Below are 72,089 nucleotides of genomic sequence, written 5' to 3' on the forward strand. Positions count from 1 at the left end.
TCTCCCGTTCCACCTCATCACCATGGGAATCTCCCGTTCCACCTCATCACCATGAGAATCTCCCGTTCCACCTCATCACCATGAGAATCTCCCGTTCCACCCCATCACCATGAGAATCACCCGTTCCACCTCATCACCATGACAATCTCCCGTTCCACCTCATCATGATGAGAATCTCCTGTTCCAACTCATCATGATGAGAATCTCCCATTCCATCTCATCACCATGAGAATCTCCCGTTCCACCTCATCACGATGAGAATCTCCCATTCCACCTCATCACCATGAGAATTCCTTGTTCCACCTCATCACCATGAGAATCTCCCGTTCCACCTCATCATGATGAGAATCGCCTGTTCCACCACATCATGATGAGAATCTCCCGTTCCACCTCATCACCATGAGAATCTCCCGTTCCACCACATCATGATGAGAATCTCCCGTTCCACCTCATCACCATGAGAATCTCCTGTTCCACCTCATCACCATGAGAATCTCCCGTTCCACCTCATCGCCATGAGAATCTCCCGTTCCACCTCATCGCCATGAGAATCTCCCGTTACACCTCATCACCATGACAATCTCCCGTTCCACCTCATCATGATGAGAATCTCCAGTTCCACCTCATGATGATGAGAATCTCCCGTTCCACCTCATCACCATGAGAATCTCCCCTTCCACCTCATCACCATGAGAATCTCCCATTCCACCTCATCACCATGAGAATTTCTCGTTCCACCTCATCACCATGAGAATGTCCCGTTCCACCTCATCATGATGAGAATCTCCTGTTCCACCTCATCATGATGAGAATCTCCCGTTCCACCACATCATGATGAGAATCTCCCGTTCCTCCTCATCACAATGAGAATTTCCCGTTCCACCTCATCATGATGAGAATCTCCCGTTCCACCTCATCACCATGAGAATCTCCCGTTCCATCTCATCACCATGAGAATCTCCCGTTCCCCCTCATCACCATGAGAATTTCCCTTTCCACCTTATCACGATGAGAATCTCCCGTTCCACCTCATCACCATGAGCATCTCCCGTTCTACCTCATCACCATGAGAATCTCCCGTTCCACCTCATCACCATAAGAATCTCCCGTTCCACCACATCACCATGAGAATCTCCCGTTCCACCTCATCATGATGAGAATCTCCCGTTCCACCTGATCATGATTAGAATCTCCCGTTCCACCTCATCACCATGGGAATCTCCCGTTCCACCTCATCACCATGAGAATCTCCCGTTCCACCTCATCACCATGAGAATCTCCCGTTCCACCTCATCGCCGTGAGAATCACCTGTTCCACCTCATCACCATGACAATCTCCCGTTCCACCTCATCATGATGAGAATCTCCTGTTCCACCTCATCATGATGAGAATCTCTCATTCCACCTCATCACCATGAGAATCTCCCGTTCCACCTCATCACCATGAGAATCTCCCGTTCCACCTCATCACCATGAGAATCTCCCGTTCCACCTCATCACCATGAGAATCTCCCGTCCCACCTCATCACCATAAGAATCTCCCATTCCACCACATCACCATGAGAATCTCCCGTTCCACCTCATCGCCATGAGAATCTCCCGTTCCACCTAATCGCCATGAGAATCTCCCGTTCCACGTCATCACCATGAGAATCTCCCGTTCCACCTCATCGCCATGAGAATCTCCCGTTCCACCTCATCACCATGAGAATCTCCCATTCCACCTCATCACCATGAAAATCTCCCGTTCCCCCTCATCACCATGAGAATCTCCCTTTCCACCTCATCATGATGAGAATCTCCCGTTCCCCCTCATCACCATGAGAATATCCCTTTCCACCTTATCACATGAGAATCTCCCGTTCCACCTCATCGCCATGAGAATCTCCCGTTCCACCTCATCACCATGAGAATCTTCCGTTCCACCTCATCACCATGAGAATCTACCGTTCCACCCCATCACGATGAGAATCGCCCGTTCCACCTCACCACCATGAGAATCTCCCGTTCCACCTCATCGCCATGAGAATCTCCCGTTCCACCTCATCACCATGACAATCTCCCGTTCCACCTCATCATGATGAGAATCTCTTGTTCCACCTCATCATGATGAGAATCTCCCGTTCCACCTCATCACCATGAGAATCTCCCGTTCCACCTCATCACCATAAGAATCTCCCATTCCACCTCATCACCATGAGAATTTCTCGTTCCACTTCATCACCATGAGAATGTCCCGTTCCACCTCATCATGATGAGAATCTCCTGTTCCACCTCATCATGATGTGAATCTCCCGTTCCACCACATCATGATGAGAATCTCCCGTTCCACCTCATCACCATGAGAATCTCCCGTTCCACCTCATCATGATGAGAATCTCCAATTCCAAAACATCACCATGAGAATCTCCCGTTCCACCTCATCACCATGAGAATCTCCCGTTCCACCTCATCACCATGAGAATCTCCCGTTCCACCTCATCATCATGACAATCTCCCGTTCCACCTCATCATGATGAGAATCTCCCGTTCCACCTCATCATGATGAGAATCTCCCATTCCACAACATCTCCATGAAAATCTGCCGTTCCACGTCATCACCATGAGCATCTCCCGTTCCACGTCATCACCATGAGAATCTCCCGTTCCACCTCATCACCATGAGAATCTCCCGTTCCACCACATCATGATGAGAATCTCCCGTTCCACCTCATCATGATGAGAATCTTCCGTTCCACCTCATCACCATGAGAATCTCCCGTTCCACCCCATAACGATGAGAATCACGCGTTCCACCTCATCACCATGAGAATCACCCGTTCCACCTCATCAACATGAGAATCTCCCGTTCCACCTCATCACGATGAGAATCTCCCAATCCACCTCATCACGATGATAATCTCCCGTTCCACCACATCACCATGAGAATCTCCCGTTCCACCTCATCGCCATGAGAATCTCCCGTTCCACCTCATCACCATGAGAATCTGCCATTCCACCTCATCACCATGAGAATCTCCCGTTCCACCTCATCACCATGAGAATCTCCCGTTCCACCACATCACCATGAGAATCTCCAGTTCCACCACATCATTATGAGAATCTCCCGTTCCATATCATCAAGATGAGAATCTCCCGTTCCACCACATCATGATGAAAATCTCCCGTTCCACCACATCACCATGAGAATCTCCCGTTCCACCTCATCACCATGAGAATCTCCCGTTCCACCACATCATGATGAGAATCTCCCGTTCCACCTCATCATGATGAGAATCTTCCGTTCCACCTCATCACCATGAGAATCTCCCGTTCCACCCCATCACTATGAGAATCACCCGTTCCACCTCATCACGATGAGAATCACCCGTTCCACTTCATCAACATGAGAATCTCCCGTTCCACCTCATCACCATGAGAATCTCCCGTTCCACCTCATCATGATGAGAATCTCCCGTTCCACCTCATCACCATGAGAATCTCCCGTTCCACCTCATCGCCATGAGAATCTCCCGTTCCACCTCATCACCATGAGAATCTCCCATTCCACCTCATCACCATGAGAATCTCCCGTTCCACCTCATCATGATGAGAATCTCCCGTTCCACCACATCACCATGAGAATCTCCAGTTCCACCACATCATGATGAGAATCTCCCGTTCCACATCATCAAGATGAGAATCTCCCGTTCCACCACATCATGATGAAAATCTCCCATTCCACCACATCATGATGAAAATCTCCCGTTCCACCACATCACCATGAGAATCTCCCGTTCCACCTCATCACCAGGAGAATCTCCCGTTCCACCTCATCATGATGAGAATCTTCCGTTCCACCTCATCACCATGAGAATTTCCAGTTCCACCCCATCACGATGAGAATCACCCGTTCCACCTCATCACCATGTGAATCTCCCGTTCCACCTCATCGCCATGACAATCTCCCGTTCCACCACATCATGATGAGAATCTCAAGTTCCACATCATCACCATGAGAATCTCCCGTTCCACTTCATCATGATGAGAATCTCCCGTTCCACCTCATCACCATGAGAATCTCCCGTTCCACCACATCACCATGAGAATCTCCCGTTCCACCTCATCACCATGAGAATCTCCCGATCCACCACATCACGATGAGAATCTCCCGTTCCACCTCATCATGATGAGAATCTTCCGTTCCCCCTCATCACCATGAGAATCTCCCGATCAACCCCATCACGATGAGAATCACCCGTTCCACCTCATCACCATGAGAATCACCCGTTCCACCTCATCAACATGAGAATCTCCCGTTCCACCTCATCACCATGAGAATCTCCCGTTCCACCTCATCACCATGAGAATCTCCCGTTCCACCACATCACCATGAGAATCTCCCGTTCCACCCCATCACGTTGAGAATCACCCGTTCCATCTCATCACCATGAGAATCACCCGTTCCACCGCATCATGATGAGAATCTCCCATTCCACCACATCATGATGAGAATCTCCCGTTCCACCTCATCACCATGAGAATCTCCCGTTCCACCTCATCATGATGAGAATCTCCCGTTCCACCTCATCACCATGAGAATCTCCCGTTCCACCTCATCGCCATGAGAATCTCCCGTTCCACCTCATCACCATGAGAATCTCCCGTTCCACCTCATCATGATGAGAATCTCCCGTTCCACCTCATCACCATGAGAATCTCCCGTTCCACCTCATCGCCATGAGAATCTCCCGTTCCACCTCATCACCATGAGAATCTCCAATTCCACCTCATCACCATGAGAATCTCCCGTTCCACCTCATCACCATGAGAATCTCCCGTTCCACCACATCATGATGAGAATCTCCCGTTCCACCTAATCATGATGAGAATCTCCCATTCCACAACATCACCATGAGAATCTGCCGTTCCACCTCATCACCATGAGCATCTCCCGTTACACCTCATCACCATGAGAATCTCGCGTTCCACCTCATCACCATGAGAATCTCCCGTTCCACCTCATAACCATGAGAATCTCCCCTTCCACCACATCATGATGAGAATCTCCCGTTCCACCTCATCATGATGAGAATCTTCCGTTCCACCTCATCACCATGAGAATCTCCCGTTCCACCCCATCACGATGAGAATCACCCGTTCCACCTCATCACCATGAGAATCACCCGTTCCACCTCATCAACATGAGAATCTCCCGTTCCACCTCATCACCATGAGAATCTCCCGTTCCACCTCATCACGATGAGAATCTCCCGTTCCACCTCATCGCCATGAGAATCTCCCGTTCCACCTCATCACCATGAGAATCTCCTATTCCACCTCATCACCATGAGAATCTCCCGTTCCACCTCATCACCATGAGAATCTCCCGTTCCACCACATCACCATGAAAATCTCCAGTTCCACCACATCATGATGAGAATCTCCCGTTCCACATCATCAAGATGAGAAACTCCCATTTTAACCACATCATGATGAAAATCTCCCGTTCCACCACATCACCATGAGAATCTCCCGTTCCACCTCATCACCATGAGAATCTCCCGTTCCACCTCATCATGATAAGAATCTTCCGTTCCACCTCATCAAGATGAGAATCTCCCGTTCCACCTCATCAACATGAGAATCTCCCGTTCCACCTCATTACCATAAGAATCTCCCGTTCCACCACATCACCATGACAATCTCCCGTTCCACCTCATCATGATGAGAATCTCCCGTTCCACCTCATCACCATGAGAATCTCCCGTTCCCCCTCATCACCATGAGAATCTCCCGTTCCACCTGATCACGATGACAATCTCCCATTCCACCTCATCACCATGAGAATTCCTAGTTCCACCTCATCACCATGAGAATCTCCCGTTCCACCTCATCATGATGAGAATCTCCTGTTCCACCAAATCATGATGAGAATCTCCCGTTCCACCTCATCACCATGAGAATCTCCCGTTCCACCTCATCATGATGAGAATCTCCCGTTCCACCTCATCACCATGAGAATCTCCCGTTCCACCTCATCACCATGAGAATCTCCCGTTCCACCCCATCACGATGAGAATCACCTGTTCCACCTCGTCACCATGAGAATCTCCCGTTCCACCTCATCTCCATGAGAATCTCCCGTTCCAACTCATCATGATGAGAATCTCCCGTTCCAACTCATCACGATGAGAATCTCCCGTTCCACCACATCATGATGAGAATCTCCCGTTCCACCTCATCACCATGAGAATCTCCCGTTCCACCTCATCATGATGAGAATCTCCCGTTCCACCTCATCAAGATGAGAATCTCCCGTTCCACCACATCATGATGAAAATCTCCCGTTCCACCACATCACCATGAGAATCTCCCGTTCCACCTCATCACCATGAGAATCTCCCGTTCCACCCCATCATGATGAGAATCTTCCGTTCCACCTCATCACCATGAGAATCTCCCGTTCCACCCCATCACGATGAGAATCACCCGTTCCACCTCATCACCATGAGAATCTCCCGTTCCACCTCATCGCCATGAGAATCTCCCGTTCCACCTCATCATGATGAAAATCTCCCGTTCCACCACATCACCATGAGAATCTCCCGTTCCACCTCATCACCAGGAGAATCTCCCGTTCCACCTCATCATGATGAGAATCTTCCGTTCCACCTCATCACCATGAGAATTTCCAGTTCCACCCCATCACGATGAGAATCACCCGTTCCACCTCATCACCATGTGAATCTCCCGTTCCACCTCATCGCCATGAAAATCTCCCGTTCCACCTCATCATGATTAGAATCTCTTGTTCCACCTCATCATGATGAGAATCTCCCGTTCCACCACATCATGATGAGAATCTCCCGTTCCACCTCATCACCATGAGAATCTCCCGTTCCACTTCATCATGATGAGAATCTCCCGTTCCACCTCATCATGATAAGAATCTTCCGTTCCACCTTATCAAGATGAGAATCTCCCGTTCCACCTCATCAACATGAGAATCTCCCGTTCCACCTCATTACCATAAGAATCTCCCGTTCCACCACATCACCATGACAATCTCCCGTTCCACCTCATCATGATGAGAATCTCCTGTTCCACCAAATCATGATGAGAATCTCCCGTTCCACCTCATCACCATGAGAATCTCCCGTTCCACCTCATCATGATGAGAATCTCCCGTTCCACCTCATCACCATGAGAATCTCCCGTTCCCCCTCATCACCATGAGAATCTCCCGTTCCACCCCGTCACGATGAGAATCACCCGTTCCACCTCGTCACCATGAGAATCTCCCGTTCCACCTCATCGCCATGAGAATCTCCCGTTCCAACTCATCATGATGAGAATCTCCTGTTCCACCTCATCATGATGAGAATCTCCCGTTCCACCACATCATGATGAGAATCTCCCGTTCCACCTCATCACCATGAGAATCTCATGTTCCACCTCATCATGATGAGAATCTCCCGTTCCACCTCATCAAGATGAGAATCTTCCGTTCCACCTCATCACCATGAGAATCTCCCGTTCCACCCCATCACGATGAGAATCACCCGTTCCACCTCATCACCATGAGAATCTCCCGTTCCACCTCATCGCCATGAGAATCTCCCGTTCCACCTCATCATGATGAAAATCTCCCGTTCCACCACATCACCATGAGAATCTCCCGTTCCACCTCATCACCAGGAGAATCTCCCGTTCCACCTCATCATGATGAGAATCTTCCGTTCCACCTCATCACCATGAGAATTTCCAGTTCCACCCCATCACGATGAGAATCACCCGTTCCACCTCATCACCATGTGAATCTCCCGTTCCACCTCATCGCCATGAAAATCTCCCGTTCCACCTCATCATGATTAGAATCTCCTGTTCCACCTCATCATGATGAGAATCTCCCGTTCCACCACATCATGATGAGAATCTCCCGTTCCACCTCATTACCATGAGAATCTCCCGTTCCACTTCATCATGATGAGAATCTCCCGTTCCACCTCATCACCATGAGAATCTCCCGTTCCACCACATCACCATGAGAATCTCCCGTTCCACCTCATCACCATGAGAATCTCCCGATCCACCACATCACGATGAGAATCTCCCATTCCACCTCATCATGATGAGAATCTTCCGTTCCCCCTCATCACCATGAGAATCTCCCGATCCACCCCATCACGATGAGAATCACCCGTTCCACCTCATCACCATGAGAATCACCCGTTCCACCTCATCAACATGAGAATCTCCCGTTCCACCTCATCACCATGAGAATCTCCCGTTCCACCTCATCTCGATGAGAATCTCCCGTTCCACCACATCACCATGAGAATCTCCCGTTCCACCCCATCACGTTGAGAATCACCCGTTCCATCTCATCACCATGAGAATCTCCCGATCCACCACATCACGATGAGAATCTCCCGTTCCACCTCATCATGATGAGAATCTTCCGTTCCCCCTCATCACCATGAGAATCTCCCGATCCACCTCATCACGATGAGAATCTTCCGTTCCACCTCATCACCATGAGAATCTCCCGTTCCACCCCATCACGATGAGAATCACCCGTTCCACCTCATCACCATGAGAATCTCCCGTTCCACCTCATCGCCATGAGAATCTCCCGTTCCACCTCATCATGATGAAAATCTCCCGTTCCACCACATCACCATGAGAATCTCCCGTTCCACCTCATCACCAGGAGAATCTCCCGTTCCAACTCATCATGATGAGAATCTTTCGTTCCACCTCATCACCATGAGAATTTCGAGTTCCACCCCATCACGATGAGAATCACCCGTTCCACCTCATCACCATGTGAATCTCCCGTTCCACCTCATCGCCATGAGAATCTCCCGTTCCACCTCATCACCATGAGAATCTCCCGTTCCACCTCATCATGATGAGAATCTTCCGTTCCCCCTCATCACCATGAGGATCTCCCGATCCACCCCATCACGATGAGAATCACCCGTTCCACCTCATCACCATGAGAATCACCCGTTCCACCTCATCAACATGAGAATCTCCCGTTCCACCTCATCACCATGAGAATCTCCCGTTCCACCTCATCACGAAATGAATCTCCCGTTCCACCACATCACCATGAGAATCTCCCGTTCCACCCCATCACGTTGAGAATCACCCGTTCCATCTCATCACCATGAGAATCACCCGTTCCACCTCATCATGATCAGAATCTCCCATTCCACCACATCATGATGAGAATCTCCCGTTCCACCTCATCACCATGAGAATCTCCCGTTCCACCTCATCATGATGAGAATCTCCCGTTCCACCTCATCACCATGAGAATCTCCCGTTCCACCTCATCGCCATGAGAATCTCCCGTTCCACCTCATCACCATGAGAATCTCCCGTTCCACCTCATCATGATGAGAATCTCCCATTCCACCTCATCACCATGAGAATCTCCCGTTCCACTTCATCATGATGAGAATCTCCCGTTCCACCTCATCACCATGAGAATCTCCCGTTCCACCTCATCGCCATGAGAATCTCCCGTTCCACCTCATCACCATGAGAATCTCCCGTTCCACCTCATCATGATGAGAATCTCCCATTCCACCTCATCACCATGAGAATCTCCCGTTCCACCTCATCGCCATGAGAATCTCCCGTTCCACCTCATCACCATGAGAATCTCCCGTTCCACCTCATCACCATGAGAATCTCCCGTTCCACCACATCATGATCAGAATCTCCCATTCCACCACATCATGATGAGAATCTCCCGTTCCACCTCATCACCATGAGAATCTCCCGTTCCACCTCATCATGATGAGAATCTCCCGTTCCACCTCATCACCATGAGAATCTCCCGTTCCACCTCATCGCCATGAGAATCTCCCGTTCCACCTCATCACCATGAGAATCTCCCGTTCCACCTCATCACCATGAGAATCACCCGTTCCACCTCATCAACATGAGAATCTCCCGTTCCACCTCATCACCATGAGAATCTCCCGTTCCACCTCATCTCGATGAGAATCTCCCGTTCCACCACATCACCATGAGAATCTCCCGTTCCACCCCATCACGTTGAGAATCACCCGTTCCATCTCATCACCATGAGAATCTCCCGATCCACCACATCACGATGAGAATCTCCCGTTCCACCTCATCATGATGAGAATCTTCCGTTCCCCCTCATCACCATGAGAATCTCCCGATCCACCTCATCACGATGAGAATCTTCCGTTCCACCTCATCACCATGAGAATCTCCCGTTCCACCCCATCACGATGAGAATCACCCGTTCCACCTCATCACCATGAGAATCTCCCGTTCCACCTCATCGCCATGAGAATCTCCCGTTCCACCTCATCATGATGAAAATCTCCCGTTCCACCACATCACCATGAGAATCTCCCGTTCCACCTCATCACCAGGAGAATCTCCCGTTCCAACTCATCATGATGAGAATCTTTCGTTCCACCTCATCACCATGAGAATTTCGAGTTCCACCCCATCACGATGAGAATCACCCGTTCCACCTCATCACCATGTGAATCTCCCGTTCCACCTCATCGCCATGAGAATCTCCCGTTCCACCTCATCACCATGAGAATCTCCCGTTCCACCTCATCATGATGAGAATCTTCCGTTCCCCCTCATCACCATGAGGATCTCCCGATCCACCCCATCACGATGAGAATCACCCGTTCCACCTCATCACCATGAGAATCACCCGTTCCACCTCATCAACATGAGAATCTCCCGTTCCACCTCATCACCATGAGAATCTCCCGTTCCACCTCATCACGAAATGAATCTCCCGTTCCACCACATCACCATGAGAATCTCCCGTTCCACCCCATCACGTTGAGAATCACCCGTTCCATCTCATCACCATGAGAATCACCCGTTCCACCTCATCATGATCAGAATCTCCCATTCCACCACATCATGATGAGAATCTCCCGTTCCACCTCATCACCATGAGAATCTCCCGTTCCACCTCATCATGATGAGAATCTCCCGTTCCACCTCATCACCATGAGAATCTCCCGTTCCACCTCATCGCCATGAGAATCTCCCGTTCCACCTCATCACCATGAGAATCTCCCGTTCCACCTCATCATGATGAGAATCTCCCATTCCACCTCATCACCATGAGAATCTCCCGTTCCACTTCATCATGATGAGAATCTCCCGTTCCACCTCATCACCATGAGAATCTCCCGTTCCACCTCATCGCCATGAGAATCTCCCGTTCCACCTCATCACCATGAGAATCTCCCGTTCCACCTCATCATGATGAGAATCTCCCATTCCACCTCATCACCATGAGAATCTCCCGTTCCACCTCATCGCCATGAGAATCTCCCGTTCCACCTCATCACCATGAGAATCTCCCGTTCCACCTCATCACCATGAGAATCTCCCGTTCCACCACATCATGATGAGAATCTCCCGTTCCACCTAATCATGATGAGAATCTCCCATTCCACAACATCACCATGAGAATCTGCCGTTCCACCTCATCACCATGAGCATCTCCCGTTCCACCTCATCACAATGAGAATCTCGCGTTCCACCTCATCACCATGAGAATCTCCCTTTCCACCTCATAACCATGAGAATCTCCCCTTCCACCACATCATGATGAGAATCTCCCGTTCCACCTCATCATGATGAGAATCTTCCGTTCCACCTCATCACCATGAGAATCTCCCGTTCCACCCCATCACGATGAGAATCACCCGTTCCACCTCATCACCATGAGAATCACCCGTTCCACCTCATCAACATGAGAATCTCCCGTTCCACCTCATCACCATGAGAATCTCCCGTTCCACCTCATCACGATGAGAATCTCCCGTTCCACCTCATCGCCATGAGAATCTCCCGTTCCACCTCATCACCATGAGAATCTCCTATTCCACCTCATCACCATGAGAATCTCCCGTTCCACCTCATCACCATGAGAATCTCCCGATCCACCACATCACCATGAAAATCTCCAGTTCCACCACATCATGATGAGAATCTCCCGTTCCACATCATCAAGATGAGAAACTCCCATTTTAACCACATCATGATGAAAATCTCCCGTTGCACCACATCACCATGAGAATCTCCCGTTCCACCTCATCACCATGAGAATCTCCCGTTCCACCTCATCATGATAAGAATCTTCCGTTCCACCTCATCAAGATGAGAATCTCCCGTTCCACCTCATCACCATGAGAATCTCCCGTTCCACCTCATTACCATAAGAATCTCCCATTCCACCTCATCACCATGAGAATCTCCCATTCCACGTCATCATGATGAGAATCTCCCGTTCCACCTCATCACCATGAGAATCTCCCGTTCCCCCTCATCACCATGAGAATCTCCAGTTCCACCTCATCACGATGAGAATCTCCCATTCCACCTCATCACCATGAGAATTCCTCGTTCCACCTCATCACCATGAGAATCTCCCGTTCCGCCTCTTCATGATGAGAATCTCCTGTTCCACCAAATCATGATGAGAATCTCCCGTTCCACCTCATCACCATGAGAATCTCCCGTTCCACCTCATCATGATGAGAATCTCCCGTTCCACCTCATCACCATGAGAATCTCCCGTTCCCCCTCATCACCATGAGAATCTCCCGTTCCACCCCATCACGATGAGAATCACCCGTTCCACCTCGTCACCATGAGAATCTCCCGTTCCACCTCATCGCCATGAGAATCTCCCGTTCCACCTCATCATGATGAGAATCTCCCGTTCCACCTCATCAAGATGAGAATCTCCCGTTCCACCACATCATGATGAAAATCTCCCGTTCCACCACATCACCATGAGAACCTCCCGTTCCACCTCATCACCATGAGAATCTCCCGTTCCACCCCATCATGATGAGAATCTTCCGTTCCACCTCATCACCATGAGAATCTCCCGTTCCTCCCCATCACGATGAGAATCACCCGTTCCACCTCATCACCATGAGAATCTCCCGTTCCACCTCATCGCCATGAGAATCTCCCGTTCCACCTCATCATGATGAAAATCTCCCGTTCCACCACATCACCATGAGAATCTCCCGTTCCACCTCATCACCAGGAGAATCTCCCGTTCCACCTCATCATGATGAGAATCTCCCGTTCCACCTCATCAAGATGAGAATCTCCCGTTCCACCACATCATGATGAAAATCTCCCGTTCCACCACATCACCATGAGAACCTCCCGTTCCACCTCATCACCATGAGAATCTCCCGTTCCACCCCATCATGATGAGAATCTTCCGTTCCACCTCATCACCATGAGAATCTCCCGTTCCTCCCCATCACGATGAGAATCACCCGTTCCACCTCATCACCATGAGAATCTCCCGTTCCACCTCATCGCCATGAGAATCTCCCGTTCCACCTCATCATGATGAAAATCTCCCGTTCCACCACATCACCATGAGAATCTCCCGTTCCACCTCATCACCAGGAGAATCTCCCGTTCCACCTCATCATGATGAGAATCTTCCGTTCCACCTCATCACCATGAGAATTTCCAGTTCCACCCCATCACGATGAGAATCTCCCGATCCACCTCATCATGATTAGAATCTCCTGTTCCACCTCATCATGATGAGAATCTCCCGTTCCACCACATCATGATGAGAATCTCCCGTTCCACCTCATCACCATGAGAATCTCCCGTTTCACTTCATCATAATGAGAATCTCCCGTTCCACCTCATCACCATGAGAATCTCCCGTTCCACCACATCACCATGAGAATCTCCCGTTCCACCTCATCACCATGAGAATCTCCCGATCCACCACATCACGATGAGAATCTCCCGTTCCACCTCATCATGATGAGAATCTTCCGTTCCCCCTCATCACCATGAGAATCTCCCGATCCACCCCATCACGATGAGAATCACCCGTTCCACCTCATCACCATGAGAATCACCCGTTCCACCTCATCAACATGAGAATCTCCCGTTCCACCTCATCACCATGAGAATCTCCCGTTCCACCTCATCACGATGAGAATCTCCCGTTCCACCACATCACCATGAGAATCTCCCGTTCCACCCCATCACGTTGAGAATCTCCTATTCCACCTCATCACCATGAGAATCTCCCGTTCCACCTCATCACCATGAGAATCTCCCGATCCACCACATCACCATGAAAATCTCCAGTTCCACCACATCATGATGAGAATCTCCCGTTCCACATCATCAAGATGAGAAACTCCCATTTTAACCACATCATGATGAAAATCTCCCGTTGCACCACATCACCATGAGAATCTCCCGTTCCACCTCATCACCATGAGAATCTCCCGTTCCACCTCATCATGATAAGAATCTTCCGTTCCACCTCATCAAGATGAGAATCTCCCGTTCCACCTCATCACCATGAGAATCTCCCGTTCCACCTCATTACCATAAGAATCTCCCGTTCCACCTCATCACCATGAGAATCTCCCATTCCACGTCATCATGATGAGAATCTCCCGTTCCACCTCATCACCATGAGAATCTCCCGTTCCCCCTCATCACCATGAGAATCTCCAGTTCCACCTCATCACGATGAGAATCTCCCATTCCACCTCATCACCATGAGAATTCCTCGTTCCACCTCATCACCATGAGAATCTCCCGTTCCGCCTCTTCATGATGAGAATCTCCTGTTCCACCAAATCATGATGAGAATCTCCCGTTCCACCTCATCACCATGAGAATCTCCCGTTCCACCTCATCATGATGAGAATCTCCCGTTCCACCTCATCACCATGAGAATCTCCCGTTCCCCCTCATCACCATGAGAATCTCCCGTTCCACCCCATCACGATGAGAATCACCCGTTCCACCTCGTCACCATGAGAATCTCCCGTTCCACCTCATCGCCATGAGAATCTCCCGTTCAACCTCATCATGATGAGAATCTCCCGTTCCACCTCATCAAGATGAGAATCTCCCGTTCCACCACATCATGATGAAAATCTCCCGTTCCACCACATCACCATGAGAACCTCCCGTTCCACCTCATCACCATGAGAATCTCCCGTTCCACCCCATCATGATGAGAATCTTCCGTTCCACCTCATCACCATGAGAATCTCCCGTTCCACCCCATCACGATGAGAATCACCCGTTCCACCTCATCACCATGAGAATCTCCCGTTCCACCTCATCGCCATGAGAATCTCCCGTTCCACCTCATCATGATGAAAATCTCCCGTTCCACCACATCACCATGAGAATCTCCCGTTCCACCTCATCACCAGGAGAATCTCCCGTTCCACCTCATCATGATGAGAATCTTCCGTTCCACCTCATCACCATGAGAATTTCCAGTTCCACCCCATCACGATGAGAATCTCCCGTTCCACCTCATCATGATTAGAATCTCCTGTTCCACCTCATCATGATGAGAATCTCCCGTTCCACCACATCATGATGAGAATCTCCCGTTCCACCTCATCACCATGAGAATCTCCCGTTTCACTTCATCATAATGAGAATCTCCCGTTCCACCTCATCACCATGAGAATCTCCCGTTCCACCACATCACCATGAGAATCTCCCGTTCCACCTCATCACCATGAGAATCTCCCGATCCACCACATCACGATGAGAATCTCCCGTTCCACCTCATCATGATGAGAATCTTCCGTTCCCCCTCATCACCATGAGAATCTCCCGATCCACCCCATCACGATGAGAATCACCCGTTCCACCTCATCACCATGAGAATCACCCGTTCCACCTCATCAACATGAGAATCTCCCGTTCCACCTCATCACCATGAGAATCTCCCGTTCCACCTCGTCACGATGAGAATCTCCCGTTCCACCACATCACCATGAGAATCTCCCGTTCCACCCCATCACGTTGAGAATCACCCGTTCCATATCATCACCATGAGAATCACCCGTTCCACCTCATCATGATCAGAATCTCCCATTACACCACATCATGATGCGAATCTCCCGTTCCACCTCATCACCATGAGAATCTCCCGTTCCACCTCATCATGATGAGAATCTCCCGTTCCACCTCATCACCATGAGAATCTCCCGTTCCACCTCATCGCCATGAGAATCTCCCGTTCCACCTCATCACCATGAGAATCTCCCGTTCCACCTCATCATGATGAGAATCTCCCATTCTTTCTCATCACCATGAGAATCTCCCGTTCCACTTCATCATGATGAGATTCTCCCGTTCCACCACATCACCATGAGAATCTCCCGTTCCACCTCATCACCATGAGAATCTCCCGATCCACCACATCACGATGAGAATCTCCCGTTCCACCTCATCATGATGAGAATCTTCCGTTCCCCCTCATCAGCATGAGAATCTCCCTTTCCACCTCATCATGATGAGAATCTCCCGTTCCACCTCATCACCATGAGAATCTCCCGTTCCCCCTCATCACCATGAGAATCTCCCGTTCCACCCCATCACGATGAGAATCACCCGTTCCACCTCGTCACCATGAGAATCTCCCGTTCCACCTCATCGCCATGAGAATCTCCCGTTCCACCTCATCATGATGAGAATCTCCTGTTCCACCTCATCATGATGAGAATCTCCCGTTCCACCACATCATGATGAGAATCTCCCGTTCCACCTCATCACCATGGGAATCTCCCGTTCCACCTCATCATGATGAGAATCTCCCGTTCCACCTCATCAAGATGAGAATCTCCCGTTCCACCACATCATGATGAAAATCTCCCATTCCACCACATCACCATGAGAATCTCCCGTTCCACCTCATCACCATGAGAATCTCCCGTTCCACCCCATCATGATGAGAATCTTCCGTTCCACCTCATCACCATGAGAATCTCCCGTTCCACCCCATCACGATGAGAATCACCCGTTCCACCTCATCACCATGTGAATCTCCCCTTCCACCTCATCGCCATGAAAATCTCCCGTTCCACCTCATCACCATGAAAATCTCCAGTTCCACCACATCATGATGAGAATCTCCCGTTCCACATCATCAAGATGAGAAACTCCCATTTTAACCACATCATGAAGAAAATCTCCCGTTCCACCACATCACCATGAGAATCTCCCGTTCCACCTCATCACCATGAGAATCTCCCGTTCCACCTCATCATGATAAGAATCTTCCGTTCCACCTCATCAAGATGAGAATCTCCCGTTCCACCTCATCACCATGAGAATCTCCCGTTCCACCTCATTACCATAAGAATCTCCCGTTCCACGACATCACCATGAGAATTTCCCGTTCCCCCTCATCACCATGAGAATCTCCCGTTCCACCTCATCACGATGAGAATCTCCCGTTCCACCTCATCACCATGAGAATCTCCCGTTCCACATCATCATGATGAGAATCTCCTGTTCCACCTCATCACCATGAGAATTCCTCGTTCCACCTCATCACCATGAGAATCTCCCGTTCCACCTCATCACCATGAGAATCTCCCATTCCACATCATCATGATGAGAATCTCCCGTTCCACCTCATCACCATGAGAATCTCCCGTTCCACCTCATCACCATGAGAATCTCCCGTTCCACATCATCATGATGAGAATCTCCCGTTCCACCTCATCACCATGAGAATCTCCCGTTCCCCCTCATCACCATGAGAATCTCCCGTTCCACCTCATCACGATGAGAATCTCCCGTTCCACCTCATCACCATGAGAATTCCTCGTTCCACCTCATCACATTGAGAATCTCCCGTTCCACCTCATCATGATGAGAATCTCCCGTTCCACCTCATCATGATGAGAATCTTCCGTTCCACCTCATCATTATGAGTATCTCCTGTTCCACCTCATCATGATGAGAATCTCCCGTTCCACCACATCATGATGAGAATCTCCCGTTCCACCTCATCACCATGAGAATCTCCCGTTCCACCTCATCATGATGAGAATCTCCCGTTCCACGTCATCAAGATGAGAATCTCCCGTTCCACCACATCATGATGAAAATCTCCCGTTCCACCACATCACCATGAGAATCTCCCGTTCCACCTCATCACCATGAGAATCTCCCGTTCCACCTCATCATGATGAGAATCTTCCGTTCCACCTCATCACCATGAGAATCTCCCGTTCCACCTCATCACGATGAGAATCTCCCGTTCCACCACATCACCATGAGAATCTCCCGTTCCACCCCATCACGTTGAGAATCACCCGTTCCATCTCATCACCATGAGAATCACCCGTTCCACCTCATCATGATCAGAATCTCCCATTCCACCACATCATGATGAGAATCTCCCGTTCCACCTCATCACCATGAGAATCTCCCGTTCCACCTCATCATGATGAGAATCTCCCGTTCCACCTCATCACCATGAGAATCTCCCGTTCCACCTCATCACCATGAGAATCTCCCGTTCCACCTCATCACGATGAGAATCTCCCGTTCCACCACATCACCATGAGAATCTCCCGTTCCACCCCATCACGTTGAGAATCACCCGTTCCATATCATCACCATGAGAATCACCCGTTCCACCTCATCATGATCAGAATCTCCCATTACACCACATCATGATGAGAATCTCCCGTTCCACCTCATCACCATGAGAATCTCCCGTTCCACCTCATCATGATGAGAATCTCCCGTTCCACCTCATCACCATGAGAATCTCCCGTTCCACCTCATCGCCATGAGAATCTCCCGTTCCACCTCATCACCATGAGAATCTCCCGTTCCACCTCATCATGATGAGAATCTCCCATTCTTTCTCATCACCATGAGAATCTCCCGTTCCACTTCATCATGATGAGATTCTCCCGTTCCACCACATCACCATGAGAATCTCCCGTTCCACCTCATCACCATGAGAATCTCCCGATCCACCACATCACGATGAGAATCTCCCGTTCCACCTCATCATGATGAGAATCTTCCGTTCCCCCTCATCAGCATGAGAATCTCCCTTTCCACCTCATCATGATGAGAATCTCCCGTTCCACCTCATCACCATGAGAATCTCCCGTTCCCCCTCATCACCATGAGAATCTCCCGTTCCACCCCATCACGATGAGAATCACCCGTTCCACCTCGTCACCATGAGAATCTCCCGTTCCACCTCATCGCCATGAGAATCTCCCGTTCCACCTCATCATGATGAGAATCTCCTGTTCCACCTCATCATGATGAGAATCTCCCGTTCCACCACATCATGATGAGAATCTCCCGTTCCACCTCATCACCATGGGAATCTCCCGTTCCACCTCATCATGATGAGAATCTCCCGTTCCACCTCATCAAGATGAGAATCTCCCGTTCCACCACATCATGATGAAAATCTCCCATTCCACCACATCACCATGAGAATCTCCCGTTCCACCTCATCACCATGAGAATCTCCCGTTCCACCCCATCATGATGAGAATCTTCCGTTCCACCTCATCACCATGAGAATCTCCCGTTCCACCCCATCACGATGAGAATCACCCGTTCCACCTCATCACCATGTGAATCTCCCCTTCCACCTCATCGCCATGAAAATCTCCCGTTCCACCTCATCACCATGAAAATCTCCAGTTCCACCACATCATGATGAGAATCTCCCGTTCCACATCATCAAGATGAGAAACTCCCATTTTAACCACATCATGAAGAAAATCTCCCGTTCCACCACATCACCATGAGAATCTCCCGTTCCACCTCATCACCATGAGAATCTCCCGTTCCACCTCATCATGATAAGAATCTTCCGTTCCACCTCATCAAGATGAGAATCTCCCGTTCCACCTCATCACCATGAGAATCTCCCGTTCCACCTCATTACCATAAGAATCTCCCGTTCCACGACATCACCATGAGAATTTCCCGTTCCCCCTCATCACCATGAGAATCTCCCGTTCCACCTCATCACGATGAGAATCTCCCGTTCCACCTCATCACCATGAGAATCTCCCGTTCCACATCATCATGATGAGAATCTCCCGTTCCACCTCATCACCATGAGAATTCCTCGTTCCACCTCATCACCATGAGAATCTCCCGTTCCACCTCATCACCATGAGAATCTCCCATTCCACATCATCATGATGAGAATCTCCCGTTCCACCTCATCACCATGAGAATCTCCCGTTCCACCTCATCATCATGAGAATCTCCCGTTCCACATCATCATGATGAGAATCTCCCGTTCCACCTCATCACCATGAGAATCTCCCGTTCCCCCTCATCACCATGAGAATCTCCCGTTCCACCTCATCACGATGAGAATCTCCCGTTCCACCTCATCACCATGAGAATTCCTCGTTCCACCTCATCACATTGAGAATCTCCCGTTCCACCTCATCATGATGAGAATCTCCCGTTCCACCTCATCATGATGAGAATCTTCCGTTCCACCTCATCATTATGAGTATCTCCTGTTCCACCTCATCATGATGAGAATCTCCCGTTCCACCACATCATGATGAGAATCTCCCGTTCCACCTCATCACCATGAGAATCTCCCGTTCCACCTCATCATGATGAGAATCTCCCGTTCCACGTCATCAAGATGAGAATCTCCCGTTCCACCACATCATGATGAAAATCTCCCGTTCCACCACATCACCATGAGAATCTCCCGTTCCACCTCATCACCATGAGAATCTCCCGTTCCACCTCATCATGATGAGAATCTTCCGTTCCACCTCATCACCATGAGAATCTCCCGTTCCACCTCATCACGATGAGAATCTCCCGTTCCACCACATCACCATGAGAATCTCCCGTTCCACCCCATCACGTTGAGAATCACCCGTTCCATCTCATCACCATGAGAATCACCCGTTCCACCTCATCATGATCAGAATCTCCCATTCCACCACATCATGATGAGAATCTCCCGTTCCACCTCATCACCATGAGAATCTCCCGTTCCACCTCATCATGATGAGAATCTCCCGTTCCACCTCATCACCATGAGAATCTCCCGTTCCACCTCATCACCATGAGAATCTCCCGTTCCACCTCATCACCATGAGAATCTCCCGTTCCACCTCATCATGATGAGAATCTCCCATTCCACCTCATCACCATGAGAATCTCCCGTTCCACCTCATCATGATGAGAATCTCTCGTTCCACCTCATCACCATGAGAATCTCCCGTTCCACCTCATCGCCATGAGAATCTCCCGTTCCACCTCATCACCATGAGAATCTCCAATTCCACCTCATGACCATGAGAATCTCCCGTTCCACCTCATCACCATGAGAATCTCCCATTCCACCACATCATGATGAGAATCTCCCGTTCCACCTAATCATGATGAGAATCTCCCATTCCACAACATCAACATGAGAATCTGCCGTTCCACCTCATCACCATGAGAATCTCCCGTTCCACCTCATCACCATGAGAATCTCGCGTTCCACCTCATCACCATGAGAATCTCCCGTTCCACCTCATAACCATGAGAATCTCCCCTTCCACCACATCATGATGAGAATCTCCCGTTCCACCTCATCATGATGAGAATCACCCGTTCCACCTCATCACCATGAGAATCACCCGTTCCACCTCATCAACATGAGAATCTCCCTTTCCACCTCATCACCATGAGAATCTCCCGTTCCACCTCATCACGATGAGAATCTCCCGTTCCACCTCATCGCCATGAGAATCTCCCGTTCCACCTCATCACCATGAGAATCTCCTATTCCACCTCATCACCATGAGAATCTCCCGTTCCACCTCATCACCATGAGAATCTCCCGTTCCACCACATCACCATGAAAATCTCCAGTTCCACCACATCATGATGAGAATCTCCCGTTCCACATCATCAAGATGAGAAACTCCCATTTTAACCACATCATGAAGAAAATCTCGCGTTCCACCACATCACCATGAGAATCTCCCGTTCCACCTCATCACCATGAGAATCTCCCGTTCCACCTCATCATGATAAGAATCTTCCGTTCCACCTCATCAAGATGAGAATCTCCCGTTCCACCTCATCACCATGAGAATCTCCCGTTCCACCTCATTACCATAAGAATCTCCCGTTCCACCACATCACCATGAGAATTTCCCGTTCCACATCATCATGATGAGAATCTCCCGTTCCACCTCATCACCATGAGAATCTCCCGTTCCCCCTCATCACCATGAGAATCTCCCGTTCCACCTCATCACGATGAGAATCTCCCAGTCCACCTCATCACCATGAGAATTCCTCGTTCCACCTCATCACCATGAGAATCTCCCGTTCCACCTCATCATGATGAGAATCTCCTGTTCCACCAAATCATGATGAGAATCTCCCGTTCCACCTCATCACCATGATAATCTCCCGTTCCACCTCATCATGATGAGAATCTCCCGTTCCACCTCATCACTATGAGAATCTCCCGTTCCCCCTCATCACCATGAGAATCTCCCGTTCCACCCCATCACGATGAGAATCACCCGTTCCACCTCATCACCATGAGAATCTCCCATTCCACCTCATCGCCATGAGAATCTCCCGTTCCACCTCATCATAATGAGTATCTCCTGTTCCACCTCATCATGATGAGAATCTCCCGTTCCACCACATCATGATGAGAATCTCCCGTTCTACCTCATCACCATGAGAATCTCCCGTTCCACCTCATCATGATGAGAATCTCCCGTTCCACGTCATCAAGATGAGAATCTCCCGTTCCACCACATCATGATGAAAATCTCCCGTTCCACCACATCACCATGAGAATCTCCCGTTCCACCTCATCACCATGAGAATCTCCCGTTCCACCTCATCATGATGAGAATCTTCCGTTCCACCTCATCACCATGAGAATCTCCCGTTCCACCCCATCACAATGAGAATCACCCGTTCAGCCTCATCACCATGAGAATCTCCCGTTCCACCTCATCGCCATGAGAATCTCCCGTTCCACCTCATCATGATGAGAATCTCCTGTTCCACCTCATCAAGATGAGAATCTCCCGTTCCACCACATCATGATGAGAATCTCCCGTTCCACCTCATCACCATGAGAATCTCCCGTTCCACCTCATCATGATGAGAATCTCCCGTTCCACCTCATCACCATGAGAATCTCCCGTTCCACCTCATCACCATGAGAATCTCCCGTTCCACCTCATCACCATGAGAATCTCCCGTTCCACTTCATCACCATGAGAATCTCCCGTTCCACCACATCATGATGAGAATCTCCCGTTCCACCTCATCACCATGAGAAACTCCCGTTCCACCTCATCACCATGAGAATCTCCCGTTCCACCTCATCACGATGAGAATCTCCCGTTCCACCACATCACCATGAGAATCTCCCGTTCCACCTCATCACCATGAGAATCTCCCGTTCCACCTCATCATGATAAGAATCTTCTGTTCCACCTCATCAAGATTAGAATCTCCCGTTCCACCTCATCACCATGAGAATCTCCCGTTCCACCTCATCACCATAAGAATCTCCAGTTCCACCACATCACCATGAGAATCTCCCGTTCCACCTCATCATGATGAGAATCTCCCGTTCCACCTCATCACGATGAGAATCTCCCATTCCACCTCATCACCATGAGAATTCCTCGTTCCACCTCATCACATTGAGAATCTCCCGTTCCACCTCATCATGATGAGAATCTCCTGTTCCACCAAATCATGATGAGAATCTCCCGTTCCACCTCATCACCATGATAATCTCCCGTTCCACCTCATCATGATTAGAATCTCCCGTTCCACCTCATCACCATGAGAATCTCCCGTTCCCCCTCATCACCATGAGAATCTCCCGTTCCACCCCATCACGATGAGAATCACCCGTTCCACCTCATCACCATGAGAATCTCCCATTCCACCTCATCGCCATGAGAATCTCCCGTTCCACCTCATCATTATGAGTATCTCCCGTTCCACCTCATCATGATGAGAATCTCCCGTTCCACCACATCATGATGAGAATCTCCCGTTCCACCTCATCACCATGAGAATCTCCCGTTCCACCTCATCATGATGAGAATCTCCCGTTCCACGTCATCAAGATGAGAATCTCCCGTTCCACCACATCATGATGAAAATCTCCCGTTCCACCACATCACCATGAGAATCTCCCGTTCCACCTCATCACCATGAGAATCTCCCGTTCCACCTCATCATGATGAGAATCTTCCGTTCCACCTCATCACCATGAGAATCTCCAGTTCCACCTCATCACGATGAGAATCTCCCGTTCCACCACATCACCATGAGAATCTCCCGTTCCACCCCATCACGTTGAGAATCACCCGTTCCATCTCATCACCATGAGAATCACCCATTCCACCTCATCATGATCAGAATCTCCCATTCCACCACATCATGATGAGAATCTCCCGTTCCACCTCATCACCATGAGAATCTCCCGTTCCACCTCATCATGATGAGAATCTCCCGTTCCACCTCATCACCATGAGAATCTCCCGTTCCACCTCATCACCATGAGAATCTCCCGTTCCACCTCATCACCATGAGAATCTCCCGTTCCACCTCATCATGATGAGAATCTCCCATTCCACCTCATCACCATGAGAATCTCCCGTTCCACTTCATCATGATGAGAATCTCCCGTTCCACCACATCACCATGAGAATCTCCCGTTCCACCTCATCACCATGAGAATCTCCCGATCCACCACATCACGATGAGAATCTCCCGTTCCACCTCATCATGATGAGAATCTCTCGTTCCACCTCATCACCATGAGAATCTCCCGTTCCACCTCATCGCCATGAGAATCTCCCGTTCCACCTCATCACCATGAGAATCTCCAATTCCACCTCATGACCATGAGAATCTCCCGTTCCACCTCATCACCATGAGAATCTCCCGTTCCACCACATCATGATGAGAATCTCCCGTTCCACCTAATCATGATGAGAATCTCCCATTCCACAACATCAACATGAGAATCTGCCGTTCCACCTCATCACCATGAGAATCTCCCGTTCCACCTCATAACCATGAGAATCTCCCCTTCCACCACATCATGATGAGAATCTCCCGTTCCACCTCATCATGATGAGAATCTCCCGTTCCACCACATCACCATGAGAATCTCCCGTTCCACCCCATCACGATGAGAATCACCCGTTCCACCTCATCACCATGAGAATCACCCATTCCACCTCATCAACATGAGAATCTCCCGTTCCACCTCATCACCATGAGAATCTCCCGTTCCACCTCATCACGATGAGAATCTCCCGTTCCACCTCATCGCCATGAGAATCTCCCGTTCCACCTCATCACCATGAGAATCTCCTATTCCACCTCATCACCATGAGAATCTCCCGTTCCACCTCATCACCATGAGAATCTCCCGTTCCACCACATCACCATGAAAATCTCCAGTTCCACCACATCATGATGAGAATCTCCCGTTCCACATCATCAAGATGAGAAACTCCCAATTTAACCACATCATGAAGAAAATCTCGCGTTCCACCACATCACCATGAGAATCTCCCGTTCCACCTCATCACCATGAGAATCTCCCGTTCCACCTCATCATGATAAGAATCTTCCGTTCCACCTCATCAAGATGAGAATCTCCCGTTCCACCTCATCACCATGAGAATCTCCCGTTCCACCTCATTACCATAAGAATCTCCCGTTCCACCACATCACCATGAGAATTTCCCGTTCCACATCATCATGATGAGAATCTCCCGTTCCACCTCATCACCATGAGAATCTCCCGTTCCCCCTCATCACCATGAGAATCTCCCGTTCCACCTCATCACGATGAGAATCTCCCAGTCCACCTCATCACCATGAGAATTCCTCGTTCCACCTCATCACCATGAGAATCTCCCGTTCCACCTCATCATGATGAGAATCTCCTGTTCCACCAAATCATGATGAGAATCTCCCGTTCCACCTCATCACCATGATAATCTCCCGTTCCACCTCATCATGATGAGAATCTCCCGTTCCACCTCATCACTATGAGAATCTCCCGTTCCCCCTCATCACCATGAGAATCTCCCGTTCCACCCCATCACGATGAGAATCACCCGTTCCACCTCATCACCATGAGAATCTCCCATTCCACCTCATCGCCATGAGAATCTCCCGTTCCACCTCATCATTATGAGTATCTCCTGTTCCACCTCATCATGATGAGAATCTCCCGTTCCACCACATCATGATGAGAATCTCCCGTTCCACCTCATCACCATGAGAATCTCCCGTTCCACCTCATCATGATGAGAATCTCCCGTTCCACGTCATCAAGATGAGAATCTCCCGTTCCACCACATCATGATGAAAATCTCCCGTTCCACCACATCACCATGAGAATCTCCCGTTCCACCTCATCACCATGAGAATCTCCCGTTCCACCTCATCATGATGAGAATCTTCCGTTCCACCTCATCACCATGAGAATCTCCCGTTCCACCCCATCACAATGAGAATCACCCGTTCAGCCTCATCACCATGAGAATCTCCCGTTCCACCTCATCGCCATGAGAATCTCCCGTTCCACCTCATCATGATGAGAATCTCCTGTTCCACCTCATCAAGATGAGAATCTCCCGTTCCACCACATCATGATGAGAATCTCCCGTTCCACCTCATCACCATGAGAATCTCCCGTTCCACCTCATCATGATGAGAATCTCCCGTTCCACCTCATCACCATGAGAATCTCCCGTTCCACCTCATCACCATGAGAATCTCCCGTTCCACCTCATCACCATGAGAATCTCCCGTTCCATTTCATCACCATGAGAATCTCCCGTTCCACCACATCATGATGAGAATCTCCCGTTCCACCTCATCACCATGAGAAACTCCCGTTCCACCTCATCACCATGAGAATCTCCCGTTCCACCTCATCACGATGAGAATCTCCCGTTCCACCACATCACCATGAGAATCTCCCGTTCCACCTCATCACCATGAGAATCTCCCGTTCCACCTCATCATGATAAGAATCTTCTGTTCCACCTCATCAAGATTAGAATCTCCCGTTCCACCTCATCACCATGAGAATCTCCCGTTCCACCTCATCACCATAAGAATCTCCCGTTCCACCACATCACCATGAGAATCTCCCGTTCCACCTCATCATGATGAGAATCTCCCGTTCCTCCTGATCATGATGACAATCTCCCGTTCCACCTAATCACCATGAGAATCTCCCGTTACACCTCATCACCATGAGAATCTCCCGTTCCACCCCATCACGATGAGAATCTCCCGTTCCACCTCATCACCATGAGAATCTCCCGTTCCACCTCATCGCCATGAGAATCTCCCGTTCCACCTCATCACCATGAGAATCTCCCGTTCCACCTCATCGCCATGAGAATCTCCCGTTCCACCTCATCACCATGAGAATCTCCCATTCCACCTCATCACCATGAGAATCTCCCGTTCCACCTCATCACCATGAGAATCTCCCGTTCCCCCTCATCACCATGAGAATCTCCCTTTCCACCTCATCATGATGAGAATCTCCCGTTCCCCCTCATCACCATGAGAATCTCCCGTTCCACCCCATCACGATGAGAATCACCCGTTCCACCTCATCACGATGAGAATCTCCCGTTCCACCTCATCGCCATGAGAATCTCCCGTTCCACCTCATCATGATGAGAATCTCCCGTTCCACCTCATCATGATGAGAATCTCCCGTTCCACCACATCATGATGAGAATCTCCCGTTCCACCTCATCACCATGAGAATCTCCCGTTCCACCTCATCATGATGAGAATCTCCCGTTCCACATCATCACCATGAGAATCTCCCGTTCCACCACATCACCATGAGAATCTCCAGTTCCACCACATCATGATGAGAATCTCCCGTTCCACATCATCAAGATGAGAATCTCCCATTTAAACCACATCATGATGAAAATCTCCTGTTCCACCTCATCAACATGAGATACTCCCGTTCCACCTCATCACCATGAGAATCTCCCGTTCCACCTCATCACGATGAGAATCTCCCGTTCCACCACATCACCATGAGAATCTCCCGTTCCACCTCATCGCCATGAGAGTCTCCCGTTCCACCTCATCACCATGAGAATCTCCCGTTCCACCTTATCACAAGAGAATCTCCCGTTCCACCACATCACCATGAGAATCTTCAGTTCCACCACATCATGATGAGAATCTCCCGTTCCACATCATCAAGATGAGAAACTCCCATTTTAACCACATCATGATGAAAATCTCCCGTTCCACCACATCACCATGTGAATCTCCCGTTCCACCTCATCACCATGAGAATCTCCCGTTCCACCTCATCATGATGAGAATCTCCCGTTCCACCATATCATGATGAGAATCTCCCGTTCCACCTCATCACCATGGTAATCTCCCGTTCCACCTCATCACCATGAGAATCTCAAGTTCCACCTCATCACCATGAGAATCTGCCGTTCCACCTCATCACCATAAGAATCTCCCGTTCCACCACATCACCATGAGAATCTCCCGTTCCACCTGATCATGATGAGAATCTCCCGTACCACCTCATCACCATGGGAATCTCCCGTTCCACCTCATCACCATGAGAATCTCCCGTTCCACCTCATCACCATGGGAACGTCCCGTTCCACCTCATCATGATAAGAATCTTCTGTTCCACCTCATCAAGATTAGAATCTCCCGTTCCACCTCATCACCATGAGAATCTCCCGTTCCACCTCATCACCATAAGAATCTCCCGTTCCACCACATCACAATGAGAATCTCCCGTTCCACCTGATCATGATGAGAATCTCCCGTTCCACCTCATCACCATGGGAATCTCCCGTTCCACCTCATCACCATGAGAATCTCCCGTTCCACCTCATCACCATGGGAACCTCCTGTTCCACCTCATCACCATGAGAATCTCCCGTTCCACCCCATCACCATGAGAATCTGCCGTTCCACCCCATCACCATGAGAATCTCCCGTTCCACCTCATCATGATGAGAATCTCCCGTTCCACCTCATCATGATGAGAATCTTCCGTTCCACCTCATCACCATGAGAATCTCCCGTTCCACCCCATCACCATGAGAATCTCCCGTTCCACCTCATCATGATAAGAATCTTCTGTTCCACCTCATCAAGATTAGAATCTCCCGTTCCACCTCATCACCATGAGAATCTCCCGTTCCACCTCATCACCATAAGAATCTCCCGTTCCACCACATCACCATGAGAATCTCCTGTTCCACCTCATCATGATGAGAATCTCCCGTTCCACCTGATCATGATGACAATCTCCCGTTCCACCTAATCACCATGAGAATCTCCCGTTACACCTCATCACCATGAGAATCTCCCGTTCCACCCCATCACGATGAAAATCTCCCGTTCCACCTCATCACCATGAGAATCTCCCGTTCCACCTCATCGCCATGAGAATCTCCCGTTCCACCTCATCACCATGAGAATCTCCCGTTCCACCTCATCGCCATGAGAATCTCCCGTTCCACCTCATCACCATGAGAATCTCCCATTCCACCTCATCACCATGAGAATCTCCCGTTCCACCTCATCACCATGAGAATCTCCCGTTCCCCCTCATCACCATGAGAATCTCCCTTTCCACCTCATCATGATGAGAATCTCCCGTTCCCCCTCATCACCATGAGAATCTCCCGTTCCACCCCATCACGATGAGAATCACCCGTTCCACCTCATCACCATGAGAATGTCCCATTCCACCACATCACGATGAGAATCTCCCGTTCCACCTCATCATGATGAGAATCTCCCGTTCCACCTCATCACGATGAGAATCTCCCGTTCCACCACATCACCATGAGAATCTCCCGTTCCACCTCATCGCCATGAGAGTCTCCCGTTCCACCTCATCACCATGAGAATCTCCCGTTCCACCTTATCACAAGAGAATCTCCCGTTCCACCACATCACCATGAGAATCTTCAGTTCCACCACATCATGATGAGAATCTCCCGTTCCACATCATCAAGATGAGAAACTCCCATTTTAACCACATCATGATGAAAATCTCCCGTTCCACCACATCACCATGTGAATCTCCCGTTCCACCTCATCACCATGAGAATCTCCCGTTCCACCTCATCATGATGAGAATCTCCCGTTCCACCATATCATGATGAGAATCTCCCGTTCCACCTCATAACCATGGTAATCTCCCGTTCCACCTCATCACCATGAGAATCTCCCGTTCCACCTCATCACCATGAGAATCTGCCGTTCCACCTCATCACCATAAGAATCTCCCGTTCCACCACATCACCATGAGAATCTCCCGTTCCACCTGATCATGATGAGAATCTCCCGTTCCACCTCATCACCATGGGAATCTCCCGTTCCACCTCATCACCATGAGAATCTCCCGTTCCACCTCATCACCATGGGAACCTCCCGTTCCACCTCATCATGATAAGAATATTCTGTTCCACCTCATCAAGATTAGAATCTCCCGTTCCACCTCATCACCATGAGAATCTCCCGTTCCACCTCATCACCATAAGAATCTCCCGTTCCACCACATCACAATGAGAATCTCCCGTTCCACCTGATCATGATGAGAGTCTCCCGTTCCACCTCATCACCATGGGAATCTCCCGTTCCACCTCATCACCATGAGAATCTCCCGTTCCACCTCATCACATTGGGAACCTCCTGTTCCACCTCATCACCATGAGAATCTCCCGTTCCACCCCATCACCATGAGAATCTGCCGTTCCACCCCATCACAATGAGAATCTCCCGTTCCACCTCATCACCATGAGAATCTCCCGTTCCACCTCATCACCATGAGAATCTCCGGTTCCACCTCATCACCATGAGAATCTCCCGTTCCACCTCGTCACCATGAGAATCTCCCGTTCCACTTCATCACCATGAGAATCTCCCGTTCCACCACATCACGATGAGAATCTCCCGTTCCACCTCATCATGATGAGAATCTTCCGTTCCACCTCATCACCATGAGAATCTCCCGTTCCACCCCATCACGATGAGAATCTCCCGTTCCACCTCATCACCATGAGAATCTCCCGTTCCACCTCATCACCATGAGAATCTCCCGTTCCACCTCATCACCATGAGAATCTCCCGTTCCACTTCATCACCATGAGAATCTCCCGTTCCACCACATCATGATGAGAATCTCCCGTTCCACCTCATCACCATGAGAAACTCCCGTTCCACCTCATCACCATGAGAATCTCCCGTTCCACCTCATCACGATGAGAATCTCCCGTTCCACCACATCACCATGAGAATCTCCCGTTCAACCTCATCACCATGAGAATCTCCCGTTCCACCTCATCATGATAAGAATCTTCTGTTCCACCTCATCAAGATTAGAATCTCCCGTTCCACCTCATCACCATGAGAATCTCCCGTTCCACCTCATCACCATAAGAATCTCCCGTTCCACCACATCACGATGAGAATCTCCCGTTCCACCTCATCATGATGAGAATCTCCCGTTCCACCTGATCATGATGACAATCTCCCGTTCCACCTCATCACCATGAGAATCTCCCGTTCCACCTCATCACCATGAGAATCTCCCGTTCCACCCCATCACGATGAGAATCTCCCGTTCCACCTCATCACCATGAGAATCTCCCGTTCCACCTCATCGCCATGAGAATCTCCCGTTCCACCTCATCACCATGAGAATCTCCCGTTCCACCTCATCGCCATGAGAATCTCCCGTTCCACCTCATCACCATGAGAATCTCCCGTTCCCCCTCATCACCATGAGAATCTCCCGTTCCACCTCATCGCCATGAGAATCTCCCGTTCCACCTCATCATGATGAGAATCTCCCGTTCCACCTCATCATGATGAGAATCTCCCGTTCCCCCTCATCACCATGAGAATCTCCCGTTCCACCCCATCACGATGAGAATCACCCGTTCCACCTCATCACGATGAGAATCTCCCGTTCCACCTCATCGCCATGAGAATCTCCCGTTCCACCTCATCATGATGAGAATCTCCCGTTCCACCTCATCATGATGAGAATCTCCCGTTCCACCACATCATGATGAGAATCTCCCGTTCCACCTCATCACCATGAGAATCTCCCGTTCCACCTCATCATGATGAGAATCTCCCGTTCCACATCATCACCATGAGAATCTCCCGTTCCACCACATCACCATGAGAATCTCAAGTTCCACCACATCATGATGAGAATCTCCCGTTCCACATCATCACCATGAGAATCTCCCGTTCCACCACATCACCATGAGAATCTCCAGTTCCACCACATCATGATGAGAATCTCCCGTTCCACATCATCAATATGAGAATCTCCCATTTAAACCACATCATGATGAAAATCTCCTGTTCCACCTCATCAACATGAGATACTCCCGTTCCACCTCATCACCATGAGAATCTCCCGTTCCACCTTATCACAAGAGAATCTCCCGTTCCACCTCATCACCATGAGAATCTCCCGTTCCACCTCATCACCATGAGAATCTCCCGTTCCACCTCATCACCATGAGAATCTCCCGTTCCACCACATCACCATGAGAATCGTCAGTTCCACCACATCATGATGAGAATCTCCCGTTCCACATCATCAAGATGAGAAACTCCCATTTTAACCACATCATGATGAAAATCTCCCGTTCCACCACATCACCATGTGAATCTCCCGTTCCACCTCATCACCATGAGAATCTCCCGTTCCACCTCATCATGATGAGAATCTCCCGTTCCACCATATCATGATGAGAATCTCCCGTTCCACCTCATCACCATGGTAATCTCCCGTTCCACCTCATCACCATGAGAATCTCCCGTTCCACCTCATCACCATGAGAATCTGCCGTTCCACCTCATCACCATAAGAATCTCCCGTTCCACCACATCACCATGAGAATCTCCCGTTCCACCTGATCATGATGAGAATCTCCCGTTCCACCTCATCACCATGGGAATCTCCCGTTCCACCTCATCACCATGAGAATCTCCCGTTCCACCTCATCACCATGAGAATCTCCCGTTCCACCTCATCACCATAAGAATCTCCCGTTCCACCACATCACAATGAGAATCTCCCGTTCCACCTGATCATGATGAGAATCTCCCGTTCCACCTCATCACCATGGGAATCTCCCGTTCCACCTCATCACCATGAGAATCTCCCGTTCCACCTCATCACCATGGGAACCTCCTGTTCCACCTCATCACCATGAGAATCTCCCGTTCCACCCCATCACCATGAGAATCTGCCGTTCCACCCCATCACGATGAGAATCTCCCGTTCCACCTCATCACCATGATAATCTCCCGTTCCACCTCATCACCATGAGAATCTCCCGTTCCACCTCATCACCATGAGAATCTCCCGTTCCACCTCGTCACCATGAGAATCTCCCGTTCCACTTCATCACCATGAGAATCTCCCGTTCCACCACATCACGATGAGAATCTCCCGTTCCACCTCATCATGATGAGAATCTTCCGTTCCACCTCATCACCATGAGAATCTCCCGTTCCACCCCATCACGATGAGAATCACCCGTTCCACCTCATCACCATGAGAATCACCCGTTCCACCTCATCAACATGAGAATCTCCCGTTCCACCTCATCACGATGAGAATCTCCCGTTCCACCTCATCACGATGAGAATCTCCCGTTCCACCACATCACCATGAGAATCTCCCGTTCCACCTCATCGCCATGAGAGTCTCCCGTTCCACCTCATCGCCATGAGAATCTCCCGTTCCACCTTATCACAAGAGAATCTCCCGTTCCACCTCATCACCATGAGAATCTCCCGTTCCACCACATCACCATGAGAATCTCCAGTTCCACCACATCATGATGAGAATCTCCCGTTCCACATCATCAAGATGAGAAACTCCCATTTTAACCACATCATGATGAAAACCTCCCGTTCCACCACATCACCATGTGAATTTCCCGTTCCACCTCATCACCATGAGAATCTCCCGTTCCACCTCATCATGATAAGAATCTTCTGTTCCACCTCATCAAGATTAGAATCTCCCGTTCCACCTCATCACCATGAGAATCTCCCGTTCCACCTCATCACCATAAGAATCTCCCGTTCCACCACATCACCATGAGAATCTCCCGTTCCACCTCATCATGATGAGAATCTCCCGTTCCACCTGATCATGATGAGAATCTCCCGTTCCACCTCATCACCATGGGAATCTCCCGGTCCACCTCATCACCATGAGAATCTCCTGTTCCACCTCATCACCATGAGAATCTCCCGTTCCACCCCATCACGATGAGAATCTCCCGTTCCACCTCATCACCATGAGAATCTCCCGTTCCACCTCATCACCATGAGAATCTCCCGTTCCACCTCATCACCATGAGAATCTCCCGTTCCCCCTCATCACCATGAGAATCTCCCTTTGTAACTCATCATGATGAGAATCTCCCGTTCCCCCTCATCACCATGAGAATCTCCCGTTCCACCCCATCACGTTGAGAATCTCCCGTTCCACCTCATCACCATGAGAATCTCCCATTCCACCTCATCACCATGAGAATCTCCCGTTCCACCTCATCATGATGAGAATCTCCCGTTCCACCTCATCACCATGAGAATCTCCCGTTCCCCCTCATCACCATGAGAATCTCCCGTTCCACCTCATCACGATGAGAATCTCCCATTCCACCTCATCACCATGAGAATTCCTCGTTCCACCTCATCACCATGAGAATCTCCCGTTCCACCTCATCATGATGAGAATCTCCTGTTCCACCAAATCATAATGAGAATCTCCCGTTCCACCTCATCACCATGATAATCTCCCGTTCCACCTCATCATGATGAGAATCTCCCGTTCCACCTCATCACCATGAGAATCTCCCGTTCCACTTCATCACCATGAGAATCTCCCGTTCCACCACATCACGATGAGAATCTCCCGTTCCACCTCATCATGATGAGAATCTTCCGTTCCACCTCATCACCATGAGAATCTCCCGTTCCGCCCCATCACGATGAGAATCACCCGTTCCACCTCATCACCATGAGAATCACCCGTTCCACCTCATCAACATGAGAATCTCCCGTTCCACCTCATCACGATGAGAATCTCCCGTTCCACCTCATCACGATGAGAATCTCCCGTTCCACCACATCACCATGAGAATCTCCCGTTCCACCTCATCGCCATGAGAATCTCCCGTTCGTACCTTATCACAAGAAAATCTCCCGTTCCACCTCATCACCATGAGAATCTCCCGTTCCACCACATCACCATGAGAATCTCCAGTTCCACCACATCATGATGAGAATCTCCCGTTCCACATCATCAAGATGAGAAACTCCCATTTTAACCACATCATGATGAAAACCTCCCGTTCCACCACATCACCATGTGAATTTCCCGTTCCACCTCATCACCATGAGAATCTCCCGTTCCACCTCATCATGATAAGAATCTTCTGTTCCACCTCATCAAGATTAGAATCTCCCGTTCCACCTCATCACCATGAGAATCTCCCGTTCCACCTCATCACCATAAGAATCTCCCGTTCCACCACATCACCATGAGAATCTCCCGTTCCACCTCATCATGATGAGAATCTCCCGTTCCACCTGATCATGATGAGAATCTCCCGTTCCACCTCATCACCATGGGAATCTCCCGTTCCACCTCATCACCATGAGAATCTCCCGTTCCACCTCATCACCATGAGAATCTCCCGTTCCACCCCATCACGATGAGAATCTCCCGTTCCACCTCATCACCATGAGAATCTCCCGTTCCACCTCATCACCATGAGAATCTCCCGTTCCACCTCATCACCATGAGAATCTCCCGTTCCACCTCATCGCCATGAGAATCTCCCGTTCCACCTCATCACCATGAGAATCTCCCATTCCACCTCATCACCATGAGAATCTCCCGTTCCACCTCATCGCCATGAGAATCTCCCGTTCCACCACATCACCATGAGAATCTTCAGTTCCACCACATCATGATGAGAATCTCCCGTTCCACATCATCAAGATGAGAAACTCCCATTTTAACCACATCATGATGAAAATCTCCCGTTCCACCACATCACCATGTGAATCTCCCGTTCCACCTCATCACCATGAGAATCTCCCGTTCCACCTCATCATGATGAGAATCTCCCGTTCCACCATATCATGATGAGAATCTCCCGTTCCACCTCATCACCATGGTAATCTCCCGTTCCACCTCATCACCATGAGAATCTCCCGTTCCACCTCATCACCATGAGAATCTGCCGTTCCACCTCATCACCATAAGAATCTCCCGTTCCACCACATCACCATGAGAATCTCCCGTTCCACCTGATCATGATGAGAATCTCCCGTTCCACCTCATCACCATGGGAATCTCCCGTTCCACCTCATCACCATGAGAATCTCCCGTTCCACCTCATCACCATGGGAACCTCCCGTTCCACCTCATCATGATAAGAATATTCTGTTCCACCTCATCAAGATTAGAATCTCCCGTTCCACCTCATCACCATGAGAATCTCCCGTTCCACCTCATCACCAAAAAGAATCTCCCGTTCCACCACATCACAATGAGAATCTCCCGTTCCACCTGATCATGATGAGAATCTCCCGTTCCACCTCATCACCATGGGAATCTCCCGTTCCACCTCATCACCATGAGAATCTCCCGTTCCACCTCATCACCATGGGAACCTCCTGTTCCACCTCATCACCATGAGAATCTCCCGTTCCACCCCATCACCATGAGAATCTGCCGTTCCACCCCATCACGATGAGAATCTCCCGTTCCACCTCATCACCATGATAATCTCCCGTTCCACCTCATCACCATGAGAATCTCCATTTCCACCTCATCACCATGAGAATCTCCCGTTCCACCTCGTCACCATGAGAATCTCCCGTTCCACTTCATCACCATGAGAATCTCCCGTTCCACCACATCACGATGAGAATCTCCCGTTCCACCTCATCATGATGAGAATCTTCCGTTCCACCTCATCACCATGAGAATCTCCCGTTCCACCCCATCACGATGAGAATCACCCGTTCCACCTCATCACCATGAGAATCACCCGTTCCACCTCATCAACATGAGAATCTCCCGTTCCACCTCATCACGATGAGAATCTCCCGTTCCACCTCATCACGATGAGAATCTCCCGTTCCACCACATCACCATGAGAATCTCCCGTTCCACCTCATCGCCATGAGAGTCTCCCGTTCCACCTCATCGCCATGAGAATCTCCCGTTCCACCTTATTACAAGAGAATCTCCCGTTCCACCTCATCACCATGAGAATCTCCCGTTCCACCACATCACCATGAGAATCTCCAGTTCCACCACATCATGATGAGAATCTCCCGTTCCACATCATCAAGATGAGAAACTCCCATTTTAACCACATCATGATGAAAACCTCCCGTTCCACCACATCACCATGTGAATTTCCCGTTCCACCTCATCACCATGAGAATCTCCCGTTCCACCTCATCATGATAAGAATCTTCTGTTCCACCTCATCAAGATTAGAATCTCCCGTTCCACCTCATCACCATGAGAATCTCCCGTTCCACCTCATCACCATAAGAATCTCCCGTTCCACCTCATCACCATGAGAATCTCCCGTTCCACCTCATCACCATGAGAATCTCCCGTTCCACCTCATCACCATGAGAATCTCCCGTTCCACCTCATCGCCATGAGAATCTCCCGTTCCACCTCATCACCATGAGAATCTCCCATTCCACCTCATCACCATGAGAATCTCCCGTTCCACCTCATCACCATGAGAATCTCCCGTTCCCCCTCATCACCATGAGAATCTCCCTTTCTAACTCATCATGATGAGAATCTCCCGTTCCCCCTCATCACCATGAGAATCTCCCGTTCAGCCCCATCACGATGAGAATCTCCCGTTCCACATCATCAAGATGAGAAACTCCCATTTTAACCACATCATGATGAAAATCTCCCGTTCCACCACATCACCATGAGAATCTCCCGTTCCACCTCATCACCATGAGAATCTCCCGTTCCACCTCATCATGATAAGAATCTTCCGTTCCACCTCATCAAGATGAGAATCTCCCGTTCCACCTCATCACCATGAGAATCTCCCGTTCCACCTCATTACCATAAGAATCTCCCATTCCACCACATCACCATGAGAATCTCCCGTTCCACCTCATCATGATGAGAATCTCCCGTTCCACCTCATCACCATGAGAATCTCCCGTTCCCCCTCATCACCATGAGAATCTCCCGTTCCACCTCATCACGATGAGAATCTCCCATTCCACCTCATCACCATGAGAATTCCTCGTTCCACCTCATCACCATGAGAATCTCCCGTTCCACCTCATCATGATGAGAATCTCCTGTTCCACCAAATCATAATGAGAATCTCCCGTTCCACCTCATCACCATGATAATCTCCCGTTCCACCTCATCATGATGAGAATCTCCCGTTCCACCTCATCACCATGAGAATCTCCCGTTCCACTTCATCACCATGAGAATCTCCCGTTCCACCACATCACGATGAGAATCTCCCGTTCCACCTCATCATGATGAGAATCTTCCGTTCCACCTCATCACCATGAGAATCTCCCGTTCCACCCCATCACGATGAGAATCACCCGTTCCACCTCATCACCATGAGAATCACCCGTTCCACCTCATCAACATGAGAATCTCCCGTTCCACCTCATCACGATGAGAATCTCCCGTTCCACCTCATCACGATTAGAATCTCCCGTTCCACCACATCACCATGAGAATCTCCCGTTCCACCTCATCGCCATGAGAGTCTCCCGTTCCACCTCATCGCCATGAGAATCTCCCGTTCGTACCTTATCACAAGAAAATCTCCCGTTCCACCTCATCACCATGAGAATCTCCCGTTCCACCACATCACCATGAGAATCTCCAGTTCCACCACATCATGATGAGAATCTCCCGTTCCACATCATCAAGATGAGAAACTCCCATTTTAACCACATCATGATGAAAACCTCCCGTTCCACCACATCACCATGTGAATTTCCCGTTCCACCTCATCACCATGAGAATCTCCCGTTCCACCTCATCATGATAAGAATCTTCTGTTCCACCTCATCAAGATTAGAATCTCCCGTTCCACCTCATCACCATGAGAATCTCCCGTTCCACCTCATCACCATAAGAATCTCCCGTTCCACCACATCACCATGAGAATCTCCCGTTCCACCTCATCATGATGAGAATCTCCCGTTCCACCTGATCATGATGAGAATCTCCCGTTCCACCTCATCACCATGGGAATCTCCCGTTCCACCTCATCACCATGAGAATCTCCCGTTCCACCTCATCACCATGAGAATCTCCCGTTCCACCCCATCACGATGAGAATCTCCCGTTCCACCTCATCACCATGAGAATCTCCCGTTCCACCTCATCACCATGAGAATCTCCCGTTCCACCTCATCACCATGAGAATCTCCAGGTCCACCTCATCGCCATGAGAATCTCCCGTTCCACCTCATCACCATGAGAATCTCCCATTCCACCTCATCACCATGAGAATCTCCCGTTCCACCTCATCACCATGAGAATCTCCCGTTCCCCCTCATCACCATTTGAATCTCCCTTTCTAACTCATCATGATGAGAATCTCCCGTTCCCCCTCATCACCATGAGAATCTCCCGTTCCACCCCATCACGATGAGAATCTCCCGTTCCACATCATCAAGATGAGAAACTCCCATTTTAACCACATCATGATGAAAATCTCCCGTTCCACCACATCACCATGAGAATCTCCCGTTCCACCTCATCACCATGAGAATCTCCCGTTCCACCTCATCATGATAAGAATCTTCCGTTCCACCTCATCAAGATGAGAATCTCCCGTTCCACCTCATCACCATGAGAATCTCCCGTTCCACCTCATTACCATAAGAATCTCCCGTTCCACCACATCACTATGAGAATCTCCCGTTCCACCTCATCATGATGAGAATCTCCCGTTCCACCTCATCACCATGAGAATCTCCCGTTCCCCCTCATCACCATGAGAATCTCCCGTTCCACCTCATCACGATGAGAATCTCCCATTCCACCTCATCACCATGAGAATTCCTCGTTCCACCTCATCACCATGAGAATCTCAAGTTCCACCTCATCATGATGAGAATCTCCTGTTCCACCAAATCATAATGAGAATCTCCCGTTCCACCTCATCACCATGATAATCTCCCGTTCCACCTCATCATGATGATAATCTCCCGTTCCACCTCATCACCATGAGAATCTCCCGTTCCCCCTCATCACCATGAGAATCTCCCGTTCCACCCCATCACGATGAGAATCACCCGTTCCACCTCATCACCATGAGAATCTCCCATTCCACCTCATCGCCATGAGAATCTCCCGTTCCACCTCATCATGATGAGAATCTCCTGTTCCACCTCATCATGATGAGAATCTCCCGTTCCACCACATCATGATGAGAATCTCCCGTTCCACCTCATCACCATGAGAATCTCCCGTTCCACCTCATCATGATGAGAATCTCCCGTTCCACGTCATCAAGATGAGAATCTCCCGTTCCACCACATCATGATGAAAATCTCCCGTTCCACCACATCACCATGAGAATCTCCCGTTCCACCTCATCACCATGAGAATCTCCCGTTCCACCTCATCATGATGAGAATCTTCCGTTCCACCTCATCACCATGAGAATCTCCCATTCCACCCCATCACGATGAGAATCTCCCGTTCCACCACATCACCATGAGAATCTCCCGTTCCACCTCATCGCCATGAGAGTCTCCCGTTCCACCTCATCACCATGAGAATCTCCCGTTCCACCTCATCATGATGAGAATCTCCCGTTCCACCTGATCATGATGAGAATCTCCCGTTCCACCTCATCACCATGGGAATCTCCCGTTCCACCTCATCACCATGAGAATCTCTCCGTTCCACCTCATCACCATGAGAATCTCCCGTTCCACCCCATCACGATGAGAATCTCCCGTTCCACCTCATCACCATGAGAATCTCCCCTTCCACCTCATCACCATGAGAATCTCCCGTTCCACCTCATCACCATGAGAATCTCCCGTTCCACCTCATCGCCATGAGAATCTCCCGTTCCACCTCATCACCATGAGAATCTCCCATTCCACCTCATCACCATGAGAATCTCCCGTTCCACCTCATCACCATGAGAATCTCCCGTTCCCCCTCATCACCATGAGAATCTCCCTTTCCACCTCATCATGATGAGAATCTCCCGTTCCCCCTCATCACCATGAGAATCTCCCGTTCCACCCCATCACGATGAGAATCACCCGTTCCACCTCATCACGATGAGAATCTCCCGTTCCACCTCATCGCCATGAGAATCTCCCGTTCCACCTCATCATGATGAGAATCTCCCGTTCCACCTCATCATGATGAGAATCTCCCGTTCCACCACATCATGATGAGAATCTCCCGTTCCACCTCATCACCACTAGAATCTCCCGTTCCACCTCATCATGATGAGAATCTCCCGTTCCACCTCATCACCATGAGAATCTCCCGTTCCACCACATCACCATGAGAATCTCCAGTTCCACCACATCATGATGAGAATCTCCCGTTCCACATCATCAAGATGAGAATCTCCCATTTAAACCACATCATGATGAAAATCTCCTGTTCCACCTCATCAACATGAGAAACTCCCGTTCCACCTCATCACCATGAGAATCTCCCGTTCCACCTCATCACGATGAGAATCTCCCGTTCCACCACATCACCATGAGAATCTCCCGTTCCACCTCATCGCCATGAGAGTCTCCCGTTCCACCTCATCACCATGAGAATCTCCCGTTCCACCTTATCACAAGAGAATCTCCCGTTCCACCTCATCACCATGAGAATCTCCCGTTCCACCTCATCACCATGAGAATCTCCCGTTCCACCACATCACCATGAGAATCTTCAGTTCCACCACATCATGATGAGAATCTCCCGTTCCACATTTTCAAGATGAGAAACTCCCATTTTAACCACATCATGATGAAAATGTCCCGTTCCACCACATCACCATGTGAATCTCCCGTTCCACCTCATAACCATGAGAATCTCCCGTTCCACCTCATCATGATGACAGTCTCCCGTTCCACCATATCATGATGAGAATCTCCCGTTCCACCTCATGACCATGGTAATCTCCCGTTCCACCTCATCACCATGAGAATCTCCCGTTCCACCTCATCACCATGAGGATCTACCGTTCCACCTCATCACCACAAGAATCTCCCGTTCCACCACATCACCATGAGAATCTCCCGTTCCACCTCATCATGATGAGAATCTCCCGTTCCACCTCATCACCATGGGAATCTCCCGTTCCACCTCATCACCATGAGAATCTCCCGTTCCACCTCATCACCATGGGAACGTCCCGTTCCACCTCATCATGATAAGAATCTTCTGTTCCACCTCATCAAGATTAGAATCTCCCGTTCCACCTCATCACCATGAGAATCTCCCGTTCCACCTCATCACCATAAGAATCTCCCGTTCCACCACATCACAATGAGAATCTCCCGTTCCACCTGATCATGATGAGAATCTCCCGTTCCACCTGATCACCATGGGAATCTCCCGTTCCACCTCATCACCATGAGAATCTCCCGTTCCACCCCATCACCATGAGAATCTGCCGTTCCACCCCATCACGATGAGAATCTCCCGTTCCACCTCATAACCATGAGAATCTCCCGTTCCACCTCATCACGATGAGAATCTCCCGTTCCACCTCATCACGATGAGAATCTCCCGTTCCACCACATCACCATGAGAATCTCCCGTTCCACTTCATCACCATGAGAATCTCCCGTTCCACCACATCACGATGAGAATCTCCCGTTCCACCTCATCATGATGAGAATCTTCCGTTCCACCTCATCACCATGAGAATCTCCCGTTCCACTTCATCACCATGAGAATCTCCCGTTCCACCACATCACGATGAGAATCTCCCGTTCCACCTCATCATGATGAGAATCTTCCGTTCCACCTCATCACCATGAGAATCTCCCGTTCCACCCCATCACGATGAGAATCACCCGTTCCACCTCATCACCATGAGAATCACCCGTTCCACCTCATCAACATGAGAATCTCCCGTTCCACCTTATCACGATGAGAATCTCCCGTTCCACCTCATCACGATGAGAATCTCCCGTTCCACCACATCACGATGAGAATCTCCCGTTCCACCTCATCGCCATGAGAGTCTCCCGTTCCACCTCATCGCCATGAGAATCTCCCGTTCCACCTTATCACAAGAGAATCTCCCATTCCACCTCATCACCATGTGAATCTCCCGTTCCACCTCATAACCATGAGAATCTCCCGTTCCACCTCATCATGATGACAGTCTCCCGTTCCACCATATCATGATGAGAATCTCCCGTTCCACCTCATGACCATGGTAATCTCCCGTTCCACCTCATCACCATGAGAATCTCCCGTTCCACCTCATCACCATGAGGATCTACCGTTCCACCTCATCACCACAAGAATCTCCCGTTCCACCACATCACCATGAGAATCTCCCGTTCCACCTCATCATGATGAGAATCTCCCGTTCCACCTCATCACCATGGGAATCTCCCGTTCCACCTCATCACCATGAGAATCTCCCGTTCCACCTCATCACCATGGGAACGTCCCGTTCCACCTCATCATGATAAGAATCTTCTGTTCCACCTCATCAAGATTAGAATCTCCCGTTCCACCTCATCACCATGAGAATCTCCCGTTCCACCTCATCACCATAAGAATCTCCCGTTCCACCACATCACAATGAGAATCTCCCGTTCCACCTGATCATGATGAGAATCTCCCGTTCCACCTGATCACCATGGGAATCTCCCGTTCCACCTCATCACCATGAGAATCTCCCGTTCCACCCCATCACCATGAGAATCTGCCGTTCCACCCCATCACGATGAGAATCTCCCGTTCCACCTCATAACCATGAGAATCTCCCGTTCCACCTCATCACGATGAGAATCTCCCGTTCCACCTCATCACGATGAGAATCTCCCGTTCCACCACATCACCATGAGAATCTCCCGTTCCACTTCATCACCATGAGAATCTCCCGTTCCACCACATCACGATGAGAATCTCCCGTTCCACCTCATCATGATGAGAATCTTCCGTTCCACCTCATCACCATGAGAATCTCCCGTTCCACTTCATCACCATGAGAATCTCCCGTTCCACCACATCACGATGAGAATCTCCCGTTCCACCTCATCATGATGAGAATCTTCCGTTCCACCTCATCACCATGAGAATCTCCCGTTCCACCCCATCACGATGAGAATCACCCGTTCCACCTCATCACCATGAGAATCACCCGTTCCACCTCATCAACATGAGAATCTCCCGTTCCACCTCATCACGATGAGAATCTCCCGTTCCACCTCATCACGATGAGAATCTCCCGTTCCACCACATCACGATGAGAATCTCCCGTTCCACCTCATCGCCATGAGAGTCTCCCGTTCCACCTCATCGCCATGAGAATCTCCCGTTCCACCTTATCACAAGAGAATCTCCCATTCCACCTCATCACCATGAGAATCTCCCGTCCCACCACATCACCATGAGAATCTCCAGTTCCACCACATCATGATGAGAAACTCCCGTTCCACATCATCAAGATGAGAAACTCCCATTTTAACCACATCATGATGAAAATCTCCCGTTCCACCACATCACCATGTGAATTTCCCGTTCCACCTCATCACCATGAGAATCTCCCGTTCCACCTCATCATGATGAGAATCTTCCGTTCCACCTCATCACCATGAGAATCTCCCGTTCCACCCCATCACGATGAGAATCACCCGTTCCACCTCATCACCATGAGAATCACCAGTTCCACCTCATCAACATGAGAATCTCCCGTTCCACCTCATCACGATGAGAATCTCCCGTTCCACCTCATCACGATGAGAATCTCCCGTTCCACCACATCACGATGAGAATCTCCCGTTCCACCTCATCGCCATGAGAGTCTCCCGTTCCACCTCATCGCCATGAGAATCTCCCGTTCCACCTTATCACAAGAGAATCTCCCATTCCACCTCATCACCATGAGAATCTCCCGTCCCACCACATCACCATGAGAATCTCCAGTTCCACCACATCATGATGAGAAACTCCCGTTCCACATCATCAAGATGAGAAACTCCCATTTTAACCACATCATGATGAAAATCTCCCGTTCCACCACATCACCATGTGAATTTCCCGTTCCACCTCATCACCATGAGAATCTCCCGTTCCACCTCATCATGATAAGAATCTTCTGTTCCACCTCATCAAGATTAGAATCTCCCGTTCCACCTCATCGCCATGAGAATCTCCCGTTCCACCTCATCACCATAAGAATCTCCCGTTCCACCACATCACCATGAGAATCTCCCGTTCCACCTCATCATGATGAGAATCTCCCGTTCCACCTGATCATGATGAGAATCTCCCGTTCCACCTCATCACCATGGGAATCTCCCGTTCCACCTCATCACCATGAGAATCTCCCGTTCCACCTCATCACCATGAGAATCTCCCGTTCCACCCCATCACGATGAGAATCTCCCGTTCCACCTCATCACCATGAGAATCTCCCGTTCCACCTCATCACCATGAGAATCTCCCGTTCCACCTCATCACCATGAGAATCTCCCGTTCCACCTCATCGCCATGAGAATCTCCCGTTCCACCTCATCACCATGAGAATCTCCCATTCCACCTCATCACCATGAGAATCTCCCGTTCCACCTCATCACCATGAGAATCTCCCGTTCCCCCTCATCACCATGAGAATCTCCCTTTCCAACTCATCATGATGAGAATCTCCCGTTCCCCCTCATCACCATGAGAATCTCCCGTTCCACCCCATCACGATGAGAATCTCCCGTTCCACATCATCAAGATGAGAAACTCCCATTTTAACCACATCATGATGAAAATCTCCCGTTCCACCTCATCACCATGAGAATCTCCCGTTCCACCTCATCACCATGAGAATCTCCCGTTCCACCTCATCATGATAAGAATCTTCCGTTCCACCTCATCAAGATGAGAATCTCCCGTTCCACCTCATCACCATGAGAATCTCCCGTTCCACCTCATTACCATAAGAATCTCCCATTCCACCACATCACCATGAGAATGTCCCGTTCCACCTCATCATGATGAGAATCTCCCGTTCCACCTCATCATGATGAGAATCTCCCGTTCCACCTGATCATGATGAGAATCTCCCGTTCCACCTCATCACCATGGGAATCTCCCGTTCCACCTCATCACCATGAGAATCTCCCGTTCCACCTCATCACCATGAGAATCTCCCGTTCCACCCCATCACGATGAGAATCTCCCGTTCCACCTCATCACCATGAGAATCTCCCGTTCCACCTCATCACCATGAGAATCTTCCGTTCCACCTCATCACCATGAGAATCTCCCGTTCCACCTCATCACGATGAGAATCTCCCATTCCACCTCATCACCATGAGAATTCCTCGTTCCACCTCATCACCATGAGAATCTCCCGTTCCACCTCATCACGATGAGAATCTCCCGTTCCACCTCATCACGATGAGAATCTCCCGTTCCACCACATCACCATGAGAATCTCCCGTTCCACCTCATCGCCATGAGAGTCTCCCGTTCCACCTCATCGCCATGAGAATCTCCCGTTCCACCTCATCATGATAAGAATCTCCAGTTCCACCACATCATGATGAGAATCTCCCGTTCCACATCATCAAGATGAGAAACTCCCATTTTAACCACATCATGATGAAAATCTCCCGTTCCACCACATCACCATGTGAATTTCCCGTTCCACCTCATCACCATGAGAATCTCCCGTTCCACCTCATCATGATAAGAATCTTCTGTTCCACCTCATCAAGATTAGAATCTCCCGTTCCACCTCATCACCATGAGAATCTCCGGTTCCACCTCATCACCATAAGAATCTCCCGTTCCACCACATCACCATGAGAATCTCCCGTTCCACCTCATCATGATGAGAATCTCCCGTTCCACCTGATCATGATGAGAATCTCCCGTTCCACCTCATCACCATGGGAATCTCCCGTTCCACCTCATCACCATGAGAATCTCCCGTTCCACCTCATCACCATGAGAATCTCCCATTCCACCCCATCACGATGAGAATCTCCCGTTCCACCTCATCACCATGAGAATCTCCCGTTCCACCTCATCACCATGAGAATCTCCCGTTCCACCTCATCACCATGAGAATCTCCCGTTCCACCTCATCATGATAAGAATCTTCCGTTCCACCTCATCAAGATGAGAATCTCCCGTTCCACCTCATCACCATGAGAATCTCCCGTTCCACCTCATTACCATAAGAATCTCCCGTTCCACCACATCACCATGAGAATGTCCCGTTCCACCTCATCATGATGAGAATCTCCCGTTCCACCTCATCACCATGAGAATCTCCCGTTCCCCCTCATCACCATGAGAATCTCCCGTTCCACCTCATCACGATGAGAATCTCCCATTCCACCTCATCACCATGAGAATTCCTCGTTCCACCTCATCACCATGAGAATCTCCCGTTCCACCTCATCACGATGAGAATCTCCCGTTCCACCTCATCACGATGAGAATCTCCCGTTCCACCACATCACCATGAGAATCTCCCGTTCCACCTCATCGCCATGAGAGTCTCCCGTTCCACCTCATCGCCATGAGAATCTCCCGTTCCACCTTATCACAAGAGAATCTCCCGTTCCACCTCATCACCATGAGAATCTCCCGTTCCACACCATCACGATGAGAATCTCCAGTTCCACCACATCATGATGAGAATCTCCCGTTCCACATCATCAAGATGAGAAACTCCCATTTTAACCACATCATGATGAAAATCTCCCGTTCCACCACATCACCATGTGATTTTCCCGTTCCACCTCATCACCATGAGAATCTCCCGTTCCACCTCATCATGATAAGAATCTTCTGTTCCACCTCATCAAGATTAGAATCTCCCGTTCCACCTCATCACCATGAGAATCTCCGGTTCCACCTCATCACCATAAGAATCTCCCGTTCCACCACATCACCATGAGAATCTCCCGTTCCACCTCATCATGATGAGAATCTCCCGTTCCACCTGATCATGATGAGAATCTCCCGTTCCACCTCATCACCATGGGAATCTCCCGTTCCACCTCATCACCATGAGAATCTCCCGTTCCACCTCATCACCATGAGAATCTCCCGTTCCACCCCATCACGATGAGAATCTCCCGTTCCACCTCATCACCATGAGAATCTCCCGTTCCACCTCATCACCATGAGAATCTCCCGTTCCACCTCATCACCATGAGAATCTCCCGTTCCACCTCATCACCTTAAGAATCTCCCGTTCCACCACATCACCATGAGAATCTCCTGTTCCACCTCATCATGATGAGAATCTCCCGTTCCATCTGATCATGATGAGAATCTCCCGTTCCACCACATCACCATGAGAATCTCCAGTTCCACCACATCATGATGAGAATCTCCCGTTCTACATCATCAAGATGAGAATCTCCCATTTAAACCACATCATGATGAAAATCTCCTGTTCCACCTCATCACCATGGGAATCTCCCGTTCCACCTCATCACCATGAGAATCTCCCGTTCCAACTCATCACCATGAGAATCTGCCGTTCCACCACATCACGATGAGAATCTCCCGTTCCACCTCATCACCATGAGAATCACCCGTTCCACCTCATCGCCATGAGAATCTCCCGTTCCACCTCATCACAATGAGAATCTCCCGTTCCACCACATCACCATGAGAATCTCCCGTTCCACCTCATCACCATGAGAATCTCCCGTTCCACCTCATCACCATGAGAATCTCCCGTTCCACCTCATCATCATGAGAATCTCCCGTTCCACCACATCATGATAAGAATCTCCCGTTCCACCTCATCATGATGAGAATCTTCCGTTCCACCTCATCACCATGAGAATCTCCCGTTCCACCCCATCACGATGAGAATCACCCGTTCCACCTCATCACCATGAGAATCTCCCGTTCCACCTCATCATGATGAGAATCTCCCATTCCCCCTCATCGCCATGAGAATCTCCCGTTCCACCTCATCACCATGAGAATGTCCCATTCCACCTCATCACCATGACAATCTCCCGTTCCACCTCATCACCATGAGAATCTCCCATTCCCCCTCATCACCATGAGAATCTCCCTCTCCACCTCATCATGATGAGAATCTCCCGTTCCCCCTCATCACCATGAGAATCTCCCGTTCCACCCCATCACGATGAGAACCACCCGTTCCACCTCATCACCATGAGAATCTCCCGTTCCACCTCATCGCCATGAGAATCTCCCGTTCCACCTCATCATGATGAGAATCTCCTGTTCCACCTCATCATGATGAGAATCTCCCGTTTCACCACATCATGATGAGAATGTCCCGTTCCACCTCATCACCATGAGAATCTCCCGTTCCACCTCATCATGATGAGAATCTCCCGTTCCACCTCATCACCATGAGAATCTCCCGTTCCACGACATCACCATGAGAATCTCCAGTTCCACCACATCATGATGAGAATCTCCCGTTCCACCTCATCACCATAAGAATCTCCCGTTCCACCACATGACCATGACAATCTCCCGTTCCACCTCATCATGATGAGAATCTCCCGTTCCACCATATCATGATGAGAATCTCCCGTTCCACCTCATCACCATGGGAATCTCCCGTTCCACCTCATCACCATGAGAATCTCCCGTTCCACCTCATCACCATGAGAATCTGCCGTTCCACCCCATCACGATGAGAATCTCCCGTTCCACCTCATCACCATGAGAATCTCCCGTTCCACCTCATCACCATGAGAATCTCCCGTTCCACCTCATCACCATGAGAATCTCCCGTTCCACCTCATCACCATGAGAATCTCCCGTTCCACCACATCATAAGAATCTCCCGTTCCACCTCATCACCATGAGAATATCCCTTTCCACCTCATCACATGAGAATGTCCCGTTCCACCTCATCACCATGAGAATCTGCCGTTCCACCCCATCACGATGAGAATCGCCCGTTCCACCTCACCACCATGAGAATCTCCCGTTCCACCTCATCGCCATGAGAATCTCCCGTTCCACCTCATCACCATGACAATCTCCCGTTCCACCTCATCATGATGAGAATCTCTTGTTCCACCTCATCATGATGAGAATCTCCCGTTCCACCTCATCACCATTAGAATCTCCTGTTCCACCTCATCACCATGAAAATCTCCCATTCCACCTCATCACCATGAGAATTTCTCGTTCCACCTCATCACCATGAGAATGTCCCGTTCCACCTCATCATGATGAGAAGCTCCTGTTCCACCTCATCATGATGTGAATCTCCCGTTCCACCACATCATGATGAGAATCTCCCATTCCAAAACATCACCATGAGAATCTCCCGTTCCACCTCATCACCATGAAAATCTCCCGTTCCACCTCATCACCATGAGAATCTCCCGTTCCACCTCATCATCATGACAATCTCCCGTTCCACCTCATCATGATGAGAATCTCCCGTTCCACCTCATCATGATGAGAATCTCCCATTCCACAACATCACCATGAAAATCTGCCGTTCCACCTCATCACCATGAGAATCTCCCGTTCCACCTCATCACCATGAGAATCTCCCGTTCCACCACATCATGATGAGAATCTCCCATTCCACCTCATCATGATGAGAATCTTCCGTTCCACCTCATCACCATGAGAATCTCCCATTCCGCCTCATCACGATGAGAATCTCCCGTTCCACCACATCACCATGAGAATCTCCCGTTCCACCTCATCGCCATGAGAATCTTCCGTTCCACCTCATCACCATGAGAATCTGCCATTCCACCTCATCACCATGAGAATCTCCCGTTCCACCACATCACCATGAGAATCTCCAGTTCCACCACATCATGATGAGAATCTCCCGTTCCACCTCATCACCATGAGAATTCCTCGTTCCACCTCATCACCATGAGAATCTCCCGTTCCACCTCATCATGATGAGAATCTCCCGTTCCACCACATCATGATGAGAATCTCGCGTTCCACCTCATCACCATGAGAATCTCCCGTTCCACCTCATCATGATGAGAATCTCCTGTTCCACCTCATCATGATGAGAATCTCCCGTTCCACCACATCATGATGAGAATCTCCCGTTCCCCCTCATCACCATGAGACTATCCCTTTCCACCTTATCACATGAGAATCTCCCGTTCCACCTCATCACCATGAGAATGTCCCGTTCCACCTCATCACCATGAGAATCTACCGTTCCACCCCATCACGATGAGAATCGCCCGTTCCACCTCACCACCATGAGAATCTCCCGTTCCACCTCATCGCCATGAGAATCTCCCGTTCCACCTCATCACCATGACAATCTCCCGTTCCACCTCATCATGATGAGAATCTCCAGTTCCACCTCATCATGATGAGAATCTCCCGTTCCACCTCATCACCATGAGAATCTCCCGTTCCACCTCATCACCATGAGAATCTCCCATTCCACCTCATCACCATGAGAATTTCTCGTTCCACCTCATCACCATGAGAATGTCCCGTTCCACCTCATCATGATGAGAATCTCCTGTTCCACCTCATCATGATGAGAATCTCCCGTTCCACCACATCATGATGAGAATCTCCCGTTCCACCTCATCACAATGAGATTGTCACGTTCCACCTCATCATGATGAGAATCTCGTGTTCCACCTCATCACCATGAGAATCTCCCGTTCCATCTCATCACCATGAGAATCTCCCGTTCCCCCTCATCACCATGAGAATTTCCCTTTCCACCTTATCACGATGAGAATCTCCCATTCCACCTCATCACCATGAGAATCTCCCGTTCCACCTCATCACCATGAGAATCTCCCGTTCCACCTCATCACCATAAGAATCTCCCGTTCCACCACATCACCATGAGAATCTCCCGTTCCACCTCATCATGATGAGAATCTCCCGTTCCATATCATCAAGATGAGAATCTCCCGTTCCACCACATCATGATGAAAATCTCCCGTTCCACCACATCACCATGAGAATCTCCCGTTCCACCTCATCACCATGAGAATCTCCCGTTCCACCACATCATGATGAGAATCTCCCGTTCCACCTCATCACCATGAGAATTCCTCGTTCCACCTCATCACCATGAGAATCTCCCGTTCCACCTCATCATGATGAGAATCTCCCGTTCCACCACATCATGATGAGAATCTCGCGTTCCACCTCATCACCATGGGAATCTCCCGTTCCACCTCATCATGATGAGAATCTATGGTTTCTCCACATCATGATGAGAATCTCCCGTTCCCCCTCATCACCATGAGACTATCCCTTTCCACCTTATCACATGAGAATCTCCCGTTCCACCTGATCACCATGAGAATGTCCCGTTCCACCTCATCACCATGAGAATCTACCGTTCCACCCCATCACGATGAGAATCGCCCGTTCCACCTCACCACCATGAGAATCTCCCATTCCACCTCATCGCCATGAGAATCTCCCGTTCCACCTCATCACCATGACAATCTCCCGTTCCACCTCATCATGATGAGAATCTCCAGTTCCACCTCATCATGATGAGAATCTCCCGTTCCACCTCATCACCATGAGAATCTCCCGTTCCACCTCATCACCATGACAATCTCCCATTCCACCTCATCACCATGAGAATTTCTCGTTACACCTCATCACCATGAGAATCTCCCGTTCCACCTCATCATGATGAGAATCTCCTGTTCCACCTCATCATGATGAGAATCTCCCGTTCCACCACATCATGTTGAGAATCTCCCGTTCCACCTCATCACCATGAGAATGTCCCGTTCCACCTCATCACCATGAGAATCTACCGTTCCACCCCATCACGATGAGAATCGCCCGTTCCACCTCACCACCATGAGAATCTCCCGTTCCACCTCATCGCCATGAGAATCTCCCGTTCCACCTCATCACCATGACAATCTCCCGTTCCACCTCATCATGATGAGAATCTCCAGTTCCACCTCATCATGATGAGAATCTCCCGTTCCACCTCATCACCATGAGAATCTCCCGTTCCACCTCATCACCATGAGAATCTACCATTCCACCTCATCACCATGAGAATTTCTCGTTCCACCTCATCACCATGAGAATGTCCCGTTCCACCTCATCATGATGAGAATCTCCTGTTCCACCTCATCATGATGAGAATCTCCCGTTCCACCACATCATGATGAGAATCTCCCGTTCCACCTCATCACAATGAGAATGTCCCGTTCCACCTCATCATGATGAGAATCTCCCGTTCCACCTCATCACCATGAGAATCTCCCGTTCCATCTTATCACCATGAGAATCTCCCGTTCCCCCTCATCACCATGAGAATCTCCCGTTCCACCTCATCACCATGAGAATCTCCCGTTCCACCTCATCACCATAAGAATCTCCCGTTCCACCACATCACCATGAGAATCTCCCGTTCCACCTCATCATGATGAGAATCTCCCGTTCCACCTGATCATGATGAGAATCTCCCGTTCCACCTCATCATGATGAGAATCTCCCGTTCCACCTGATCATGATGAGAATCTCCCGTTCCACCTCATCAACATGGGAATCTCCCGTTCCACCTCATCACCATGAGAATCACCCGTTCCACCTCATCACCATGACAATCTCCCGTTCCCCCTCATCATGATGAGAATCTCCCATTCCATCTCATCACCATGAGAATCTCCCGTTCCACCTCATCACCATGAGAATCTCCCGTTCCACCTCATCATGATGAGAATCTATGGTTTCACCACATCATGATGAGAATCTCCCGTTCCCCCTCATCACCATGAGACTATCCCTTTCCACCTTATCACATGAGAATCTCCCGTTCCACCTCATCACCATGAGAATCTACCGTTCCACCCCATCACGATGAGAATCGCCCGTTCCACCTCACCACCATGAGAATCTCCCGTTCCACCTCACCACCATGAGAATCTCCCGTTCCACCTCATCGCCATGAGAATCTCCCGTTCCACCTCATCACCATGACAATCTCCCGTTCCACCTCATCATGATGAGAATCTCCAGTTCCACCTCATCATGATGAGAATCTCCCGTTCCACCTCATCACCATGAGAATCTCCCGTTCCACCTCATCACCATGAGAATCTACCATTCCACCTCATCACCATGAGAATTTCTCGTTCCACCTCATCACCATGAGAATGTCCCGTTCCACCTCATCATGATGAGAATCTCCTGTTCCACCTCATCATGATGAGAATCTCCCGTTCCACCACATCATGATGAGAATCTCCCGTTCCACCTCATCACAATGAGAATGTCCCGTTCCACCTCATCATGATGAGAATCTCCCGTTCCACCTCATCACCATGAGAATCTCCCGTTCCATCTTATCACCATGAGAATCTCCCGTTCCCCCTCATCACCATGAGAATCTCCCGTTCCACCTCATCACCATGAGAATCTCCCGTTCCACCTCATCACCATAAGAATCTCCCGTTCCACCACATCACCATGAGAATCTCCCGTTCCACCTCATCATTATGAGAATCTCCCGTTCCACCTGATCATGATGAGAATCTCCCGTTCCACCTCATCATGATGAGAATCTCCCGTTCCACCTGATCATGATGAGAATCTCCCGTTCCACCTCATCAACATGGGAATCTCCCGTTCCACCTCATCACCATGAGAATCACCCGTTCCACCTCATCACCATGACAATCTCCCGTTCCCCCTCATCATGATGAGAATCTCCCATTCCATCTCATCACCATGAGAATCTCCCGTTCCACCTCATCACCATGAGAATCTCCCGTTCCACCTCATCATGATGAGAATCTATGGTTTCACCACATCATGATGAGAATCTCCCGTTCCCCCTCATCACCATGAGACTATCCCTTTCCACCTTATCACATGAGAATCTCCCGTTCCACCTCATCACCATGAGAATCTACCGTTCCACCCCATCACGATGAGAATCGGCCGTTCCACCTCACCACCATGAGAATCTCCCGTTCCACCTCATCGCCATGAGAATCTCCCGTTCCACCTCATCACCATGACAATCTCCCGTTCCACCTCATCATGATGAGAATCTCCAGTTCCACCTCATCATGATGAGAATCTCCCGTTCCACCTCATCACCATGAGAATCTCCCGTTCCACCTCATCACCATGAGAATCTCCCATTCCACCTCATCACCATGAGAATTTCTCGTTCCACCTCATCACCATGAGTATGTCCCGTTCCACCTCATCATGATGAGAATCTCCTGTTCCACCTCATCATGATGACAATCTCCCGGTCCACCTCATCATGATGAGAATCTCCCATTCCACCTCATCACCATGAGAATTCCTCGTTCCACCTCATCACCATGAGAATCTCCTGTTCCACCTCATCATGATGAGAATCTCCCGTTCCACCACATCATGATGAGAATCTCCCGTTCCACCTCATCACCATGAGAATCTCCCGTTCCACCTCATCATGATGAGAATCTATGGTTTCACCAAATCATGATGAGAATCTCCCGTTCCACCTCATCACCATGAGAATCTCCCGTTCCATCTCATCACGGTGAGAATCTCACGTTCCACCTCATCATGATGAGAATCTCCTGTTCCACCTCATCATGATGAGAATCTCCCGTTCCACCACATCATGATGAGCATCTTCCGTTCCACCTTATCACCATGAGAATCTCCCGTTCCACCCCATCTCGATAATAATCACCCGTTCCACCTCATCACCATTAGAATCTCCCATTCCACCTCATCACCATGAGAATTTCTCGTTCCACCTCATCACCATGAGAATGTCCCGTTCCACCTCATCATGATGAGAATCTCCTGTTCCACCTCATCATGATGAGAATCTCCCGTTCCACCACATCATGATGAGAATCTCCCATTCCAAAACATAACCATGAGAATCTCCCGTTCCACCTCATCACCATGAGACTCACCCGTTCCACCTCATCAACATGAGAATCTCCCGTTCCACCTCATCACCATGAGAATCTCCCGTTCCACCTCATCATGATGAGAATCTCCCGTTCCACATCATCACCATGAGAATGTCCCGTTCCACCTCATCGCCATGAGAATCTCCCGTTCCACCTCATCACCATGAGAATCTCCCATTCCACCTCATCACCATGAGAATCTCCCGTTCCACCTCATCACCATGAGAATCTCCCGTTCCACCACATCACCATGAGAATCTCCAGTTCCACCACATCATGATGAGAATCTCCCGTTCCACATCATCAAGATGAGAATCTCCCGTTCCACCACATCATGATGAAAATCTCCCGTTCCACCACATCACCATGAGAATCTCCCGTTCCGCCGCATCACCAGGAGAATCTCCCGTTCCACCTCATCATGATGAGAATCTTCCGTTCCACCTCATCACCATGAGAATTTCCAGTTCCACCCCATCACGATGAGAATCACCCGTTCCACCTCATCACCATGTGAATATCCCGTTCCACCTCATCGCCATGACAATCTCCCATTCCACCTCATCATGATGAGAATCTCCTGTTCCACCACATCATGATGAGAATCTCCCGTTCCACCACATCATGATGAGAATCTCCCGTTCCACCTCATCACCATGAGAATCTCCAGTTCCACTTCATCATGATGAGAATCTCCCGTTCCACCTCATCACCATGAGAATCTCCCGTTCCACCACATCACCATGAGAATCTCCCGTTCCACCACATCACGATGAGAATCTCCCGTTCCGCCTCATCATGATGAGAATCTTCCGTTCCCCCTCATCACCATGAGAATCTCCCGATCCGCCCCATCACGATGAGAATCACCCGTTCCACCTCATCACCATGAGAATCACCCGTTCCACCTCATCAACATGAGAATCTCCCGTTCCACCTCATCACCATGAGAATCTCCCGTTCCACCTCATCATGATGAGAATTTCCCGTTCCACCACATCACCATGAGAATCTCCCGTTCCACCTCATCACCATGAGAATCACCCGTTCCACCTCATCAACATGAGAATCTCCCGTTCCACCTCATCAACATGAGAATCTCCCGTTCCACCTCATCATGATGAGAATCTCCCGTTCCACCTCATCACCATGAGAATCTCCAGTTCCACCTCATCATGATGAGAATCTCCCGTTCCACCTCATCACCATGAGAATCTCCCGTTCCACTTCATCATGATGAGAATCTCCCGTTCCACCTCATCACGATGAGAATCTCCCATTCCACCTCATCACCATGAGAATTTCTCGTTCCACCTCATCACCATGAGAATCTCCCGTTCCACCTCCTCACGATGAGAATCTCCTGTTCCACCTCATCATGATGAGAATTACCCGTTCCACCACATCATGATGAGAATCTCCCGTTCCACCTCATCACCATGAGAATCTCCCGTTCCACCTCATCATGATGAGAATCTCCCGTTCCACCTCATCACCATGAGAATCTCCCGTTCCACCACATCACCATGAGAATCTCCCGATCCCCCTCATCACCATGAGAATCTCCCTTTCCCCCTCATCATGATGAGAATCTCCCGTTCCCCCTCATCACCATGATATTCTCCCTTTCCACCTTATCACAGGAGAATCTCCCGTTCCACTTCATCACCATGAGAATCACCCGTTCCACCTCATCAACATGAGAATCTCCCGTTCCACCTCATCACCATGAGCATCTCCCGTTCCACCTCATCATGATGAGAATCTCCCGTTCCACCTCATCACCATGAGAATGTCCCGTTCCACCTCATCGCCATGAGAATCTCCCGTTCCACCTCATTACCATGAGAATCTCCCGTTCCACCTCATCACCATGAGAATCTCCCGTTCCACCTCATCACCATGAGAATCTCCCGTTCCACCACATCACCATGAGAATCTCCAGTTCCACCACATCATGATGAGAATCTCCCGTTCCACCTCATCACCATGAGAATCTCCCGTTCCACCACATCACCATGAGAATCTCCAGTTCCACCACATCATGATCAGAATCTCCCGTTCCACCACATCATGATGAGAATCTCCCGTTCCACCTCATCACCATGAGAATTTCCCGTTCCACCTCATCATGATGAGAATCTATGGTTTCACCAAATCATGATGAGAATCTCCCGTTCCACCTCATCACCATGAGAATCTCCCGTTCCATCTCATCACGGTGAGAATCTCACGTTCCACCTCATCATGATGAGAATCTCCTGTTCCACCTCATCATGATGAGAATCTCCCGTTCCACCACATCATGATGACAATCTCCCGGTCCACCTCATCATGATGAGAATCTCCCATTCCACCTCATCACCATGAGAATTCCTCGTTCCACCTCATCACCATGAGAATCTCCTGTTCCACCTCATCATGATGAGAATCTCCCGTTCCACCACATCATGATGAGAATCTCCCGTTCCACCTCATCACCATGAGAATCTCCCGTTCCACCTCATCATGATGAGAATCTATGGTTTCACCAAATCATGATGAGAATCTCCCGTTCCACCTCATCACCATGAGAATCTCCCGTTCCATCTCATCACGGTGAGAATCTCACGTTCCACCTCATCATGATGAGAATCTCCTGTTCCACCTCATCATGATGAGAATCTCCCGTTCCACCACATCATGATGAGCATCTTCCGTTCCACCTTATCACCATGAGAATCTCCCGTTCCACCCCATCTCGATAATAATCACCCGTTCCACCTCATCACCATTAGAATCTCCCATTCCACCTCATCACCATGAGAATTTCTCGTTCCACCTCATCACCATGAGAATGTCCCGTTCCACCTCATCATGATGAGAATCTCCTGTTCCACCTCATCATGATGAGAATCTCCCGTTCCACCACATCATGATGAGAATCTCCCATTCCAAAACATAACCATGAGAATCTCCCGTTCCACCTCATCACCATGAGAATCACCCGTTCCACCTCATCAACATGAGAATCTCCCGTTCCACCTCATCACCATGAGAATCTCCCGTTCCACCTCATCATGATGAGAATCTCCCGTTCCACCTCATCACCATGAGAATGTCCCGTTCCACCTCATCGCCATGAGAATCTCCCGTTCCACCTCATCACCATGAGAATCTCCCATTCCACCTCATCACCATGAGAATCTCCCGTTCCACCTCATCACCATGAGAATCTCCCGTTCCACCACATCACCATGAGAATCTCCAGTTCCACCACATCATGATGAGAATCTCCCGTTCCACATCATCAAGATGAGAATCTCCCGTTCCACCACATCATGATGAAAATCTCCCGTTCCACCACATCACCATGAGAATCTCCCGTTCCGCCGCATCACCAGGAGAATCTCCCGTTCCACCTCATCATGATGAGAATCTTCCGTTCCACCTCATCACCATGAGAATTTCCAGTTCCACCCCATCACGATGAGAATCACCCGTTCCACCTCATCACCATGTGAATATCCCGTTCCACCTCATCGCCATGACAATCTCCCATTCCACCTCATCATGATGAGAATCTCCTGTTCCACCACATCATGATGAGAATCTCCCGTTCCACCACATCATGATGAGAATCTCCCGTTCCACCTCATCACCATGAGAATCTCCAGTTCCACTTCATCATGATGAGAATCTCCCGTTCCACCTCATCACCATGAGAATCTCCCGTTCCACCACATCACCATGAGAATCTCCCGTTCCACCACATCACGATGAGAATCTCCCGTTCCGCCTCATCATGATGAGAATCTTCCGTTCCCCCTCATCACCATGAGAATCTCCCGATCCGCCCCATCACGATGAGAATCACCCGTTCCACCTCATCACCATGAGAATCACCCGTTCCACCTCATCAACATGAGAATCTCCCGTTCCACCTCATCACCATGAGAATCTCCCGTTCCACCTCATCATGATGAGAATTTCCCGTTCCACCACATCACCATGAGAATCTCCCGTTCCACCTCATCACCATGAGAATCACCCGTTCCACCTCATCAACATGAGAATCTCCCGTTCCACCTCATCAACATGAGAATCTCCCGTTCCACCTCATCATGATGAGAATCTCCCGTTCCACCTCATCACCATGAGAATCTCCAGTTCCACCTCATCATGATGAGAATCTCCCGTTCCACCTCATCACCATGAGAATCTCCCGTTCCACTTCATCATGATGAGAATCTCCCGTTCCACCTCATCACGATGAGAATCTCCCATTCCACCTCATCACCATGAGAATTTCTCGTTCCACCTCATCACCATGAGAATCTCCCGTTCCACCTCCTCACGATGAGAATCTCCTGTTCCACCTCATCATGATGAGAATTACCCGTTCCACCACATCATGATGAGAATCTCCCGTTCCACCTCATCACCATGAGAATCTCCCGTTCCACCTCATCATGATGAGAATCTCCCGTTCCACCTCATCACCATGAGAATCTCCCGTTCCACCACATCACCATGAGAATCTCCCGATCCCCCTCATCACCATGAGAATCTCCCTTTCCACCTCATCATGATGAGAATCTCCCGTTCCCCCTCATCACCATGATATTCTCCCTTTCCACCTTATCACAGGAGAATCTCCCGTTCCACTTCATCACCATGAGAATCACCCGTTCCACCTCATCAACATGAGAATCTCCCGTTCCACCTCATCACCATGAGCATCTCCCGTTCCACCTCATCATGATGAGAATCTCCCGTTCCACCTCATCACCATGAGAATGTCCCGTTCCACCTCATCGCCATGAGAATCTCCCGTTCCACCTCATTACCATGAGAATCTCCCGTTCCACCTCATCACCATGAGAATCTCCCGTTCCACCTCATCACCATGAGAATCTCCCGTTCCACCACATCACCATGAGAATCTCCAGTTCCACCACATCATGATGAGAATCTCCCGTTCCACCTCATCACCATGAGAATCTCCCGTTCCACCACATCACCATGAGAATCTCCAGTTCCACCACATCATGATCAGAATCTCCCGTTCCACATCATCAAGATGAGAATCTCCCGTTCCACCTCATCATGATGAGAATCTTCCGTTCCACCTCATCACCATGAGAATTTCCAGTTCCACCCCATCACGATGAGAATCACCCGTTCCACCTCATCACCATGTGAATCTCCCGTTCCACCTCATCGCCATGACAATCTCCCATTCCACCTCATCATGATGAGAATCTCCTGTTCCACCTCATCATGATGAGAATCTCCCATTCCACCACATCATGATGAGAATCTCCCGTTCCACCTCATCACCATGAGAATCTCCAGTTCCACTTCATCATGATGAGAATCTCCCGTTCCACCTCATCACCATGAGAATCTCCCGTTCCACCACATCACCATGAGAATCTCCCGTTCCACCACATCACGATGAGAATCTCCCGTTCCGCCTCATCATGATGAGAATCTTCCGTTCCCCCTCATCACCATGAGAATCTCCCGATCCACCCCATCACGATGAGAATCACCCGTTCCACCTCATCAACATGATAATCTCCCGTTCCACCTCATCATGATGAGAATCTCCCGTTCCACCACATCACCATGAGAATCTCCCGTTCCACCCCATCACGATGAGAATCACCCGTTCCATCTCATCACCATGAAAATCACCCGTTCCACCTCATCATGATGAGAATCTCCCGTTCCACCACATCATGATGAGAATCTCCCGTTCCACCTCATCACCATGAGAATCTCCCGTTCCACCTCATCATGATGAGAATCTCCCGTTCCACCTCATCACCATGAGAATCTCCCGTTCCACCTCATCGCCATGAGAATCTCCCGTTCCACGTCATCACCATGAGAATCTCCCGTTCCACCTCATCATGATGAGAATCTCCCGTTCCACCTCATCACCATGAGAATCTCCCATTCCACCTCATCGCCATGAGAATCTCCCGTTCCACCTCATCACCATGAGAATCTCCAATTCCACCTCATCACCATGAGAATCTCCCGTTCCACCTCATCACCATGAGAATCTCCCGTTCCACCACATCACCATGAGAATCTCCAGTTCCACCACATCATGATGAGAATCTCCCTTTCCACATCATCAAGATGAGAATGTCCCGTTCCACCACATCACCATGAGAATCTCCCGTTCCACCTCATCACCATGAGAATCTTCCGTTCCACCTCATCACCATGAGAATCTCCCGTTCCACCCCATCGCCATGACAATCTCCCGTTCCACCTCATCATGATGAGAATCTCCTGTTCCACCTCATCATGATGAGAATCTCCCGTTCCACCACATCATGATGAGAATCTCCCGTTCCACCTCATCACCATGAGAATCTCCCGTTCCACTTCATCATGATGAGAATCTCCCGTTCCACCTCATCACGATGAGAATCTCCCATTCCACCTCATTACCATGAGAATTTCTCGTTCCAACTCATCACCCTGAGAATCTCCCGTTCCACCTCATCACGATGAGAATCTCCTGTTCCACCTCATCATGATGAGAATTACCCGTTACACCACATCATGATGAGAATCTCCCGTTCCACCTCATCACCATGAGAATCTCCCGTTCCACCTCATCATGATGAGAATCTCCCGTTCCACCTCATCACCATGAGAATCTCCCGTTCCACCACATCACCATGAGAATCTCCCGATCCCCCTCATCACCATGAGAATCTGCCTTTCCACCTCATCATGATGAGAATCTCCCGTTCCCCCTCATCACCATGATATTCTCCCTTTCCACCTTATCACAAGAGAATCTCCCGTTCCACCTCATCACCATGAGGATTTCTCGTTACACCTCATCACCATGAGAATCTCCCGTTCCACCTCATCATGATGAGAATCTCCTGTTCCACCTCATCATGATGAGAATCTCCCGTTCCACCACATCATGATGAGAATCTCCCGTTCCACCTCATCACAATGAGAATGTCCCGTTCCACCTCATCATGACAATCTCCCGTTCCACCACATCACCATGAGAATTCCTTGTTCCACCTCATCACCATGAGAATCTCCCGTTCCACCTCATCATGATGAGAATCGCCTGTTCCACCTGATCATGATGAGAATCTCCCGTTCCATATCATCAAGATGAGAATCTCCCGTTCCACCACATCATGATGAAAATCTCCCGTTCCACCACATCACCATGAGAATCTCCCGTTCCACCTCATCACCATGAGAATCTCCCGTTCCACCTCATCATGATGAGAATCTCCCGTTCCACCTCATCACCATGAGAATCTCCCGTTCCACCTCATCACCATGAGAATCTGCCATTCCACCTCATCACCATGAGAATCTCCCGTTCCACCTCATTACCATGAGAATCTCCCGTTCCACCACATCACCATGAGAATCTCCAGTTCCACCACATCATTATGAGAATCTCCCGTTCGATATCATCAAGATGAGAATCTCCCGTTCCACCACATCATGATGAAAATCTCCCGTTCCACCACATCACCATGAGAATCTCCCGTTCCACCTCATCATGATGAGAATCTCCCGTTCCACCTGATCATGATGAGAATCTCCCGTTCCACCTCATCACCATGGGAATCTCCCGTTCCACCTCATCACCATGAGAATCTCCCGTTCCACCTCATCACCATGAGAATCTCCCGTTCCACCCCATCACCATGAGAATCACCCGTTCCACCTCATCACCATGACAATCTCCCGTTCCACCTCATCATGATGAGAATCTCCCGTTCCCCCTCATCACCATGATATTCTCCCTTTCCACCTTATCACAGGAGAATCTCCCGTTCCACCTCATCACCATGAGAATCACCCGTTCCACCTCATCAACATGAGAATCTCCCGTTCCACCTCATCACCATGAGCATCTCCCGTTCCACCTCATCATGATGAGAATCTCCCGTTCCACCTCATCACCATGAGAATGTCCCGTTCCACCTCATCGCCATGAGAATCTCCCGTTCCACCTCATTACCATGAGAATCTCCCGTTCCACCTCATCACCATGAGAATCTCCCGTTCCACCTCATCACCATGAGAATCTCCCGTTCCACCACATCACCATGAGAATCTCCAGTTCCACCACATCATGATGAGAATCTCCCGTTCCACCTCATCACCATGAGAATCTCCCGTTCCACCACATCACCATGAGAATCTCCAGTTCCACCACATCATGATCAGAATCTCCCGTTCCACATCATCAAGCTGAGAATCTCCCGTTCCACCTCATCATGATGAGAATCTTCCGTTCCACCTCATCACCATGAGAATTTCCAGTTCCACCCCATCACGATGAGAATCACCCGTTCCACCTCATCACCATGTGAATCTCCCGTTCCACCTCATCGCCATGACAATCTCCCATTCCACCTCATCATGATGAGAATCTCCTGTTCCACCTCATCATGATGAGAATCTCCCATTCCACCACATCATGATGAGAATCTCCCGTTCCACCTCATCACCATGAGAATCTCCAGTTCCACTTCATCATGATGAGAATCTCCCGTTCCACCTCATCACCATGAGAATCTCCCGTTCCACCACATCACCATGAGAATCTCCCGTTCCACCACATCACGATGAGAATCTCCCGTTCCGCCTCATCATGATGAGAATCTTCCGTTCCCCCTCATCACCATGAGAATCTCCCGATCCACCCCATCACGATGAGAATCACCCGTTCCACCTCATCAACATGAGAATCTCCCGTTCCACCTCATCATGATGAGAATCTCCCGTTCCACCACATCACCATGAGAATCTCCCGTTCCACCCCATCACGATGAGAATCACCCGTTCCATCTCATCACCATGAAAATCACCCGTTCCACCTCATCATGATGAGAATCTCCCGTTCCACCACATCATGATGAGAATCTCCCGTTCCACCTCATCACCATGAGAATCTCCCGTTCCACCTCATCATGATGAGAATCTCCCGTTCCACCTCATCACCATGAGAATCTCCCGTTCCACCTCATCGCCATGAGAATCTCCCGTTCCACGTCATCACCATGAGAATCTCCCGTTCCACCTCATCATGATGAGAATCTCCCGTTCCACCTCATCACCATGAGAATCTCCCGTTCCACCTCATCGCCATGAGAATCTCCCGTTCCACCTCATCACCATGAGAATCTCCAATTCCACCTCATCACCATGAGAATCTCCCGTTCCACCTCATCACCATGAGAATCTCCCGTTCCACCACATCACCATGAGAATCTCCAGTTCCACCACATCATGATGAGAATCTCCCTTTCCACATCATCAAGATGAGAATGTCCCGTTCCACCACATCACCATGAGAATCTCCCGTTCCACCTCATCACCATGAGAATCTTCCGTTCCACCTCATCACCATGAGAATCTCCCGTTCCACCCCATCGCCATGACAATCTCCCGTTCCACCTCATCATGATGAGAATCTCCTGTTCCACCTCATCATGATGAGAATCTCCCGTTCCACCACATCATGATGAGAATCTCCCGTTCCACCTCATCACCATGAGAATCTCCCGTTCCACTTCATCATGATGAGAATCTCCCGTTCCACCTCATCACGATGAGAATCTCCCATTCCACCTCATTACCATGAGAATTTCTCGTTCCAACTCATCACCCTGAGAATCTCCCGTTCCACCTCATCACGATGAGAATCTCCTGTTCCACCTCATCATGATGAGAATTACCCGTTACACCACATCATGATGAGAATCTCCCGTTCCACCTCATCACCATGAGAATCTCCCGTTCCACCTCATCATGATGAGAATCTCCCGTTCCACCTCATCACCATGAGAATCTCCCGTTCCACCACATCACCATGAGAATCTCCCGATCCCCCTCATCACCATGAGAATCTGCCTTTCCACCTCATCATGATGAGAATCTCCCGTTCCCCCTCATCACCATGATATTCTCCCTTTCCACCTTATCACAAGAGAATCTCCCGTTCCACCTCATCACCATGAGGATTTCTCGTTACACCTCATCACCATGAGAATCTCCCGTTCCACCTCATCATGATGAGAATCTCCTATTCCACCTCATCATGATGAGAATCTCCCGTTCCACCACATCATGATGAGAATCTCCCGTTCCACCTCATCACAATGAGAATGTCCCGTTCCACCTCATCATGACAATCTCCCGTTCCACCTCATCATGATGAGAATCTCCCATTCCACAACATCACCATGAGAATCTGCCGTTCCACCTCATCATGACAATCTCCCGTTCCACCTCATCATGATGAGAATCCCCCATTCCACAACATCACCATGAGAATCTGCCGTTCCACCTCATCACCATGAGAATCTCCCGTTCCACCTCATCACCATGAGAATCTCCCGTTCCACCTCATCACCATGAGAATCTCCCGTTCCACCACATCATGATGAGAATCCCCCGTTCCACCTCATCACCATGAGACTATCCCTTTCCACCTTATCACATGAGAATCTCCCGTTCCACCTCATCACCATGAGAATCTTCCGTTCCACCTCATCACCATGAGAATCTACCGTTCCACCCCATCACGATGAGAATCTACCGTTCCACCCCATCACGATGAGAATCGCCCGTTCCACCTCACCACCATGAGAATCTCCCGTTCCACCTCATCGCCATGAGAATCTCCCGTTACACCTCATCACCATGACAATCTCCTGTTCCACCTCATCATGATGAGAATCTCCAGTTCCACCTCATCATGATGAGAATCTCCCGTTCCACCTCATCACCATGAGAATCTCCCGTTCCACCTCATCACCATGAGAATCTCCCATTCCACCTCATCACCATGAGAATCTCACGTTCCACCCCATCACGATTAGAATCACCATCATGATGAGAATCTTGCATTCCACCTCATCACCATGAGAATCTCCCGTTGCACCCCATCACGATGAGAATCGCCCGTTCCACCTCATCTTCATGAGAATCTCCCGTTCCACCTCATCACCATCACAATCTCCCGTTCCACCTCATCATGATGAGAATCTCCCGTTCCACCTCATCACCATGAGAATTTCTCGTTCCACCTCATTACCCTGAGAATCTCCCGTTCCACCTCATCATGATGAGAATCTCCTGTTCCACCTCATCATGATGAGAATCTCCCGTTCCACCACATCATGATGAGAATTTCCCGTTCCACCTCATCACAATGAGAATGTCCCGTTCCACCTCATCATGATGAGAATCTCCCGTTCCACCTCATCACCATGAGAATCTCCCGTTCCATCTCATCACCATGAGAATCTCCCGTTCCCCCTCATCACCATGAGAATCTCCCGTTCCACCACATCACCATGAGAATCTCCAGTTCCACCACATCATTATGAGAATCTCCCGTTCGATATCATCAAGATGAGAATCTCCCGTTCCACCACATCATGATGAAAATCTCCCGTTCCACCACATCACCATGAGAATCTCCCGTTCCACCTCATCATGATGAGAATCTCCCGTTCCACCTGATCATGATGAGAATCTCGCGTTCCACCTCATCACCATGGGAATCTCCCGTTCCACCTCATCACCATGAGAATCTCCCGTTCCACCTCATCACCATGAGAATCTCCCGTTCCACCCCATCACCATGAGAATCACCCGTTCCACCTCATCACCATGACAATCTCCCGTTCCACCTCATCATGATGAGAATATCCTGTTCCAACTCATCATGATGAGAATCTCCCATTCCATCTCATCACCATGAGAATCTCCCGTTCCACCACATCACCATGAGAATTCCTTGTTCCACCTCATCACCATGAGAATCTCCCGTTCCACCTCATCATGATGAGAATCGCCTGTTCCACCTGATCATGATGAGAATCTCCCGTTCCATATCATCAAGATGAGAATCTCCCGTTCCACCACATCATGATGAAAATCTCCCGTTCCACCACATCATGATGAGAATTTCCCGTTCCACCTCATCACCATGAGAATCTCCCGTTCCACCTCATCACCATGAGAATCTGCCATTCCACCTCATCACCATGAGAATCTCCCGTTCCACCTCATTACCATGAGAATCTCCCGTTCCACCACATCACCATGAGAATCTCCAGTTCCACCACATCATTATGAGAATCTCCCGTTCGATATCATCAAGATGAGAATCTCCCGTTCCACCACATCATGATGAAAATCTCCCGTTCCACCACATCACCATGAGAATCTCCCGTTCCACCTCATCATGATGAGAATCTCCCGTTCCACCTGATCATGATGAGAATCTCCCGTTCCACCTCATCACCATGGGAATCTCCCGTTCCACCTCATCACCATGAGAATCTCCCGTTCCACCTCATCACCATGAGAATCTCCCGTTCCACCCCATCACCATGAGAATCACCCGTTCCACCTCATCACCATGACAATCTCCCGTTCCACCTCATCATGATGAGAATATCCTGTTCCAACTCATCATGATGAGAATCTCCCATTCCATCTCATCACCATGAGAATCTCCCGTTCCACCTCATCACGATGAGAATCTCCCATTCCACCTCATCACCATGAGAATTCCTTGTTCCACCTCATCACCATGAGAATCTCCCGTTCCACCTCATCATGATGAGAATCGCCTGTTCCACCACATCATGATGAGAATCTCCCGTTCCACCTCATCACCATGAGAATCTCCCGTTCCACCTCATCATGATGAGAATCTCCCGTTCCACCTCATCACCATGAGAATCTCCTGTTCCACCTCATCACCATGAGAATCTCCCGTTCCACCTCGTCGCCATGAGAATCACCTGTTCCACCTCATCACCATGACAATCTCCCGTTCCACCTCATCATGATGAGAATCTCCTGTTCCACCTCATCATGATGAGAATCTCTCATTCCATCTCATCACCATGAGAATCTCCCGTTCCACCTCATCACCATGAGAATCTCCCATTCCACCTGATCACCATGAGAATTCCTCGTTCCACCTCATCACCATGAGAATCTCCCGTTCCACCTCATCATGATGAGAATCTCCCGTTCCACCACATCATGATGAGAATCTCCCGTTCCACCTCATCATGATGAGAATCTATGGTTTCACCACATCATGATGAGAATCTCCCGTTCCACCTCATCACCATGAGAATCTCCCGTTCCATCTCATCACGATGAGAATCTCCCGTTCCACCTCATCATGATGAGAATCTCCTGTTCCACCTCATCATGATGAGAATCTCCCATTCCACCACATCATGATGAGAATCTCCCGTTCCACCTCATCATGATGAGCATCTTCCGTTCCACCTTATCAACATGAGAACCTCCCGTTCCACCCCATCACGATAATAATCACCCGTTCCACCTCATCACCATGAGAATCACACGTTCCACCTCATCACCATGAGAATCTCCCGTTCCACCTCATCACCATGAGAATCTCCCGTTCCACCTCATCACCATGAGAATCTCCCGTTCCACCTCATCACGATGAGGTTGAACCATTCCACCTGATCACCATGAGAATCTCCTGTTCCACCTCATCACCATGAGAATGTCCCATTCCAGCTCATCATGATGAGAATCCCCTTTTCCACCTCATCATGATGAGAATCTCCCGTTCCACCACATCATGATGAGAATCTCCCGTTCCACCTCATCACCATGAGAATCTCCCGTTCCACCTCATCACCATGAGAATCTCCCGTTCCACCTCATCACCATAAGAATCTCCCGTTCCACCACATCACCATGAGAATCTCCCGTTCCACCTCATCGCCATGAGAATCTCCCGTTCCACCTAATCACCATGAGAATATCCCGTTCCACCTCATCACCATGAGAATCTCCCGTTCCACCTCATCGCCATGAGAATCTCCCGTTCCACCTCATCACCATGAGAATCTCCCATTCCACCTCATCACCATGAAAATCTCCCGTTCCCCCTCATCACCATGAGAATCTGCCTTTCCACCTCATCATGATGAGAATCTCCCGTTCCCCCTCATCACCATGAGAATATCCCTTTCCATCTTATCACATGAGAATCTCCCGTTCCACCTCATCGCCATGAGAATCTCCCGTTCCACCTCATCACCATGAGAATCTTCCGTTCCACCTCATCACCATGAGAATCTACCGTTCCACCCCATCACGATGAGAATCGCCCGTTCCACCTCACCACCATGAGAATCTCCCGTTCCACCTCATCGCCATGAGAATCTCCCGTTCCACCTCATCACCATGACAATCTCCCGTTCCACCTCATCATGATGAGAATATCTTGTTCCACCTCATCATGATGAGAATCTCCCGTTCCACCTCATCACCATGAGAATCTCCCGTTCCACCTCATCACCATGAGAATCTCCCATTCCACCTCATCACCATGAGAATTTCTCGTTCCACCTCATCACCATGAGAATGTCCCGTTCCACCTCATCATGATGAGAATCTCCTGTTCCACCTCATCATGATGTGAATCTCAAGTTCCACCACATCATGATGAGAATCTCCCGTTCCACCTCATCACCATGAGAATCTCCCGTTCCACCTCATCATGATGAGAATCTCCCATTCCAAAACATCACCATGAGAATCTCCCGTTCCACCTCATCACCATGAGAATCTCCCGTTCCACCTCATCACCATGAGAATCTCCCGTTCCACCTCATCACCATGAGAATCTCCCGTTTCACCACATCATGATGAGAATCTCCAGTTCCACCTCATCATGATGAGAATCTCCCATTCCACAACATCTCCATGAAAATCTGCCGTTCCACCTCATCACCATGAGAATCTCCCGTTCCACCTCATCACCATGAGAATCTCCCGTTCCACCTCATCACCATGAGAATCTCCCGTTCCACCACATCATGATGAGAATCTCCCGTTCCACCTCATCATGATGAGAATCTTCCGTTCCACCTCATCACCATGAGAATCTCCCGTTCCACCCCATAACGATGAGAATCACCCGTTCCACTTCATCACCATGAGAATCACCCGTTCCACCTCATCAACATGAGAATCTCCCGTTCCACCTCATCACCATGAGAATCTCCCATTCCACCTCATCACCATCACAATCTCCCGTTCCACCACATCACCATGAGAATCTCCGTTTCCACCTCATCGCCATGAGAATCTCCCGTTCCACCTCATCACCATGAGAATCTGCCATTCCACCTCATCACCATGAGAATCTCCCGTTCCACCTCATTTCCATGAGAATCTCCCGTTCCACCACATCACCATGAGAATCTCCATTTCCACCACATCATTATGAGAATCTCCCGTTCGATATCATCAAGATGAGAATCTCCCGTTCCACCACATCATGATGAAAATCTCGCGTTCCACCACATCACCATGAGAATCTCCCGTTTCACCACATCATGATGAGAATCTCCCGTTCCACCTCATCATGATGAGAATCTTCCGTTCCACCTCATCACCATGAGAATCTCCCGTTCCACCCCATTACTATGAGAATCTCCCGTTCCACCTCATCACCATGAGAATCACCCGTTCCACCTCATCAACATGAGAATCTCCCGTTCCACCTCATCACCATGAGAATCTCCCGTTCCACCTCATCAACATGAGAATCTCCCGTTCCACCTCATCACCATGAGAATCTCCCGTTCCACCTCATCGCCATGAGAATCTCCCGTTCCACCTCATCACCATGAGAATCTCCCATTCCACCTCATCACCATGAGAATCTCCAGTTCCACCACATCATGATGAGAATCTCCCGTTCCACATCATCAAGATGAGAATCTCCCGTTCCACCACATCATGATGAAAATCTCCCGTTCCACCACATCACCATGAGAATCTCCCGTTCCACCTCATCACCAGGAGAATCTCCCGTTCCACCTCATCATGATGAGAATCTTCCGTTCCACCTCATCATGATGAGAATCTTCCGTTCCACCTCATCACCATGAGAATTTCCAGTTCCA

The sequence above is a fragment of the Telmatherina bonti genome (genome assembly GCF_933228915.1).
Source record: "Telmatherina bonti genome assembly, chromosome: 9".
Lineage (NCBI taxonomy): Eukaryota > Metazoa > Chordata > Actinopteri > Atheriniformes > Telmatherinidae > Telmatherina > Telmatherina bonti.